The sequence below is a fragment of the Panicum virgatum genome, chromosome 9K, assembly GCF_016808335.1.
Source record: "Panicum virgatum strain AP13 chromosome 9K, P.virgatum_v5, whole genome shotgun sequence".
In the NCBI taxonomy this organism is placed as follows: Eukaryota; Viridiplantae; Streptophyta; class Magnoliopsida; order Poales; family Poaceae; genus Panicum; species Panicum virgatum.
The window spans coordinates 43,572,553-43,642,355 of record NC_053144.1 but is presented as its reverse complement, the minus strand read 5'-3'; the positions used below and the strand labels follow the sequence as shown (position 1 = coordinate 43,642,355).

The 69,803-nt window shown below is 47.5% G+C and overlaps 6 protein-coding genes across 6 annotated transcripts; 3 read left to right on the top strand and 3 right to left on the bottom strand.

Annotated features, from left to right (window-relative positions):
* Positions 1-29: 29 nt before the first annotated feature.
* On the bottom strand, positions 30-7,248 carry LOC120648022. The gene is made up of 5 exons (XM_039924805.1): positions 7,189-7,248; positions 3,757-4,018; positions 3,590-3,673; positions 1,357-1,428; positions 30-337 (listed from the first exon to the last, which is right to left on the bottom strand). The coding sequence occupies exons 1-5, from the start codon at positions 7,246-7,248 to the stop codon at positions 270-272; spliced, it is 546 nt and encodes a 181-aa protein (XP_039780739.1). The 3' UTR covers positions 30-269.
* A 2,692-nt stretch (positions 7,249-9,940) lies between these two features.
* On the top strand, positions 9,941-22,194 carry LOC120648021 (protein ALWAYS EARLY 2-like). The gene is made up of 16 exons (XM_039924804.1): positions 9,941-10,205; positions 10,811-10,942; positions 11,122-11,217; positions 11,333-11,395; positions 11,649-11,726; positions 12,301-12,475; positions 12,649-13,089; positions 13,851-13,934; positions 18,991-19,139; positions 19,480-19,725; positions 19,807-19,988; positions 20,089-20,371; positions 21,058-21,264; positions 21,434-21,610; positions 21,700-21,855; positions 21,982-22,194. Exons 2-16 carry the CDS (start codon positions 10,847-10,849, stop codon positions 22,150-22,152), a joined length of 2,604 nt encoding a protein of 867 aa, XP_039780738.1. The 5' UTR covers positions 9,941-10,205; positions 10,811-10,846; the 3' UTR covers positions 22,153-22,194.
* A 1,788-nt stretch (positions 22,195-23,982) lies between these two features.
* On the bottom strand, positions 23,983-33,615 carry LOC120651549. Its single transcript, XM_039929066.1, has 4 exons — positions 33,297-33,615; positions 33,072-33,216; positions 24,868-24,953; positions 23,983-24,514 (listed from the first exon to the last, which is right to left on the bottom strand). The coding sequence occupies exons 1-4, from the start codon at positions 33,606-33,608 to the stop codon at positions 24,392-24,394; spliced, it is 666 nt and encodes a 221-aa protein (XP_039785000.1). The 5' UTR covers positions 33,609-33,615; the 3' UTR covers positions 23,983-24,391.
* A 16,918-nt stretch (positions 33,616-50,533) lies between these two features.
* Positions 50,534-54,986, top strand: LOC120651547 (cinnamoyl-CoA reductase-like SNL6). Its single transcript, XM_039929063.1, has 4 exons — positions 50,534-51,471; positions 52,645-52,845; positions 53,776-54,110; positions 54,601-54,986. The coding sequence occupies exons 1-4, from the start codon at positions 51,133-51,135 to the stop codon at positions 54,695-54,697; spliced, it is 972 nt and encodes a 323-aa protein (XP_039784997.1). The 5' UTR covers positions 50,534-51,132; the 3' UTR covers positions 54,698-54,986.
* Positions 54,987-55,496: 510 nt separating this feature from the next.
* Positions 55,497-58,918, bottom strand: LOC120651546. Its single transcript, XM_039929062.1, has 7 exons — positions 58,630-58,918; positions 58,414-58,515; positions 57,493-57,607; positions 57,051-57,166; positions 56,739-56,927; positions 56,284-56,429; positions 55,497-55,869 (listed from the first exon to the last, which is right to left on the bottom strand). Exons 1-7 carry the CDS (start codon positions 58,764-58,766, stop codon positions 55,688-55,690), a joined length of 987 nt encoding a protein of 328 aa, XP_039784996.1. The 5' UTR covers positions 58,767-58,918; the 3' UTR covers positions 55,497-55,687.
* Positions 58,919-62,352: 3,434 nt separating this feature from the next.
* On the top strand, positions 62,353-63,117 carry LOC120651548. Its single transcript, XM_039929065.1, has 2 exons — positions 62,353-62,558; positions 62,638-63,117. Exons 1-2 carry the CDS (start codon positions 62,383-62,385, stop codon positions 62,765-62,767), a joined length of 306 nt encoding a protein of 101 aa, XP_039784999.1. The 5' UTR covers positions 62,353-62,382; the 3' UTR covers positions 62,768-63,117.
* The last annotated feature ends 6,686 nt before the right edge of the window (positions 63,118-69,803 follow it).

Sequence of the window (69,803 nt, the reverse complement as noted above, 5' to 3'; positions counted from 1 at the left end):
ATTAAAAAGTACTAACTCCGGTAGTCTTTGGAATGTGTCATGAGCACTACCCGGAATAAACACACTCCACTAGCACAACATATCGACATCATCACACAAGCACAACCGTACACCAAGTTTAGATTACATAAAAGAGGTTCAAGTACAAAAACATCAAGTTTTAGAGTTTTGCAGCGTAAAGTTCTACATCGCGCTCATTCCATACATAGTACTAAATAAGAAGGTTAACACTATATGCCGATAGTGCCCTTCCAATAGCCACCGGCCATCTACTCCTCACCCGCATCTCCGTCCGCGGGATAGAAGTACCCAAAGACGGCCTCCGACTGTGCCTCACCTGCAACAACTTTAACGATAGCACCATGAGTACAAAGAGTACTCGCAGGACTTATCCAATATGGGTATATACTAGCCCGACCTCAAGGAGAATGCATTTAGTTAGTAGCAAGAATAAGTCATGGTAATTAATTTAAATAAAAAGCTTCTACTTTGATCAAGTTATAATAAGCAAAAGACATAGCATCAATGATCTCTACAACATATATCAATAGAATTGTATAAGTAAAGTGATCATGAATCATAAACTCAATCTTCCATGAACTTCTTCACGAACTCTACATTGGAGTGAACCTCAAAGAGCGTGCTCATGACCGAGAGCGCGGCTATTACAATAGATTATTAACCCTGCAGGGGTGTACAACTTTTGCCACACAAGAATAAGACCAACGACCATACCCACGGCCAAGGGTAAGTGTTGATTCAGACCTCAACCTTTCACACAAACATAACCAACAATGAGCGAACGGTCAGTAAGGACAAGTGCACCGGATCCGCCGATCACACTCCATCACAACTCACACCGAATCCGATCAAGGCAAGGTGTGACTCATGCCAGTGGGCTTACCATCCCATTATGAAGCATGTGGTTTGTACGAAAAAATGCTCAAGAGACCGGCGACCAAAAAGACGATCCTTAACCAACTCAAGCAAGACTAACCATTTGAGCTCCATCTCAACATGGCCCTACCATACTTACCCAAGTCCGAATCATTCTTCATAGTTGCTCAACTTTTGTCCATTCTTGACTAATCATGTAAATTAATCAAACATCCTATAGCTCGCGAGTGGTGGTGACCTTGCCACCTCTCGCCTTGTACCGTAGCTAAGCATGACTAAGCATATAGTTCATAACACCTATTCAAGCATACTCATCTAAGATGATATGCTAATCAAGGTTGATAATGCATCAAATAGGTTCTAAACATTCAATGATATATATATAGTAACTCATGCACAAACAAGACATATATACTTCATTGATCCAAATTAGAGTGTAAGAAATGCTTAGGGGCCTGCCTTGATTCCCAACGGAAGTATCGTGTCCAACGATCTCCGGCTCAACCTCCTCTTGCTCCGGCGTCACGGTCTCTACACGAGTGCAATGATGCTTGATAAATAGATATGCCATGAATAATTGTAATGATATGCAAATGACATGACAAGGCATGCTTTAACATTGTAAAACCATGATAAAAGAGTCTAGACATATAGCACATATGTGTATTAGACTTAGGTAAGTGCAATGCAATTAAACAACTAAAAGTGGATGTATTCTGTGGGTGCCCGGATACTCTGGATATATGTCCGGATAGTCCGGACAGCTAAAACCCGGATACTCCGGGTATAAGCTCGGATACTCCAGGTATAGCCCCGGATACTCCAGGTTTTTCTGCGTTTCTTTGTGTAGAGGAGGAAAATGGCCATTACCGGTGATTCCGGCCACGGTTTGAGACAGGGTTTGTTCCTAGAGGTTCTTGGGAGTGTGGGGAGTCTATCTTGGTAATTAAAATGTGCATGCATTAGGATTTCAAAACTCTAGGTCATTAATGGTGAAAATGCTCTAGAGAGTTTCATGGCTTCCAAATGGCAATGGGAGTAGATCGGGGATGGGATAAGCTCACCGGCGATGAGTGGAACACCGACAAGGGCTTCAAGATGGTGTAGAGGGTTTGGTGAAGCTCGAGATCGTCCTTCTTGCTTGAAGCTTGACGAAGAGGAGGTGAAGCTTGGGGAAACTCCTAGCTCCAAGGAAGAAGATGAAGTCGAGGCGGTGCAGCTCGTCGGCATCGATCTCCGGCGTCCTCCGGCGATGCTCCGGCGAGGTGGAGGGGCTTCAATGGTGGTGGAGATGATGGAGCTCCTCCATGGCTTGAGTGAGAGAGAGAGTGTTGTGGAGTGAACGAGGAAGGAGAGAGAGAGCTGGGAGGGTGTTCTGGTAAGGAGAGCTGGGTTGACGCGTGGGCCCGAGTGAGGGCACGTGGCGCTAAGTTTCTGCGTGTTTGACACGCACCTGTCCTGTCAAACTCGGATACTCCGAGTATAAACCCGGAAACTCCGGATTTAACCGGATAACCCTTTCTTGGAATTATTGGATGATGCATATGATGTCATGATAAATCTATAATTATTCTAGGGATGTTACAAAAGATCCTCGATGTAATAATGCGAATATGTTTCCATCATCAAAGTGTAATAATGCAAATATGGGCGGAGGGGACGACGATGGACGGCCCCGAGCGCTCGCAATTGCGGCGCGTGCGGGTCCCACCCGGCGGGAATAATAATGGCTAGTGGATGCGCGCTGCAGCTCGTGTCCAAATCGACGGATGGGTCCAGCGAGTCGGCCGCATGGTGACGTCACGGACCCTTGTTCGCCGAACCTAGCCACCAGTCGTCAATCGATGGAGACGCGCGCCTGGTGGCTGATGCGTACTATATCAGTACAGTACGCGTGTACCTGCGCGGGCCCAACTTGCACATGTCGGGTAGGACTAGCAGCTTGGCTAGCAGATGGGTGTGCATCTCGTATCTATCTATCGATCCTGGCCACAAGCTGACAAAACACTTGTTCCTCTTCGTGCCCATTGGCCAGGACTAATGTACAGGATCGATCTTCCGGATCCGATCGTCCATGTTCATATGGCGGCACTTAGCTAATGATCGACAGACTGTTAACTAGTAAGTAAAGCAGTGCTCGGTTGAGAATAGAGAGGGCTAAATGATGATGGGCTGGCTATATACTGTACCTCGGACTTGACCATATCGGACAAACTAGGCAAGGACCAGCGCTCCAGCAGCAGCTAGTACAACGTCAGTCTGCCGCGCTCCATACCGGATGAAAACGGTCGGAAACATTGGCGAAAGACTCCATCAGAGGCGTCCCGACCAAAAATGGCCCAGTGCGAAATGCTAAGATGAAATCCTAATGGTTTTTATTTTAATGGTTTAGTAAAATCAAACAATAGTAATAAGTAACATATAAATAGAATATTTCAAAAATTATCGTAGCTATTTTTCACTTGAAGGACTTTATTCTTTGGTAATTCTTTGAAATAAAATCTTGCTCAAAAATCATATTTGTTTCTTTCTACGCTTTTGATAGCCAGAATCATATTTTCTATGTTGTTTTGCCGACGACATGATTTGCATTTGAAATGAAAAGAACAAAATTAATAGATATATTTTAATCATCAAGACATCAACATAATTAAACAAGGAAAGAAGAAAATAACACGGAATTAAATCTTACTCTTGGGCTGGCCTTCCGCCTTGGCGAGTGCCTCTGCAGGTGCAGCCAATTGCAAATGCAAGCAACGATCAAGATGGAACACACCTGCGATGGAATTGGATTTGAATGCAGATGGGCGTTGGGCGGTTTGGGTTCTGGACGAGACACGAGTCCTGCTCAGTACTCACCTGTCACCGACACCGCAGGCCGCGATGCTGCTTGCCTACTTGCTTTGGACGAGAGTAGAGACACGAGTCTGCGCCGGCCGCGATGCTGCTTGCTTTGGACGCATGGACGCACGCAGCGGCCAGGGGCGATGCCTGCCGCGACGGCGATGCTGATGCCCGATGGGCGAGGAAGCTGAAGCGTCAGGGTTTCGCGTCGTGTGTGCGTCGAGAGAATTGGAGTGATGCTGATCGGTTCAACTTCTATTAATTTGGGCCTCGTTTCCTATAGAATGGGCTGCAAACTCATGGAATTGAAGCCTTCTATACTACTATATACTAAGATGTACTTTATATTTTGGGGGCCCTTCAAATTTGGGGGCCCTGTGCGGTTGCACAGCCCGCACGGGCCCAAGGACGCCCCTAGACTCCATCACTTTCGCTTTCACATTTTTTCATCGGAAACAAAAACGGTACGGTATTTTCGAAAATGAAAACGACGCCGATATTCCGGTAATTTCGAAAACGAAAATATACGGTCGAGAACACATCGATAACGGTCGAAACCCATCAAAACGGTATTTAAAAAATGATAAACATATCAAACAATAGAACATAACATTAACTATATGACTTGACAAATCTCATATGCAAGTAGTGAAGATTCGATTAAGATATTAATCCAAATATCGAACCAATCCGTGATAACTGATACATAGTAGCATGCACGATAGTATGACACAAAGTTGCACACAACATACGTGACATAGTCATATATGATCATTAACCAAATTCAAATATAGACTTAAACATAGACTAGCATGCCATTAAAAATAGTGCTAGTTCAGGGCCGCAGGCTGCCTATGCCTACAGCTAAACCTCGGGTATGTGTTGGGCTGGGCTTCAAATACGGTAATACCGGCAGTAAATTACCGGATAAATACAATAATTTTCGAAAACGGTCGATAGAGGCTGAAATCATTTTCGCTTTTAGTTTTGGATAAAAATATCATTTTCGTTTCCGTATTTTCGGTAGTCGTTTTCATTTTCGTTTACACCAGAATCTCGGTAAAATCTCGAAAACTATTCCCGGTAATCGAAATTTTTTGTTTTCGTTTTGAACCCTACATACCCACCGTGTTCGGCTGTTCGGCTAGTGCTCCAGCCCTACAGTATTTTTTTCTCACATCATTCCAGCTCCAGCCAGGTAACAGTTTTTTTTTCTCACACCATTCCAGCTCCAGCCTCCAACTCCAGCCTGCCGAACACAGTGACCGTTGGTAGTGGCTACAGCTGGGCAAGCCCCTTTCTTTGGAGATGTTCATGCGGGACACGTACGTGCATGACGTGGTGGCATTTCTTCAATCTCTATGGGATCAGCCGATCAGATCAACCAGAGTCGCTAGCCCACTGGCCCCTCTCTCTCTCTCTTTTTAAAAGTCACACTGGCCTCTCTCCCTCTCTATGGGACCAACCAGACATTTTTATCTTATAAAAAAGACGTTTTCATATAGAATATATATAAGATTGTCTCCGACAAAGTTGACAGAATATCTAGCGCGCGCCAAAAAAAATCCATCGTCTATCTTCTCTTATCCTCTTCGTTTCTCTCTCTAAAAATAATAATCTTCTTATCCCTTCGTCAGAAGAGATGAGAATCTCCGTACGGTCATGATGTGCGCCGTGCGTACCTGCATCGGCCAGCGGTTGAGCGGTGGCAGAGAAGAAAGTGTGTGATGCAGTTTTTTACGGAGCTACTCCCTGCATCTAAAAAATAAATCACTCTAAAATTTAAAATTTGTCCAAAAAAAATAAATCATCCTATCTATTTAAAAAGTGCATGTGCATACAAAAATCAATTAGTACTGAATATGAATAATAAATAAGAGTAAATATGATTATTTTATCTTCTTATTAATTTGTCCTACAATTTTTTAGATGAATTATTTTTTTGAGACGGAGGAGTAGAGATAAACGAGGGGTGCGGCTCTCGTAGCAAACGGTATAATTTTTTTTCCATTGTGGTGTCTCAATGGCTTTGTTTGGTTAGCAATACTAGACCATTCTAGAAAAAGAATCTTGCATGCATGGACCATTAAATGAATTTTATTTGTAAAATCTCTTCAGAGATGGGTGCAACGTTTCGTGACGAATCTAATGATGATAATTAATTGATGATTAAGTACCGTGATGCTACAGTAACCATCTTCTAATCACGCGGTCAAAGATCTCATTAGATTTTTTAGGGTTCCTAGCACAGGGGTTCTGAAGTTAATTTTATAAACTGCCATTATTTAGTACCCCTAATTATTAGTCAAAGTAGTACAGTTCTAGCGTAGCACAAACCAAACAGAGCCGATATGTCTCATTGTTTGTCTCTTGCATTGTTGTGTCTTGATAACCATGCGAAGTTAACTAGCGATAATTAACTCAAGTTTAGTCAAGCGCTGACCTCTGCCCAAGTACACAGCCAAGATTAAATTAGCAATTCCTTTCGAAAAAGAAAAAAAGATTAAATTAGCAATTAAGCGTGCGTTGCATGGAAGTATGCAGCCGCCCCGGGCTGCCTTTTGTGTGTTCGCGTTGAAGGCGCGGGGCGCGGCAGCACGTGAACGAGATCCCGGCCGTCCAGCCGTACTCCGTAACCACAGCGCCGAAGCTACATGGACCCTCATCTCCGTACGGTAGGTATTATAACAGGCTGTAGGAAGACTAAATATTGAGATAGAGGAGAAAGAAAAGGAGAAAGAGAAGAGATGAGTTGTAAGGTTACAGTTAGCTTGAGCACAAGAATCAAGAGACATTGTGAAAAGGACATGGGAACTTTATATTAAAGATGAAGGACTAAACTACTATACTAGTTGGCTGAGAGGTAGACTGTAAAAATCTCTAATAATTGGCTGTATTATTAACCTCGCTCTAAGCCCTTCTCCGTCTTCCGAGGGAAGGTTGACCTGTGAAGCTGGACACGTACTGCTGCTCGACTTGTTTAAATACGCCTATATATATATACATCGATAGCATCGTATACTACTCCTACGTACTTAAGCCATCCAGAGTTGTTTTTTAAACTTACTTCTTTCATCTTAAATTAATAGTTATTTTAAATTTACTAGATGTGCATATTTTACTATACATCTAAATATAAACAGTTATTTTCTTCATAACTTCATTATAATACATTACAGTGTACAGTTCTTTTCTTCATAACTTCATTATAATACATTACAGTGTACAGACCGTTGATCTATATGGATGTACTTAGTTGGGTGGCTTAACTCCTAACCAGACTTATGTAATGCAACTTTTGCATGTTTGGTTGGATATGTTTCTGGCCGGGCTTAGCTAATGCAAAAGTGGGGAGATATCCGTGCTAAGTAAGCCAGGCTTGTTAATTGGCCAAGCGGCATGACGCAGTCACCTCTGTCCTTACTCCCAGACTCCCAGTCCGCATACTCCTGCCACGCCGGCACCGACGCCGCCGTAGCCGCGACTATTTGGGTACAGCGCCTCCATCCCTCCATGCCTCTAGCCTAGTGCTGTGCTCGCCATCGAGTGAAGTTGCCGCCTATGTTGTCCGCATACGCGGATACGGATACCGGTATGTGATACGGAGATACTCTGATACACCATTTTTCCATAAATAAGGATACGGGGATACGCTAATATATATAAAAAATAAAAAAATAAAAGTTTCAGGAACTGGAATATGATAAAATAGAAGTTCCAGGGACTATAATATGTCATAAACTCATATATTCATATGTTCTATAATTATTAGAAAAGATAAGAGGCAAAGGAAAAAGAACCAACCTTATCTTACATGTTCGTCTGTTTCACGAATGCGGTCATCTTCTTCCCAACCTCCGGCACTCTCTCTCTCTTTCTCTGTGTAGCGGCCAACTCCGGCGATCGCGGCTCCTCTCCCTCTCCGGAGGCCACGGTTCATCCTCTCCCTCTCTAGCGGCCGCGCGGGCCGTCCAGAGGCGCGCTCCGGCGGCCGTGGCGGCCCGCCAGCGGCGAGCTCCAGCAGCGCAGCACCACCTTAAATAGTACTTTAACAGATGTGCGGGCATCTGTCTGGACAGGCCGCGCAGCCGCTGGAGCAGTAGGAGGCACGGACGAGTGGGCGGGCGGAGGTGACGGCAAGAGAGCAACGAGCGATGGGAAAGGAGCAGGAGGAGGCACGGGCGGGTGGCCGGGCGGCGGTGACGGCAAAGGAGCGATGAGTAGCGGGGAAGGAGCAGGAGGAGGCGTGGGCGGGTGGCCGAGCGGCGGTGACGGCAAGGGAGCCGTGCGAGGCTGCTGCGGGCCTGCGGCTGCGCGAGTGGGGATGAGAGGGTGGCACAGCTTAACGGAGGACCTTTATACGAAGAGATTGAGTGGTGTTGTTAGAGTTTGAAGGTATCGGACAGGTATCCCACGAGTATCCGATTTATTTTTATTATTTCAAAATACCTAAATAGTCCGATATTTATGGGATACGTATCCGGGAGTATCCGTGGGTATGAGTATCCGATACTATATCCAATACCGAGTTTTGCGAAATATGCTCATATCATACGTTGCCGCTGCTGCGGTGCTGCCGCCCATGCCCGCACGACGGAGGCTCTGGCCGCGGATGGCATGCATGGAGCAGCCGCCCTGCTCCTCCGCCTCCAATCGACGAGGCATCGAGCGGGAGGATCGCTGGATTGAGAGAGGAACAACAACGAGGGATTGATGGAGAAGCTCAAGCTGATTGGATCGAAGGAAATTCAGAAGAGGGAGATAGTTGCTGCTGCAGCTGTTTGCTGCCGATTGGAGAGGCTGAGAGGGGAGCAAAAGGAAAGAGAGGAGCACAGATGGGATGCAGCACTAGGGGCTGCTCTGCTTGCTAGCTTGCTCGGTACGGAGAAAAGAGCAGAGGAGATGGTGCCATGGACTGCTTGCGTTGTACACGGAGGAGTCGACATAAATTCAGAGGTAAATTTGGGCCAGTGGTGCTCTAATTTTGGCCAAATTGAAGGAGCCAGACGGGGAGATTTACCGGGTTTTGATAGCAGCTGCTCCGTGGAGAAGAAGAATGAAATTAATGGTAAACTCACCATGTGCAAGAAGAGGTGCGCTCATACAATGCAAGTTACACAGCCAAACACAATTTTAGGATACCAGGATAAGCTTATACAACAACAAAACACAGCATTCTTATACTACTTAGCCAGGCTAAGTCTGGCCATGGCTTATTCTTAACCAGGCTAAGTCTTCTTCTGGCTCATTGCTTTCGTTTTTTTCGAATGTACACTATCGATTGTTTGCGCCCTTTCGCCTGTGCGTTTATTATCACACGTGCGACTAGAAGCCATACTATCGCATTTAAACGGTATTTTTCCAAAACATTTATATTTGTTCTAGAACAATTTCTATCTCTAGATATTTTTTAAAACATTTATATTTGAACATTTTATTTTGTTCTGGAACAATTTCTGTCATTCAAATATTTTTTTATAGAAAAGAGTATGTAGCCTAGTGGTTACAAGAGTCTCAGTAGCACATGAGGTCCTGAATTCGACTCTCCGTGCGAGCGAATTTTCTAGAATTTAACGACGTTTGTTCTTTCAGTGGTAGGCGATGTTCCCGTCGATAGCAGACCGCCTGTGGTGACTTAGTCAATCTCGAGGATTTGCCGGCTCAGTCTCTCGGAGGTGCTCATAGGGATAGGGTTACGTGAGTGTATTCATAGGGATGAGTGTGCGTGCGTGTTTGTGAACGTCTGCGTCTGTCGCTTGTCGCTGATCAATCGACATGGCAACGATAAATAGATGCAACCCTTTCGCCGGCGGACGAGGCTCCGCTGCAGTTGGCCACCGTGCAGTTGAGTCACTGCATGTGGGGCCTGCACGCGTGAGCCCCACGTGGCAGTGACCCAACTGCAGGGGAGGTAACTGCAGCGGATCCGGTTCCTTCGCCGGCCACACAGCCTACAGTGCCTGGCAACGGGAGCACGGCTGCAGTGGAGCCCAACACAAATTTGGCGAGCTCTTCGATATGGGCCATGAAGCCCAATCTACTTGTTCAGCCGAATACCTGGGCCTCGAAGCCCAACCTTTTTCCTTTTGGCCGCCGTGCTCCCTTTTTCTTTTTGGCTGCCCTTGCATGCCATATGGATTAATTATAATCTTATTATTTACCACAATTTTGTTTTGCCGCTGATCAATCGACAGCGGCCTCTCTCTATCTCCAAAAAACCCACACGCCTGCCTCCGGCACCGGCAGCAGCAATCCCTCGCTCCTGCCTCCTGCCACCCGCCGCCGAGCCCGGTCGATCAGCCGGTTCGCTCCCCAGAACAGTAGAACCCTCTTGCCTGCCCCGGTGGCGCCGCCGACTCCGCCGAGCATCGCAAGCCGCCGCGCCGCCGTGGCTTCTGGGAGAAAGCCGCCGCCGCCGCCGACTCGAATTCCAGTTCGACCCGCCGGCTCCGCTGACAGAGAAGGTAAAATCCCGGTTCCTGTTTCTCGTTTATTGTTAACATGGAGGTCGGCAGGTGGATAGCATTTGCTGTAGGATGTTGCTATTGTCTGTCCTCCTCCGAGAGAGAGATCGCTGTACTTATGTGGCGACGACGGGAGATGCAACTGAATAGCGTTATGCGCGGATTGATTCTCTGGGTAGGGGGAGGGGTTCGTTTCTTAGTTTAGCTTCTGGTTTTCCATTGCCATGGATGATCATGTATCATGGGTGTGCATCAGATCAGTCATATGGGCCATATTGATACTATACTACAGTGCTGTTGATCATTCTAACTATCGGTCATGAGTTGGAGACTCTGCATCTGTACCTAAACCAGAGCATCAGATAAGTATGATTATTGTATGGCTGCAGTCGGTACAAGATTCTGATCAATGTAACCAGTAAATAAATGGACTGCCAATCTTTTTTCTTCCTTAATTCGACCTTGACACAACGTCTTAACTAAGATTAAAGCAAGTATACGGAACTTCGAATTTTTGATGAAATTATGCTACTTGTAAGCGGCATTATTATGTATTCTCTGTTAACTTCTGCTTTGGATCCTGATCTTGCATTTGTCTATTGCAGCAGTACTTCTTGAGTCCACAGTCGAGGACAGTTTGGATGGATCCAGTGAAAGTTTGTCGAAAAATTAACAAGATCAGAATAAAAGGATATGAGGATCTACAGCAGCATAGGGATGTACCTAGTTCAGCCAAGGTATAAAATAAAAGCAAATATACATATATTTTTTTGGAAGTTCCATGAAGATTAACATTTGATAGGTTGTAGATGGTGGCCTGCAACTGTAGTACCATACGCTCTATAATGCTGTTTCACTCTGCGATAATGTGCCATTCAGCTGCTTTCTTCTTCAAAAAAATGTTTCCATTTTGTAGAAGAGGAAAATCTCAGATTTAGGTGCCACATGGACCAACGATGAGCTCATGTGCTTCTATAAAGCCTACCATCGACATGGAAAAGACTGGAAAAAGGTATGTGCTGTCCATTTCCCTTTGTTTTTCCTTATTTTTTAAGTATCTCTTGAGGCATAATTGTAAAGCTATTTGTTGACTGCGTACATGCTGTTTGGTGAATATGAATACACAGATCAGTGCAGCGGTTGGTCATAAATCACCAGACGTGGTAAAAGTTCTCTACGCTTTGCATCGGGTCAGTCTGTATTCTATCATTATTGTATCCATGTTCTTTTGCAAACTGTACCTTTTTCCTTTTTGCATGTACCACCATTTAATGGGTTCATCAAAACTAAAGACGATATTTTGATAATAGAAAGTAGATTATATCTGAACAGCTGTACGTATCTGGACTTGATGTTTTAATATGTGTTCATAATTTGTAGTTCAGCTTGGAGTCATGTTTGTAACCACAATTTATTGTACATTGACATATTTTATTTCGGCAGACTTTCTTATCTCTTCCAAAGCATCAAGCTACTTCCATGGGATTTATTGCATTAGTGGCTGGTCATCGCAATGTTTTGGTAAGCTCGAGTTAGGATTTACTTCTTGTAGACACTCGCATTACTCTTTACTTTTCTAGGTATGCTAAATTGTCTGCAATTTCCTCGTGTAAACATGCATACCATATGAAGTCACTGTGCAGAGTTTATTGTAATGAAGATGATCACTGTTGGAGTCCTGATTGTTCTGCTTCTTATGAGTCCAGTCATACTGCTGCGTATTAGTTTCACCACATTAAGTTAGCTTCATTAAATAAGTTAAGTATGCAATGATGAGCCTTTCCTAACTTTAAAAGTAACATTCATTCTGAAGTGGCTTGGGGTATTGCATCATAGTTTGTACTTCTTAGGCCTAGTGTAGTTATCCAAATGGAATACGAGGTTGCTTTTTGGTGACTGGAGGGACTAGTGATCTTGATGTGTACGCACGTAAAACTGGCTTCCTCTGAAGCCAACTTCCTTGACAGATCCATATTACACTATTTTGTTACTTTGGTTTAGATTTTTTTTGCTAATCTATTTACGCAAAATCTTAATGTATATAGATCACATTGACTCGAGAATTTTCATTTTCTTGTTATGCCTGAAATGGTAGGAATTACCCCCAAGTCATAGAGGAAATGGACAAACAATTAGAGCATCTGGGAAGGCAAAAAAACATGGAAAAGCTACTCAGCATAAAATACATGGAGTACCTCACCCTCATGACTCCTATGATGCATGGACAATTCCTGGATTTTCACCTTCCTTTAAGAAAAGATATTATGGAGGCAAGTATTTGTATGGAAAATTGTTCTTTTTTATATTTTCCTTACTGGTCTTTTAGGCTGTTTCTTGAGGGAAAATTGTCTAATAAGAAGGAAGACTTAGCTGAACAAAAAGTTGAGAAGCATTTTCATTGGAAAATTCTGTTGCCTAATTAGGTTTGAGTTTTTTTTTTCAGAACTGGCTAGGAACAGTCAAAGTCATTCTGTTGGGAATCGTACCCCTCGGATACCGGTTATAGTTCCTGCAGACAGGAATGCTAGTGATGACAGCACACCAGAACTTAAAAATGCAACCAGTTCAACAAAAACGAATAATGAGAAGATTGATAATGATAGCGCTAATTTTTCGATGAATGAATGCTCTCATGATGGAAGATCCGGAATCATGGAAGCAATCAAAGGTGTTGAATGCCAGTCTTTCTTGGAATCCAAAGGAACTGGAGGCACTGAGGCATGTCAGACTCCGCAACCTTTGAAAAAAAGAAGAATGAACAAAACTATGAACGGAGGCCGGACCAGTAAAGTTGGGCATGAAACCATGGTGGCGGTTAAAGAAGGGAATAAACCTATTGAATTACTCAAAGAACAGCATATGTTCAGTGAGTTTATTTCAGCAGGTAGTTTTCTGCAATGATCCTATTCCTTTCCACAATTATTGTTATAACAAATTTAAGTAATCCCTTACCTTACAGTTCCATTTTCTGTTTATGATACTTATATACTCTATTGTCATCATAGATAGTTCCATCAGAGTATAGTCTCTTTCCCTGATCAGACCATTTATCTGGGGCCTGAGCATTAAGGCAAAAAAAAATTAGTCTTATAGTTCATGCAAACAGTCCGAACGCCACTTTATGCTTATAGGTGCTTTTATCTAACAAGTATGCCCTTAGTATACCAATATTTCATTCAGGAATAGAACCATTGATGGACTTATGTGAGTACTAATAGCCTTTCTAATATGGACTTGTTGTTATGAAAAATGAACTGATTTATGTGACTACTTAATCCAAGATAAAGCAGAAAGTGTAATCCAGCCTACCATTGAATAAGAATGAAACTCGACCTCAAAAAAAGAAAAGGATGGAACTCTAGCACCAAGTCATTATAGAGCAATTAGGTAGTCAACAAAATACAACCTTAGAACACGTCCATTATGGAGACTTTATTCCTATATTAATCAGTTATTAAGTTCATTTCTTCTGCTACTTGATTGTTGTTCAGTGGATCTTCACCGTCATAGGACTCCTGCTCTATGAATCTATGATTGCTGAAAGGCTTTGATTACTTGTTTGTTTTACTTTTACCTGGTATTGGTACTGTTAAGATTGACAAGCAGTGTAAATATTTAACTACGGCTATTCTATTATGTTTGCAGATGATATGTTCATCTTAGACGTGCTCGAGAGTCTGGTGAATGCGCCTGATAAGATGTCAAAACTCAAGATCAATATTCCTTCAGGTTATCTTCCCTTGCAGCTCCTACTTCATTTTGTTTTTCACATTATATACTATCTCATTCATGTTACTCACTGCCTACGTAGGAGAGAATAATGAGATGTATTCCTCCAAACCCTAGGAGGGTGGGATATATAATTCCTATACATGGGCCTCTATACATGGTCTCACATATACACCAACACCCCCCGCAGTCTGAACTACCGGTGCAGCGGTGTTCAAGACTGGACAACAAGAAAGCCAACACCCCCCGCAGTCTGAACTACCGTCGCAGCGGTGTTCAAAACTGGACAAGAAGAAAGTACAAAGGGCAAATACCCCCCGCAGCCACAACTAGCCACCTGCTACGTTGAGGCTGGAGCGAAACTCCGAGAAGGTCGAGGAGGGTAGTCCCTTGGTGAAGATGTCGGCAAACTGGGAGGTGGTCGGGATATGGAGGAGTAACCGAACATCGTCGACGACGACCCTGTCGCGCACGAAGTGCAGATCGATCTCCACGTGCTTCGTCCGCTGATGCTGAACGGGGTTGGTGGAGAGGTACATGGCACCGACGTTGTCGCAGTAGACGAGCGTGCTCTTGGCGAGCGGGCTGTGGAGCTCCGCCAAGAGCCGTCGGAGCCAGGACGCCTCCGCCACGCCATTAGCGACAGCCCAGTACTCCGCCTCAGCACTGGAGCGGGAGACAACCGGCTGCCACTTGGACGACCAGGAGACAAGGTTGCCGCCCAGGAAGACGGCGTAGCCGGAAGTGGAGCGACGAGTGTCCGGGCAGCCAGCCCAGTCAGCGTCGGTGTAGACCACCAGCTCAAAGGTGGGAGAGCGGTGAAGAACCAAGCCGAATCCAACAGTGCCACGGAAGTAGCGGAGGAGACGCTTAAGTGCAGCAAGGTGGGACTCCCGGGAATCATGCATGTGAAGACAGACCTGCTGAATGGCATAGGTGAGATCTGGCCGGGTGAAGGTCAGGTACTGCAAGGCACCGGCAAGGCTCCGGTAGGCAGTAGGATCAGCCACGGGATCACCCAGATCAGCAGACAGTTTCGCCTGAGTATCGACAGGAGTGGAGCATGGCTTGCAATTAGTCATCCCAGCCCGCTCCAGAATGTCGAGTGCATACTGCCGCTGGTGAAGGAACAGGCCAGACGGTGTGAGTCTCAACAGTAACGCCCAAGAAGTGGTGGAGCTGACGAAGATCCTTCATAGCAAACTCTTGCTGCAGAGAGAAGATGACGTGCTCAAGCAACTGCTGACCCGAGGCGGTGAGCACAATATCATCCACATAGAGCAGCAGGTAGGCAGTCTCATTCTCTCGGCGGTAGATGAACAGAGAAGTGTCAGCATTGGCCTCGGTGAATCCCAAAGTCAGCAAGAAAATGGCGAACCGAGAGTACCAAGTCCGAGGAGCCTGCTTCAGACCATAGAGGGACTTGTTGAGCCGGCAGACCATATCCGGACGACTCGAGTCCACAAATCCCGCTGGCTGAGAGCAGTACACTGTCTCTGACAGAGTTCCGTGAAGAAAGGCATTCTTCACATCCAGCTGGTGCACAGGCTAGGAGAGAGAGTGCGAGCGAGAGGACCGTGCGAACAGTAGCAGGTTTCACCACTGGAGAGACCCGCGGCTCGCTCTCGATGGTGGAGTGAGTCGCGGCCTGAGACGCCATCCGCCGAGTCACCATGGGATGAATATGCCGAGGATCCCGATGGATGACTGGCGGGTAGTACACCGCCAGCTCGACTCGAGAGCGAGTCGGCGGAGGCGGTAGCTCCTGTCTAGGAGGCGGCAGCGAGGACTCCGGTGTAGGCGTCGCAGGAGCCTCCGGAGTCGTAGGCGGCACCGGTGTCGGCGCCGAACGACGCCGGTACACCTGCACCGGCTGAGCGTACCGCGGCGGCGCCGGTGTCGGCGCCGAACGACGCCAAACGACGCCGGTACACCTGCACCGGTTGAGCGTACCGCGCAGGTGCAGGGGAAGTCACCGGGGCCGCGCGTGGCGCAACAGGACACACCGGGTCCGCGCGTAGTGCAGCAAGAGACACCGGGGTCGCGCGTGGCGCGACCGCGGGCACCGGGGCCGCGCTTGGCGCAGCAGGGATCACCGGAAGTGGTGCCGGTGTGCTGGAAAACCTGCATGAAAAGGACAGATAGGTAACGGTGGCTGAACCACCGGGTCAGTCGGAAACAGGGACTCCAGCTCGGGGTCAGGAGAAGGTGTGGAGGTGGAGTAGGGAAAATCCGACTCGTTAAAGACGACGTGTCGGGAGATCAGGACGCGGCGAGAGGTGAGGTCAAAGCATCGGTACCCCTTGTGGTCAGGGGAGTAACCAAGAAACACACAACGAGTCGAGCGGGCCGCCAGCTTGTGAGGAGCAGTGGCGGAGGTGTTAGGGTAACACGCAATTCCGAAGACCCAAAGGTGGTCGTAGCGAGGAGAGGTACCGAAAAGAGCGTGGTGTGGAGTGGGAGCAGGAGAAGCAGTGGACGGAAGGCGGTTAAGCAAGTAGGTGGCGGTGTGGAGGCTCTCAGCCCAGAAGCGCGGGGGCAGAGAGGCCTGGATCAGAAGGGTGCGCACGACGTCGTTCGTCGTGCGAATCATCCGCTCAGCCTTGCCGTTCTGAGGAGAAGTATACGGACAAGACATACGCAGCTGAACACCCCGAGAGAGGAAGAAGGAACGGGAGGTGGAGTTATCGAACTCTCACCCGTTGTCACATTGGACGACCTTAATGGTGAGGCCGAACTGAGTGGACACCTAGGCAAAGAAGTGGAGGAGGGTGGGGAAGGTCTCAGACTTTGCGCGCAAAGGAAAAGTCCAAGAGTAATGTGAGAAATCATCGACCACGACCAGATAGTATCTATAGCCAGAAAGGCTAAGAACAGGAGAAGTCCACAGGTCACAGTGAACAAGATCAAAGGCATGTGTCGCATGCGAAGAAAAAGAAGAAAAAAAGGAGTCGAACATGACGACCAATCTGGCACGCATGGTAGAGGTGCTCAGTAGGAGCCCTAGTACCAGGAACATCGGTACTACGATTGAGCTGAGCCAGAACATCGCGGCCGGGGTGACCAAGACGGCGGTGCCAGGTGGTGAAAGAAGGCGTCGCGGCAATAGCGGCAGACGAAGAAGAAGGTGAAGGCGGAGCAGCGGAAGACGGGAGGCGAAGACTGTAAAGGGGCCCCGGGCTGTCACACCGGAGGAGCGGACGCCGGGAGGCCGAATCATTTACAGTGAGGCTAGAAGAGTCAAATTCGATGGAACAAAAATTGTCAGCTGTAAACTGATGAATAGAAAGAAGGTTATGAACCATCTAAGGAGCAACAAGGACATTGGGAAGACGAAAAGAATCAGGAGCAGAACCCACGGCGGTGACAGGAAGGCAAGACCCGTCACCAACCATGATGGAAGAAGGACAAGAGGGGTGTGGGGGTCGGACAGAAGAGAGGATACCGGCATCTGGGGTGATGTGGAAGGAGGCACCCGAGTCGGCGATCCACTCGGTGCTGACCGGCGGCGCCAGCCCCATGGCGCTGAAGGACTGCGCCAGTGCGGCCTGGTCCCACCCCCCAGGCCAGGTCAGCTGCTGGCCGGGCTGAGCGGGCGGGGTCCAGAACAGCGCGACCACGGGAGGCATACCGAACACAGGCCACGCGGGCGCGGGCGCGGGCACGCGCACGCGCGCCATGGCCAGCGCGGCCGTTGCGGGCGTAGGCAGGGGCGGCACAACAGAGGCAGCGGCCCGCGCGGGGTCCCTGGGTGCGACGGCCTGCGCGACGTGCGCGGCGGCGAGGGAGGCGGCGGCCCGCGCGCCCTGCGCGGCGGGCATGACGGCGGCCTGCGCGGCGTGCGCAGCAGGCGCGACGGCCTGTGCGGCGTGCCCGCGCGGCGTGCGCAGCGGGCGTGACGGCAGCCTGCGCGACGTGCGCTGCGGGCGCGGCGGCCTGCGCCCGCGCGGCCTGGACGAGCTTGGCCTTGAGGTGCGAGTTGGCGCCGCGCACCGCGGAGGCCGCGGCGTTGGGCGCCAGGGCCGGGGCCAGAGGAGGAAGGGCTGCGCCAGCCGCGTCCTCGTGGGCGGCAGCGGCAGTGGTTGCGCCGGCCGTGGCAGCAGCGAGGGGTGTCGGGCGCCAGGGCCGGGGACAGAGGAGGAAGGGCCGCGCCCGCGTGGGCAGCAGCGGGCCCGCGTGGGCAGCAGCGGCGCCTAGCAACGTGCGGGCACAGGGCACAGCAGCCGGCGGCGGAGCAGCAGGGCGCTGCGGCCAGGAGCCAGCAGGCCGTGGCCCAACTCCTGGCCTAGCAGGCCAATCGGAGGGGCAGAAGGAGCCAGCAGGCCGCGGCCCAGCTCCTGGTCAAGCAGGCCAATCGGAGGGGCAGAAGGAGCCAGCAGGCCGCGGCCCAGCTCCTGGCCTAGCAGGCCAATCGGAGGGGCAGGCGCGGCCCCAGCTCGCCCAAGGAGCGACTTCAGCAGTAGCGGCAAGGGCGGCCGCGGGATCCCAGGCGGCGGCGACGCGCGGGCCCTGCCATGCGCGCGGCGGCGGTGGCGGCACAACAGTAGCAGCGAGGGCGGATGCGGGATCCGCGCGGTGGCGCGTCCCAAGCCGCGGATCCGGCAGCGGCGCGACCCTGGCCGCGGGATCCCGCGGCGGCGCGTCCCAGGGAGCAGGCTGCGAGGTCCCGGGTGCCGCCACGCCGGCGGCCACGGCCCCCTGCTGCTCCAGGCGGCGGCAGCAGGAGCAGAGGAAGGGCCGGCGGCCCAGGCGGCGCGTGGAGCAGAGGAAGGGGCGGCGGCCCACGTGGCGCGCGGAGCTGAGGAATTGAGAGGAGGGAAGGGAGGAGGAGGCCACCGGTGGCGGCTGCTGGTGGCGGCAGGAGAGAGAGAGGAGAGAGGTGAGAGAGACCTAGGCTAATGATACCATGTAGGAGAGAATAATGAGATGTATTCCTCCAAACCCTAGAAGGGTGGGATATATAGTTCCTATACATGGACCTCTAGATGGACCTCTATACATGGGCTCACATATACACCAACACCTACACTTCTGTTTCTCTTTTGTACTGATCCAGGTGCACTTAGTGAAAGTGATTTTTTATTATCGGAGAGGAAAGATGAAGGACATTCTCCTTTTGATCTATCTAAACAAGGGAAGTCAGTTGACGAATGCAGTGCTTCCAAGACCAAGCAAAAGAAGCATACCGAGTTATTAAATGCAGTGGTAAAATTTTTGATACTGAGCTGTAAAATTTTTGCACTTCCACAATTCTTCTTCAATTAGATGTTATTTTGCATTTTTGATCTTTAGCTGTGTCTGTTGTGCTCTACTAAGTTCATAAAATCTTGAGTGATGTCCATTGGAAGTTTGGAACTGGGAAATCATTGCTTATTTATTACTGATCTGGCAATATATGCCTAGTGTCCGGTGCTTACATGCTTATCATTTGATTTAAAGCCATCTTAACTATTGGTTAATTTTGATGTGTTCTCCTTTGTTACAATGTTAATCTCTTTGGATATTGTTATGATAATTCTCATCTGCATTATCTTTCTTATGGCAGGTGCCTGCTGAAAAAATAAATGTTGTGCATGCTATTGATATCACTGAGGGTTCCTCAAATTCTGGCTCTGTAAGAGGAATAGGATATTTACCGGAATCAACTGCAAATATTTCCTGTGAAGTGTACCCCAATGTGCCAAGGGAAATAAACCCTGAAATAAGTATGTCAAGAAGAAGAAAAATGAAAAACACAATGCATAGCAAAAAAATGTATGTATCATGCAATGAAGGTTCAGATAATGTACAGGTACAGTGTATGCCATAATTCATCAATGTTGCAGATTGATATTTAGTCCTTGCATGGAGTTCTAAATCTGACTGTTTTCAGGCAAGAAAATTGCTGCATTGTTTGTCATCTAAATTGCTTCGCAGATGGTGTACATATGAGTGGTTCTACAGCGCAGTTGACTTTCCTTGGTTTATGGATAATGATTTTGCGAAGTACTTAAATCATCCATATTTGAGGCATATTTCAAGGTTGGCTAGATCTGAGTGGAGCATAGTACGAAGGTATTAGCTAGCTAACCTTGGAACAACATTTGTTCTTATATCCTCAGTTTTGTTATTTTTTATTGTTTGAGTCCTCCAGTGAAAGAACTTCCTCCTGCAGCTATCGTGGCAAGCCCCGGCGCTTTTCTGATAATTTTCTAGAGGTGGAAAGACAACAGCTTGAGGATTATCGCAATGCAGTTAGGGCATACTATGGTCAACTAAGTGGTGGTTCACTAGATTCTCTACCAGCAGACGTAGCTCAGCCATTTTCAATTGGCCAGGTGGTTATCGTCCGTCACCCATGTTCTAGGGAACTTTGTGATGGTAAAGTGATGGCGGTGGAACAGGATTGTTGCAAGGTCCAGTTTGATAACCCTGAACTTGGTGTTGATCTAGTAAAGGTACAATTCTGCTAGTTTCATTGTTTTCAGTAATCAACAATTTGCTTGTTACATTGTGCAAAAAAAAATGATAATTAATTATATTGTAAGCGCTCAATAATCAGTGTTCACAAGAGGCCATAATCACCTTTTTAATCCTTTATTAAACCGCACTTTTTTCTTTTTTTTTCCTTTTACTTTGTAAGCCCATTTCTGTAGAAATGCAGTGGCAAGCCTTTTGCCTTGTACATGCGCGGACCATGAGTGTCAGCTATTGTAGTTTTGTGTCCAGTTATGCTGTTGATAATGCGCAAGGATCCTGTTATTCCTTCCATCTAAGAAAACAGGACATATGTAGCAATACAAAGGAAAAACCAGATATTTGAAAGGAGTATATAGGGGATAGCACAATTATTTTGCTTTGGGAATGTGCCCAGTATTTAAGCCAGTTACAAAAATACACCATTTTATTTTTGAATGGAGTATATAACAATAGTTTGTATACAATTTGGTTTGTGATGATTTATCTACTTTTGGTCAGATGATTGACTCCATGGAAATGAAAATCATGACTTTGGATCATGTTTCTACTTTTGGCTTGCAAAACATACTTTAAATTTACAAATTTTTGCATCAATGTTGTTGAGAGTCTCAGTATGATGGTCTGATACATTAGGACGTGCATAACTGAATGCATTTATTTTCAGGACATTGATTGTATGCCTGCAAATTGGCTAGATAATCTTCCTGATAATGTCAGGAGCACATTGGATTCACATGATCTGCACAACATACTGGAGATGGAGCACGTTTCCGAGCTTACACCAAGTGGTAACAGAGATCATACCATTAATGAAGTTTCTATACCCGAATTGCCCATTACTCTGGACATTACATCAGATCAACAACTTGAGGTTCTATTCTGCCATACTTCATTTTCTTAGGTTAAAAGAAAACAGAGCTTGCGCAGGCTAAATTAACTTCGTATTTACATATAATACCGCTCCTTGTCTGTTCTGTAAAATGAATACACCTGATCTTGGCATCTCAGAGCCAAATCTTTACTGTTGTTTTTACTTGTAGGCTGAATACTCTGTAGATAGTGAAAGGACACAAAAAGAAAGTACTTCTGATGGGGTTGTACAATCTATAGATTTCCTAAACCATGATGATCATTATGATCAACTAGAGTCGTACTGTTCTGCATTCGTACAAAGCTTGCAATCACAAGCCAGGGAGATGGTAGACGAAGTCATGCAGGTTGGTCAATGACTTCCCTGAAATTACTGAATTCTGTATAATTAAATTTCTTGTAGTCTCACTCAACAATTGGTCATCATGTCGAACAGGCAACATCCGGAGGTAACGATTCTCAAGATGAAGAGGCAGGCAGAGGGAATCAAGCAACTACTTGTATAAGCCCAGATTTTGGGTCTGCTACTCGTGATGCCCAGCTTCCATCAAAACTGATTACGAACTGCACTGCCACTGTTCTTGCAGTCAAGGTAAAAATTTAAGAATCCCCACCCCCCAAGCATTTACACATTCATTGTCATTTGTCGACGAGAACCTAAACGTTACTATTATTTCCATCTGACTTAAATTCCTCGTGCAAATTCCGTTCCTTGCAGTGCCTTGCCGACTCGCGGCATCCACCTGCAAACATAGCAGGCATCCTGGAGCGTTTGTTGGCGATGCTACGCCCTAGTTGTTCAGAGAACCTCACGATTTACAGAGACATAGAGAAACATATCTCGCTCATAACGAGCCAGACAATTGCACTTGTACCCAGAACATTGTAACAGCGGCACTGCAACAGCCTGACTACCCTGCCTACGATGACCATTTGGGCCCACCAGTCAGAGGGCTACTTGCTCTGTCAGTTGAAAACCAAACAGGTATTGGCGTATTGCTGCTCACCGGTGGTGGTGGGGCTAGGTGTGCTCTAGTGCCCCCATGAATGAAGGAGGAAGAAAAAGAGAGAGAGAAGAGGAACAGTAAAGAGGAAGAAGAGGAGAAATGATGAGGTGCATGAACAGATTTTAGTTTCTCATATTCGTGGGGGATAGTTCATAGTTGACATCCATACTGAATTATATATGGTGTAAATGAAAATGAAAATGAAAATGCGGTACCCGGACAAGAAATGGAGCAGCAGTACTACACTCACTAGCGGAAGGGCTTCTGTGGTAAAGTCCATAGTTTTGATCATCAGCTCCAATAACATTTAGTTTGGGTACCCCCAATTTTCAGTTCCATCTAGTTTAGCCCCGGAGCCTGATCAAAGTGGATATCGTGGCTGGATTTTAATTTAACTAAGGAAAAAACATTAAATAAATAAGAGGGGAGATAATAACAAGCAGCTTCCAAAATTCAGAAAAAAAACATAAAGAGATATTAATCCCACAGAAATAACTAGAGCTCATGAAACAAGTTCTACAAGCTTCAAACAAAATCTACATGAAACAAGTGCTCCACTTTCTGTATAGCTACTCCGATTATTGTGGTTTCTAACCATGTAATGCAAATGGATGGAGGTAGAGTCGGCACAGCAGTCCAAGCTTCATACATCTTCATTGTCGAGTTTGGGTCCTGGGGAGGCTGTTCACTTCACCCTCGTCTTGAAGCTTTTTGTTTGTGGTGCGGTGTATGCTTGTCATGGCTCTCTACTAATGAGGTGAAGCCTGTGCTTCGCTTGTCTATACAGCTCTCCCTCACTTGATAATCTTCTAGGCCGTAGCTTCAGTTTGTTGGATGGAAGGGCTCCCTTGCATCTTATTAGCACGTCGTTGTACGTGTTTAAAACTTATGTCGGCATCATGCGGGTGGCCTTCTAATCCTCCATTACCTTCATTTCACAATGTTTCTATAGGATGCTAAGCTATGTAAATTTTGATGAAACAGGATAGTTGTTGGCCTCGTCGGATAGATATACTATTGATCTATCCAACGAGTACAAATTTGTCAATTCTATTCAATATTATTCAAACACCATGCTGCCTAGATATGCAGATCGGACAAACATTATGAAACGGAGGGTTAGTGTGTTAGATCATCTGTGTTTGTGACACTCTAATTCCCTTTTAGTGAAGTACGTGCACGGTCATGGAAAAGAAACACTTCAACTACGTTTACCAACAGATTTGCCGGCCTTCCTCCTAAGCATGGGCGACTCAATCTGGGAAGGTCTCCCAGCCTGATAGGTTTGCCGCTTGCCCCTGCTGTGTCTCAGATGACACCCCACATAACTATCTTTTGCAGCTACCCTTCAAACTGGTTGCAAACTCCTTCGGATACCGCCTCGTCTTCATCAAATACTCTTCTATTCTTCGTTCCTGGCAGTTTCATCCACAGCAGCAACCTCTCCACTGCTCTATCTCCTGAACCAGCAAATCAGACAGACAGACACCATGCATGGATAGAGAATTGCATATAGCAATCTCCAGTCTTTCAGTGTCGGTATGATTTTCTTCCACGCCGTCTCCATAACTATGACCAGGTTACTGTACTGCCAAACCATAAAAACCCACGGAGACGACCACTGCTGTGGCCAGGAATAGGGCCAGGCCGGTTTACTCAAATTAGGACGAAAAATAGAAAACTGATAAAAGTCTTAGGAGTTGGTAATATGATGAAGATCCATAATACCAAATGTAATACCCAAAAATAATTTCTTGTATATGTAACTGAAAAATATCTACCTAATATACTCAATAGTGACATGTAACTCAAACATATCAGCCTCTTGCATGTAGTTTTTACATTTACATATATGCAGACGCAGCATGGGAGCATGCTCTTAAATGATCAGCAAGCCAGTCACTGGGCGAGGTACAAACTCCTGGACAACTAAAAACAACGAAATCATATCCCCCTGTCATATTCCTTCCTGATACAAACTCAAACTGGATGTCAACTGCACGTATTCCATGAATTGCATCTTTTGAACTCAAACAAATGATCCACGAGCTTCAAAAGGTAAGGCCTATCATCACCCCCCCCCCCCCCCACCCCCCCAACTGATGAGGGCACTTCAAGTGCCTACTGAACTTTCTTTGATGTTGGAACAGAAGACGCCAACTCTTTACTTGATGATCTGATGATGAAAAGGATGGTCTCCACCAGCATTCCACCAACTGATCCCAAGATACCTCCAGCAGCATTCTGAAAAAAACACCATAAGGTTCACTGCATGAGGTATGATCTTAGCAGGATAAGACAGACACGTTTACAGCTACAGAGGAAAACAAAGTTGTTTGGCCTATTCAGCCCAATGTATACAAGAAACTACATTGCTATATCTACAAGGTAACCTCCCCCCAATCAATGAGTTGTGACAAGTAAGAACTACAAATCTTTCAGCCGAATAAGAGAATGAGGAATAAAAATCCATAACGCATATAACACAGGCCATACAGTCTACATTATATAGCATCTGTGTCCAAAAAACAATAGGCAAGCTGCAGGATTACATGCCTTAGTAGTTAGTACCAGATGCAGTGTTCTAATGGACTTACAAATACAGGGCTATTGTTGAACAGAGCTCTGAACATGGCAAATCCGACCAAATAACCTGTAAACATTATAACAACGACATGCAGACCTGAAAAAAAGAGATGTTCAGACAATGAAACCATACAAGAAATTCCTAGCCGGAGCTCAAAATAGACTGATACGGCATACTACAAGGACAAATGCACTGATTTATTTTTAATAAAAATGATGATGACTTTGCACACAGAAACAATAGGTTTGGCTCAATTTTAGGAAATATGAATTTATCATTCGTTACTACAGACAAAAGAAAAGGAAATATCATGGTGCTTCAAAAGATTGCAGAGAAGTAGAACAAAATTTTTCCTGTTCCTTTTAGTGAAACATGGCTGATGCCTATGGCACTATCAAGAGTAATTCTAGAAATGCAAAGCAAGTTCTAATTCTTTAGGTGAAATGACTAATTTGAAGTGGCCAACTACATCCATCAGTTGGTCGTGCACTGTTGGTTTGCGTAGTAGACTAGTAGTACATTTTAGTCAAGAATACATTTGTGCGATTTCACTACAATTGGCATGCATAATTGTTCAAGTGAAGTAGGCTTTTGTTTATCACTAGTTTATTAATTTTCCTGAAAACTTGATTCTAAGTTTCACCTGCACTTGTTTAAATTTTAAAGGTCCTTCTTTTCCATAAGAGTAAAATGCACTGTGGGTACATGAACTTGTAGTGCTGTGTCAAATAGGTCCATAAACTTAGAAACCGGATATCTAGCCCCTCGAACTTGCGAACCCGTTCACCCCAAGTCCAGTCCGGTTTTGCATGGCACTGTGCGTCTGCGGTTTGCTACAGTAAACCCGGATTTGCTACAGTTACCGCGGTTTTGTTTTTCCTTTTCTAATTTATTTTGGCTGAATCTTTGAAAAATTATAACTCTTCGATACAACATCGGATGAAGATGATTTTTATATGAAAATTGTAGCCCTCGACGAGATCTACAACTTTATAGTTTTGAGTTTTTTCATTTGATGAAGTTAAGTTGCCCAAAAAAATTATACAAAAGTACAGCACTATAATAATCACGTACTTCTGCTTGTCGCAATAGAAAATTAATATATTTTTCTGTTTGTTGTCAAATGAAGACACTTGTATACTAAAATTTTAGTACTCTAAAAGATCTAGATTCTTAGAGTTTTAAGTTTTTATATTTGAAGTTGTTAAAATGTCGATAATACAGTATAAAGCAGCATATTAAGTACGCAAAAGACGTTGAGGCTTTATACTATTTTATCAACATCTTAACAACTTTAAATGTAAAAACTCAAAACTACAAGAATCTAGATCGTTAAAAGTTTTAAAATTTTGGTATACAAAGTGTCTTCATTTGACAACAAATAAAAAATATATTAATTTTCTAATGCGACAAGCAAAAGTACGCGATTATTATAGTGTTGTACTTTTGTATAATTTTTTTGGGCAACTTAACTTCATCAAATGAAAAAACTCAAAACTATAAAGTTGTAGATCTCGTCGAGGGCTACAATTTTCATATAAAAATCATCTTCATCCGATGTTGTATCGAAGAGTTATGATTTTTCAAAGATTCAGCCGAAATAAATTAGAAAAGAAAAAACAAAACCGCGGTAACTGTAGCAAATCCGGGTCTACTGTAGCAAACCGCGGACGCACAGTGCCATGCAAGCCATGCAAAACCGGACTGGACCTGGGGTGAACGGGTTCGCAAGTTCGAGGGTGTTAGCGTGATGTATGGGCTCTTGGGCCCGGAGGGTCGGCTGTTGCCTATCTCCCTGGTTTTGGTTAGTTGGTTCTGTTTGGCAAGGATCTCCTAGATTAGCTCCTTTCTATTCTTAGGGTTATCCTTGCCTATATGTACTTGAGCCTTGGCTCCTTCATAATCAATCGATTAATCCTCCCAGCCATACTCTGTTTCATGGTATCACGAGACCGGGACTCTTCCCTCTCGCCCTTCCGCTGCCACTGCGCGCCCCTGCGCTAGCAGTATGGTCGGGACTCCTCCCGCCTCCATCGTCGACCCCGCCGAGCAGGCACGCTGCGACGCCGACGCCGAGCAGAAGCGCCTCGCGGACTCCCGCGCCGCTGCTCGCGAGGCTGCCCTCGCCGAGGCTCAGGCCGCCGAGGAGGAGGCCGCTGCTGCCTCCAACGACCGCGACGCCGCCGCCGAGCGCGTCCGTGCTGCTCTAGCACGGGCGGCCAAAGCCCAGGCCGATGCCGCCGCCGCGGTAGATCCCATCGACCCAACCGCCGCCGCCGCGGATCCCATCGACCCGGCTCCTGGGGTCGGCCTGGACGTTTCTCACGCCATGGCCCTCCACGAGGCAGCCGCCATCCTCAATCTTCACGCCCAGGCTGTCTCCGTCCAGAACGCCCGCAGTCTGGTGCAGGTCACCCTCGACACCTCCTCCGGCAATTACTCGCGGTGGCGCGAGCAGTTCCTCCTCGCCGTCACGAAGTACTCGCTGCAAGATCACATCTACAGCGACCACGCCACCTCGGCCCTTCCTGACTGGACTCGGATGAACGCAGTCGTCAAATCATGGCTCTACAGCACGATCTCCTCTGACCTCGCTGAGGCCGTGATTGAACACCGCGCCACCGCCCGTGAAGCCTGGCTCGCCATCGAGGGTCACTTCATCGGCAACTAGGAGACCCGCGCCCTCCACCTCGACGCCAAGTTTCGCGCTTTTGCACAGGGTGATCTCTCCATCACCGATTACTGCAAGCGCTTCAAGAAGATGGCCGACGACCTCGCTGACCTCGGCGAACACGTGACTGACCGCACACTGGTCCTCAACGTGATTCGCGGGCTCAACGAGCGCTACAGGGACATCGGCGTTCATCTCCGGCGCGGGCGCCCCTTCCCCTCCTTCGCCGCCGTCCGCAATGAGCTTCTCCTCGAGGAGATCAACATGGTGCAGCACCCTGTTGCCCCCTCCACCGCCCTCGTCGCCACGGGCTCCTCTGCACCTCGCCAGCCCGCGCCGACCGATGGCAGCGCTCCTCGGACCGGCGCCCCCAAGCAGAACAAGAAGAAGCAGAAGGACCGCAGCACCCCTTCAGGCGGCACCTCTGCCCCTGGCGGCGGCGGTTCCTCTGGCGGCCCCTCCTCCACGCCCGGGGCGTCCGCTGGGTCCGGCGCGACCGGGCCTTCTTTCTACAATCCGTGGACCGGGTCCATCCAGATGTGGCCCGGCCCACGAACGCCTCCCCTGGCCCAGCTTCCGCAGGGACGCACCGGCCCACAACAGCAGCAGGCGCTGCTGGCTCTTCAAGGGGCCCAACAGCTTCCCCAGGCGGCCCAGCAGCTCCCCCACCAGCAGGCCTTTCTGCCGGCCTACGGAGCTCCTGTCCAGCCCATGTTCCAGCCGCAGCAGCCGGCGCCGTCGGCCTGGCCCTCCCAGGCGCCGTACCAGCCCATGGTGGGATCTCCGGCTTGGGACCAGAGCTCCCTCGCCTCTACTTTCAGCACCATGACGCTCACTCCGCCGGTGAACAACGACTGGTACTTTGATACAGGTGCCTCTTCCCACATGACCTCTCATGACGGTTCTCTCTCTCACTCCTCGACCCCACGGTATCCCTCTCCCACCTCTATCGTTGTCGGTAATGGTTCGCTCTTGCCGGTCACCGCGACCGGCACGGCACACCTTGGCTCTCTTGCATTAAATAATGTTCTTGTGTCACCTCAGCTCATCAAGAACCTTATCTCTGTTCGCCAATTTACTATCGATAACAACTGTTCTGTGGAGTTTGACCCATATGGTTGCTCTGTGAAGGATCTTCTCACGCGGACCGTGACCATCAGGTGCAATAGCTCCGGCCCGCTCTACCCTCTGCAGCTTCCCGTGGCACACTCCCTTGTCGCGAGCTCTACGCCGGCTTCGCTGTGGCACCGTCGCCTTGGTCATCCTGGTCGCGAGGCCCTCTCCAAACTCGCTTCGGCTATTCCTGCTTGTAATAAAAGTTTGGATTCTCTATGTCATGCGTGTCAATTAGGACGACATGTTCGTCTCCCTTTCGGTACTTCAGCTTCTCGGGCGTCGAACAACTTTGCTCTTATTCATTGTGACTTATGGACATCTCCTGTTGTCAGTGTCTCTGGTTACAAATACTACTTGGTTGTTCTCGACGATTGCTCACATTACTTGTGGACGTTCCCTTTACGGCTGAAATCTGACACCTTCACGACATTATCTAACTTTTTTGCCTATGTCTCTACCCAGTTCGGCGCCCGCGTCCAGGCCGTCCAAACCGACAACGGCCGGGAGTTTGACAACTCCAGCGCGCGCACCTTCTTCCCGACACATGGCGTCCTCTTTCGCATGTCGTGTCCCTACACGTCTCCGCAGAACGGTAAAGCCGAACGGATCATTCGTACCACTAACGATGTCATCCGCTCCCTTCTGTTTCAGGCGAGCATGCCTCCTTCGTATTGGGCCGAGGCGTTGCACACTGCAACTCTTCTCCTCAACATCTTGCCCACCAAGACCCTTGGTTTCTCGACACCGCATTTTGCCCTCCTTGGCAGTGCGCCGTCCTACGATCATCTTCGGGTCTTCGGTTGTAAGTGTTACCCCAATCTTTCGGCCACTGCTCCCCATAAACTTGCACCCCGTTCTGCTCTCTGCATCTTCCTTGGCTATTCTGCTCATCATAAGGGATACCGCTGTCTTGATCCTATCACCAATAGAATCATCATCTCTCGTCATGTTATCTTTGACGAAACCAATTTCCCCTTTGCCGAGCAAACTTCACCTCCCACGGCTGCGGATTTCACCTTTTTAGATGAACTCCCTAACCCGGCGCCTGTTCCCATAGGGCTGCCGACATTGTCTTCTGTAGGACCTCCAGGTACTCCTGCTGCCGCCGGTCGCCCTCCTGCGGACGTGCCGCCGCTTCCTGCGCCACGGGTTCCACCGGGGTTTCATGCCCTCCCTCGTGCGGGTGCTGTGCCACGCGCGGCCACGGCTCCCTCCTCGACGCCCACTGCGCCATCGCCCGCGCCACGCGCGGCCGCGCCTTCGCCATCGACGGCCGTCCCCGCACCTGCCTCTCCTGCACTCCCATGTGCGGGATCCACGCCACGCGCGGCGCCTGCTCTGCGCGTCTACTCCAGGCGTCCCCGGCCCGTCGAGCCGCCTCCAGCAGCATCCGCTGCTCCCGCAGCACCTGTGCCTCTTCCTCGTGGTGCTGTTGCTGTTGCCCCAACGGTGAATCAGCATCACATGACGACTCGGGCCAAGGATGGTTTTCGCGTACCATCCCTGTTCCACGCCGCACCACTGTCTCCAGTCCCGAAGACCTTCCGCGGTGCCCTTGCCGATCCCAATTGGCGGGCCGCCATGGAAGAAGAACATGCTGCTCTCCTTCAGAACCAGACTTGGGATCTGGTTCCTCGCCCCCGACATGCCAACATTGTCACCGGCAAGTGGATTTTCAAGCACAAGTTCCTCGCCGACGGTTCTCTGGAGCGTTACAAGGCACGTTGGGTTCTTCGTGGCTTCACTCAGCGCCCGGGTGTTGACTTTGCCGAGACATTCAGCCCAGTCGTTAAACCTGCCACAGTTCGCACGGTTCTCTCTTTGGCTCTCTCCCGCAAGTGGCCTGTTCACCAGCTCGATGTCAAGAATGCTTTCCTCCATGGTACTCTGACGGAGACAGTGTTTGCTGCTCAGCCTTCCGGATTCGAGGACCCTGCTCACCCAGACTTTGTTTGCCGCCTCAACAAGTCTCTCTACGGGCTGAAACAGGCCCCTCGTGCTTGGTACAGTCGTTTTGCCACGCACCTGGTCTCTCTAGGCTTCGTGGAAGCCAAGTCGGATACTTCGCTGTTCATCTACCGTCGTGGCACTGATATGGCATACCTGCTCCTCTACGTTGATGACATCGTACTCACCGCCTCCTCAGCACAGCTCCTGCGGCAAGTTATCTCGGCTCTTCAGCAGGAATTTGCCATGAAGGATTTGGGCGAGCTCCATCATTTCTTGGGGATGCAGGTCCAGCGCAACGCTGATGGTATGGTTCTCTCTCAGCGGCAGTACATGCTCGACATCCTGGACCGGGCAGGCATGGCGGAGTGCAAGCCTTGCACAACGCCAGTGGATACCAACCCCAAGGTCTCTGCCGACTCTGGGGCTCCAGTCGCCGATCCGTCAGATTACCGCAGTCTTGCAGGTGCTCTGCAGTATCTGACCTTCACACGACCTGACATTGCCTATGCCGTGCAGCAGGTCTGTCTCTACATGCATGATCCTCGAGAGCCTCACCTTGCTGCTCTCAAGCGCATTCTTCGGTACATTCGGGGTACCCTGCACCTGGGTCTTCACCTTCGGCCATCGACCCTGGATGATTTGGTGGTCTACTCTGATGCTGACTGGGCTGGTTGTCCTGATACTCGCAAGTCCACCTCGGGCTATGCTGTGTTCCTTGGTGATAACTTGGTCTCTTGGTCGTCCAAGCGTCAGAACACCGTCTCCCGTTCCAGTGCTGAAGCTGAGTATCGCGCCGTGGCCAATGGTGTTGCTGAGGCTTCCTGGCTCCGTCAGCTTCTTCACGAGCTTCACACTCCGCTTCGCCGCGCCATACTTGTCTACTGTGATAACATCAATGCGGTCTACATGTCCTCCAACCCAGTTCAGCATCAACGAACGAAGCATATCGAGATCGATCTTCACTTCGTTCGTGAGAAGGTAGCTATGGGTGCCGTACGGGTTCTCCATGTTCCCACGACATCTCAATTCGCCGACGTCTTCACCAAGGGGCTGCCTTCTTCGGTGTTCTCTGAGTTTCGGTCCAGTCTGAATGTCCGTGGCTGAGCACCGACGTTCAGACTGCGGGGGCGTGTTAGCGTGATGTATGGGCTCTTGGGCCCGGAGGGTCGGCTGTTGCCTATCTCCCTGGTTTTGGTTAGTTGGTTATGTTTGGCAAGGATCTCCTAGATTAGCTCCTTTCTATTCTTAGGGTTATCCTTGCCTATATGTACTTGAGCCTTGGCTCCTTCATAATCAATCGATTAATCCTCCCAGCCATACTCTGTTTCAGAGGGGCTAGATATCCGGTTTCTAAGTTTATGGACCTATTTGACACAGCACTACAAGTTCATGTACCCACAGTGCATTTTACTCTTTCCATAATGGCCATAGTGAGATACCATTAGTGAGAAAAAGGAATCACATTTCCCACAACCACCAACGACAAACAGAAAATAAAAGAAGAAAGTAAAGTAGGTCCAACAAACTGCAGCAGTTCAGCCTTAGCTAATTGCATTATAGATAATGAAAATGATCAGATAGTTGCACCAAAAACAAGTTCAAATCAAATCCTGCATATGTACCTTTATATGTTCTTTGTTAATTCTCTGAAAACCCATAAGCCCCCATTTTCACATATTTACAACAACTTAATCCATTTTCACTACTTCCTCCAATCACAAGTATAGGTCCATCTAGTTTGTTTTCAGTCAGACTGATTTAACTTTGACTATCATATACATTATTTATTCACTTAATCAAAATAATTTCACAGTTTGTAACTCTTTTGTTAGGATAATATATTTTTAGGCACATTGTTAGTGAAAGTTACGAAAGTGTTGGCTATGTTTACAAATAATTAGCTATCCGAAAAGAGGCATTTATTGCAGAACACTGACATGAAAACCCATTACTCCACTGAACCTGGACTCTGAAGTCCAAATTTGAAAATGTATTGCACTATCACAATCATGCTTGATTGTGCGTCGCGGGTTTGTTTAGCAGTGCATTCTACTAGTGAAGAATGGATTTAAATTATTTCACTACTATTGCATTCAGGAAAAGAGACAATGTGGAAATTAAAGTGGCGGACTAGCCCCATGAAACTTCTGCCTCTAGTCACAGATAACCAAAATGATTTTGCGTCAAAGCTACCATGCAGTTTCTAATTTGGAAAACAACAGTTCGTGCATTGCGATCATGCTTTACAGATTAGCGCTACAGGTATTTTTTCAGACCCACAGACTCAGACCAATAAAGCTCATATTCTGGTGAACAAAACAAAGGGAGGTCGTCATCCTATTCCTTCTATTGAATAACTGTACTCGGTTGAACAAGCAATCCTAAGGTTGCAGCTCTGCAAAGAGGAGTTTGGCTAGAAAAAAAAAACAGAATAATTCAGCAAAGAAAAATGTGAAAATAGGACAGTTGGTAGGTACCGAATCCGATCTGATCCTTGTAGGATGAGAAGGGCTCAGGGCTGTCCTCCCTGCTGGGAGGCGCAACGTCCCTGACTAGCTCGGCGTACTCCTTTCTCTCCTGCATCTCCCGGAGCTTCTCCAGCCTCGCCTTGAGCTCATCGCTCTGCAACCCAACCGCGCGGCAAACCCAGGCGAATCAGAACAAAGCCAGCATCACGAAGGACCAAGAGAACGAAAGGGAACCTTCTCGCGAGGCTTGGGGCTGGGAAGCACGAAGTCAGCGCCGCGGAGGAGGCTGCGGAGGGGCGGGCGGGCGTCTGGCGAGGCGGCGCACCAGATGGCGCGGAGGGAGCGGTAGGGGACGTCAGACTCCGACGAGAGCGCGGACGCGAGCTCCCGGAGGTCGGCGTCGAGGTCGCCCGAGGCGGCGGCGGAGGAGAGGAAGAAGCGGATGGGATCGGTCGCGGCGACGGCGAGGCCCGGCGCGGCGGTGGTCGTCGCCATGGCTGCAGCAGGGATGTAAAAGTATCGGACGGAGGATATTACTCCTGTCATATTTGTTATGCTGTTTGTCCTCCAATACACAGTAGGATATGGATAGTATTAATTTTTACCAAATAAAATTCTAATAAATATTAATATCATAAAATATAATTTATAAATATTTGAATACAAATCGATTATGAATATTAGATTTAAACGGATAAAATTTTTCCAGACCAGATTGACTTCGAATACGATTACCATCTACATTCTAGCCGTAGCTGAGAGCTGCTTCGCTTGTTGGTCTGGACTTCCGTGGACTCGCAAGCTAGTGGGTGGCATGAGGAGAGATGCGGTGGCCCATGAAGAAGAATATATTAGAGAATCAGTACTTGGGCCTGGGCCGGACAGAGTTTAAGAGCCGTCAAATTTATATATCTTTCGATAGATTTTTTCTTATCCAAATTCTACTGTTTGAGATTCATGCGAACAACTCAAACTCCTGAATCCACTCCAAACCCTACCTCTCTCTCACCTTCTCTCTTCCTGTGCACCGCCGCAGGCCACCTGCGCGCCCACCCGTGCTGCTGCTGCACGTGCTCCCGCCGCCGGCGGGCGCCTGCTACTGCCCGCCCACCCGCCTGCTGCTGCTCCCCGCGTGCCGCTGCGCGCCTGCCTGCTCCGCCGCGGCCACATTCTCCGCGCGCCGCCACGCGCCTGCCTGCTCTGTCGCGGCTGCATGCTTCGCACGCCGCCGCCTGCGTGCTTGCCTGCGACGCCGCTGCCGCTTGCTCCACCGCTGCCGCCCTCCCCGCCGCTTGCTCCGCGCGCCGCCCGTGCCCCACGCCGCTGCCGGCCACCGGCACCGGAGAAGAAGCCAAGAAAAATATTGAGATTCAACATTTGCAAACTATTGATTCAACATTTTAAAAATACTTGTTCAACATTTTCAAAATATTGTTTCAACATTTTATCTGTAAAATGTTGAATGGGCTATAAGTTGGATTTTGGTGGGCTTTATAGATGAGTTGTTTAACTATCTTTCACAAGATGAATAGGAGCACCCTTTTAAGAGCTCGTGCGTAAAATTTGAGTACTAGACTTTAGTATCTATCAGCACTTTATACTCCTACTAAAAATTTTAAATTTTGACTGAAGTTTATCATACCGTATTATCATTACATTTGGATTAGCTAGTATTAATTTTAACACTTTTAAGTATTAGCACTTGGATCCAAATATCATCTAAGTCTCTTGTCGGCTTGTAATGCAAAGCAGGCTGGCTGGCTTCGTGGCATCTAGAAGTATACATAGCAGAATTTTTTTTTGAAAGCACCCAGAAACACTAGGGAGTCAGGCTCTCCGCAGCGGTGTCTGTAAACGGCTCTGTAAAGAACATCCAGAGCCGGTTTACAGAGAAAACTCCCGCAGCGGGGTACGCCAAGCTGCTCTGTATCGTTGCGGACAGCTTCCCGCACTGGATATCTAGCGCGCGTACGACCGAGATGCAAAACTGCTGTGCGCGGGCCCCATTGTCCTTCCCGCGGCCGTCCCCAACTGGCAACTGCCGCAGCTCCGCGCCTCCGGCCAGCCGCAACCTCGTTGGGGAACGACGTCGGAGGAGGGCCACGGTAGCAGAGGTCAAGCTCGCCCATGGCGTCGAGCTCGAGGGTGCAGGGAGGCGGGCCAAGAAGGGGGGAAGGAGGGCGCTCGGGTGGAGGCGCCGCCGAATCCCCAGCCCCGCCGCGGCCATGGACTGAGAGGAGGAGGCCGCCGCCGGGGACGGGGCCACGCCACGCGCTCGCCGTCGTGCCGCTGTCCCGAGATCGAGGGAGGCGCCATGGCGTGCCCCTGCCCGCCGCCTCCGCCGGTATGCGCCGTGGCCGGAGGAGGGCCACCAAGCAGGGAGGCCCAGAGCTGCGCCTCCGAGATCCAGAGGAGGCCCTGCCGCCGGATCTTGGGGAGGGAGGAGGGGCCGCCGGGAGTCCGCGCCGCCACGGCCGCCGTGCCGCGGCACGCCCCGCTCGCCGTCGGCGGGAGAGACCAAGAGAGAGAAGAGAGAGGAGAGAATGGGAGGGAGTGGTGTCTGCGTGGGGTCGAATAAAAAATCTGACAAGTGGGCCTTGCTACTGGTAGTTGGTATAGATAGTGATATAGAGAGTGGATGGGTGCGGAGAAATTGAATATAGAGAACAGAATATTGATGATTAAGACAGAATATTCTTTTTAGAGAGTGAATTTGAAGAGTGACGAGTGCAAAGAGCCTCATGTAAAATTTTAGACGCCCACGCTGACCGGATTTAACACAGACGAGGTTGCTTGAGTAGTCTCGAAACACATCATACTGAGACACACGCACACCTTCACACACACGCACGCACACCCACACATATAGGCCTCAGCACCCGTTGCGACACCAGCGTTGCCATCACAGGGTATCGAACGCTGGCGGGCAGCCTCGCTGCCGCGAGCGCTACACTGAGCCACTGGCTCGTTCGCTGCATAGCAGAAGTGAGGATGCAGTTGGAGAAGCCGAGAGAGAAAAGGAGAGCAAGGAAAGCATGGGCCGCTAGCTCTTGCAACCAACTAGTAGTGAATGGTGATGGGGTAGAGTAGGCAGGAAGCTGGGAGAAATGGAGGATGTCAGTTTGACGGTTGCTATCCTCCATTTATGGGCTGATGAGCTAGCAGGCAGCTTGGCAACGGACAGCAGTACAGGAAGTGAGGAGGAGCCTCTCGATCGATCATCTCACTATCCGCTGTCATCTCTTGCATATTCTCAGGAGTTGTTTGGTTCTAAAGGCAAAGCTTAGTCCATGTCACACCAAACAGAATCTTTATATTTAGAAATGTTAAATAAAGATTAATTATAAAACTAACTGCAGAATCTTGAGCTAAACTGTGAGACGAATCTAATGAAGTATATTAATCAATGATTAGCATTAGCGGATGGATACTGTAGCATTAATGTAGCAAATTATAGATTAATTAGACTCATTAAATTCATCTCACAAATTAGCACTCAGCTGTAAAAAAAATTATAAACAAATTTTATTCGTTACTTCAAAATAGCAAGATTTTTTTAATGTGACGGAACTATAAAAAAAATCTTTGAAACTAAACAAGGTCTCAATCACCGGTCAGTAGAGAACCAACAAGTCGGCGCACAGTGCGTTCGTTGTAATAAACACACAGGTGATGGGGATGAGAAGGTAGGTGAGACAGAGAGAGAGCGCGCGGCCGACGCAAGGTCAAAGTCATGTAAAGTACAGTTGAGCTGAGCCCACTGCTAAGGCGTTCGCGAAAGTTGGTGAAAAGTCACCGTTTCGTTGTTATTTGATAAATAATATCTAATTATGAATTAATTAGACTTAAAAAATTTATTTCGTGCTAATTAATTAGACTGTATAATTAGTTATTTTTTTCAACTACATTTAATGCTTCGTACATGTCGAAAAATTCGATACGACGGATACTGAAAAATTTTGGGAATTAAACGGGTCTAGATTCAGCCGGCAGCCGGTTGAGAGAGCGCCACTTCACGGTGCGGTGGTGGCGGACCCCGCAAAAATTAATGCGCAGCAGTGAGTGTAGGGCCATGTTTGCATAAAACCATCAAAACTTTTGCACAAAAAGACGAATGCATGCATGAAGTACTAAACGAAGTTTATTTGCAAAACCCTTTTAGGAATGGGTGTAATTTTTCGAGACGAATCTAATAAGCCAAGTTTCATCATTATTGGCTACAGTGATGCTACAGTAACCGCGCTCAATCATCCTCTAATCATGCGGTCAAAGACCTCATTAGCTAGAACAACTGCTACAGTACCACAGTTGTGGAGGTAATTTTATAATTAGACTTTATTTAATACCACTAATTAGTAGTCAAAACATCGTTTCTCTTTCATCAAAACTTTTCCACCCTTCATCCAAACACGGCCTAGCAGCGTTTTCGCTAGCTACGAGCGAGCGTCTCGCGATGCGCCTGCTACGCTCTCTCTCCTCCTTTCTCTCTCCCTCACGTCACGTAGGACGTCGCCCGCTCTTCGCCTCTTTATAATACTTGCTGTGAGCCCCCGCAATCAAGAGTATCGAGACTCGAGAGGGGCGGCCAACACAGTGACCTACACCCAACTGCTGAGAAGAACATTTTTTAGAAAAAGAAAAGTTGGTTAGGCATAAGCGACAGTGGTCTTCGCTACTACGAGATTTATTTTTGTTGATTGGCTATGAAAATGACACCAGGATCGATGGTGGAGCGATAACTTCTCTCCCACGACCACGATAAGGAGCGATAAGGAGTAGTAACGGATCATAATTCTAGTATTTTTTTTACAATCTGACTTGATTCCTACTAGGGTTTTTTTCCCAACCGGACACCCCAAACCGGAGCACTCCGGTTCCGGTTTACCGGACCGGTTTGACCGGTTACCGGTAGAAACCGGTCAAATTCAAATTTGAATTCAAAAAACTTAGTTCAACCGGTTCGTACCGGTATACCGACCGGTTAGATCGGTTTACCGGTCGGTTTGACCGGTTTGAATTCAAATTCAAATTTAAAATCGCATGTGTAACAGGTTAGGACTGGTATACCGGCCGGTTTGATCGGTTTACCAAGTGGGCCTTAATGAGCCGTCTCATTTTTTCTTTTTTTTTTAACTTTAAATGCCCTAAAAGTATGTTAAACGAACGAATTTTTGAGAAAATTTGACACCATTAGATTCGTCGCACCTTGAAGTATTTTTATGATTTTTTTTTGGAAATTTTTCATTTTTTCGAATTCAAATTTAAATTTTGAATTTGGGCCAGTTTGGTACCGGCCCAAACCGGAACCGGACTGGACCGGTTTGACCGGTTGAACCCTGATTCCTACTCCCTCTGTTCTCGAATGTAAGTCATTCTAGAATTTTTAAGATGGATTATGATTGTGTAGAAAAGACTTTTCTACCTCTAATTATTTAGTATTGGGAATGTGCTAATTAAACTAGAATGTCTTTTTCCATACACCTCCTCCATATGTATCTCCCCTTACATAGTTGCATGCACATATTTTTATTGGGAAAGACCCGAAAATAATGCACAATTAAGATGGTTGGATTCACTCTCAACCTAGAATGACTTACATTTGAGGACAAACTTTGAATTTTAAAATGACTTATATTTGAGGACGGAGGTAGTATTTAGTTTACATAAGTTAGGTCACTTATTAAATCAGGAGACTAAAAATTAGTGACTTATAAGTCATGAATGTTTAATTATAAGTGACTTATAAGTTCATTAGAGCAAATATTATAGTAAACTAGATGCTGGCTAAATCCTATATGGAGAAAAGAGAAAGAAGGAGAGAGAAGAAAGTGGGTGTTTTCCAAACCACCGGCTCACGCGGGCGCATGCGCCTCTGCTGGTGGCCCTGCGCGACCTTGCCGCCCACTCCCAGCCCGCAGCAGGCGCGCTAGCGGGCGAGTGGCCATGCACAGTGCCGATAGGGCCGGCTGGGTTACTGCTCTTGCTCTTACCGTGTGTTTGATTGTGGGACTAGAAGGATGGGTTGGTTCCATCCCTCATTTTGGGGATGGAGCCGACCCATTTCTTGTTTGGTTTCATCTCTAGTTTTGAGTATAGAACCAATCCATTTCTTGTTTGGTTGAAGGAACAAAAAGCGGGGATGGATGCCATTTTTAACCCCGTTAGCACAGTAATCTTGGGTCCCACATGTCATCCTCATGGACTCCTTCCTCTTCCCACAGATACAGAAGCAGGGGCGCTTCTCCTCCATGGCCTCCCACGGCGGAGATGGCCGTGGCCGGGACGAACGGGAGCACGTTGGCGGCGAGCCACCGCGACGCCGCGGCCGGGTCCGCGGCCAGCGAGGGGATGTCGCCGTTGGCCACGCCGACGACGACGGAGATGTTTGAGCCGGCCAGCGCGCGGATGAGCCCCGCGTCGACGCCGTAGAGCCGGACCTTGGAGATGGCCGTGGACTTGAGCAGCACGCGCGCGAATGGCGCAAGGAAATCCGGCGGGGCCGTCGTCAATCGCCCACCGAACAAAAGCATCCGACAAAAAGATCCAATCCAGAAACTGAGAAAAGGCATAAAAATTCATCTGAAGATCTTTCCGGCTCGGTAAGCCTGGGATTTCCCCATCCCCCGCCGGCCAACTTTCCGTGCACCCGTCGGGGCTCGCGATCGAGATCGCTATTGCCAAAAAGAGAGACTGCCGCCGCCGCCGATGGCCTCCTCACCTCGGCGCTCGGAACGGGGAGAGAGGCCCCTGCTCGCCCCGCGACAGGGTGGTGCGGATCTGCGGCACCGGGGACGGCGCGGAGCTGGGGACAGCAGGGTCATGGAGATGGGGGGCGCCCGGGACGGCGTGGAGCAGCGCTACGGTGGACGACGGCCGGGGACGACGCGGAGCGGTGGTGGCGGCGCCGGGCGGCGTCGGCCCTCGCGACGGGGAGGCGGCGGCGGCGGCTGGCGTGCGTCCTTGACCATGAGGGAGAGGGGGAGGAGAGCACAAGCACAGCGGCGGTGGCGTCGGGGGTCGCGTGGAGGCGGAGGCGGGCGGACGGACGGAGACTTCACGGGAAGTGCGCTCAGCGACAGAGGAAATCGGGGTTGGCTCCGTCCGCCAGATTTCAACGGACGGAGACGACCCGCATATAGCCCGAATATTCCCATTTGAGTCCGCTCCAACCCCTGCTCCTCGTCATCCAAACATCCTAAAAATGGGTTCGACCCGTCCGGGTTGGATTTCTTCCACCAACCAAACACACGGTTAAAGATCCAGTTTTACCCTACCTCCTCTTCTTTCGTTATGACTTTAAGTGTGGGTCCCACACGATAAAGGGGGAAGAGAGTGACTTGTATCAACTTATTGCTTATAAGTCCATGACATGATAAGCTAGTGTTGTTGGGCAAAATAAATTATTTTTTGCACTTTTCAACTTATAAAGAAGTAACTTATTTACCAAACAGAATCTTGATTCTTATATATTTTTAATTTAAATTGAATAAGAGCTCTAAATTTATATAAGAGTTTAATTTTTTTAGAACCCGATTCTTAAATTACTATCCCTATGCCACGACAAGCACATTGATGGCCATAGAGAGAAGCCCAGCGCAGTATATCCACCTTGATCCAACACCTCGAGCCATTGCCTCAAAAAAAAGAAAAAACACCTCGAGCCATTGGGTGAAAGGCAAATATAGTAGGTGATAAAATGGAAATATCACTGCCTACTGCTGGATCTAAATCTGGGAACAAGCAGTAAGGTGGTGTTTAGTTGGGGAGCTGATTGAGACAGAGCTGTTACGTCCTTCGTTTGGTTCGTGAACATGGGATCAGAGCCGTCCAACGAGCAAATATTTATTGTGTTCAGCTGGCTAGTGCTGGTGGCTGGTACTGAATTTTTATGAGAGAAGTACTGCTAGCTAGCTGGTGCTGGTGGCTAGTGCTGATTTTATATGAAAGTGAAACACTGTTGGCTGAATGCAACGAAGATGTAGCGAACAGAGTCATTATTTCCAATTTCCCACAACATCCGGGACAGACTCGTTCGGCCAAAAAGAGTGGACGGGTTCATCAATCCAATGTTTTCTCTTCTCGTGTCGTCCTCCCTCCGGAGCCACTTTTTTCTCCCCACAATCCTCTGCTCCCGTGACCTCTACCTACTTGAAGAGGGACACCGAGGGCTAGGCAGTGACGAGCCCAAGCAATGGCGGCTTCGATTTGGCGCCTGCCTCGGATTTTTTTGGCAGCGGGTGAAGCTGGCTCCGATTTGGCCGACAGTGCAGTGAATCGTACGACGCCGGCTTTGAATCGAGCGGCAGCGCATGAATCGGACGGTGATGAACCTCCTGCTTGTCTCATTGTTGCTGCTCAGAGACCAGCCCCTATTGCAGTGCTTTGAATCGGTCGACAACCGGTGCCGGGCAGCAGGATACGATGCCGAGCATGCGGCAGCGGTGGCAGGCAGCTATGCTCTGGAAGGGAAGAGGAAGGAGGGAGAAGGGTAGTGCATGAAGGTGGGGCTCACAAAACAGAGGTTAACGGAACAAGAGCCGGGCGATCCTCGTCCCTCCAACCAAATAAGGAATAGAGCCATTATATTCCTTCTACCAAGTAAAAAAGATGTTGGAGTCATTCCATTCCTCCAACCAAGTCTCTCTCGCTCTCCAACCAAATGTCATACTTTGTCAGACTCTTGCACTGCCATCATGGCAGTGGCGGCGCTCGTCCTTCAAATGCTGGAGACCAACTGTTGGGTGCTAAGCAGAACGAATTGGGCTTTGTCTGATTTCCCTAGAATTCTAGAAAACACTTTGATTGTTAATTAAAAATATTAAATAAAGACAGTTTACAGAACAAATTACATGACCCCTGCGCTAGGACTTCCGACGAATCTAATGAGATCTTTGACCGCATGATTAGAGAATTTGATTAATTACTATCATTAGATTAGATTAGTAGCGAAAAGTTACACCCATCAATAAAAGAGATTCGTAAATAGATTTTATTTAGTACTTTATGCATGCAAGATTCTCTTTTAGAATCGGGTATTTCTAGAATGAAACCAAACGGACCCAACATGTAGAAAGTTTGTAGGTAGCTGACGTGGACGTGCCACGTACCCTAACGCTCGTCGGTATGCCGTTGAATGCACTCAAGTGCATGGCTGGGGTTGTACTATAGCATCATCAAATTAAATGGCAGGACCGCAGATCCTAGCTGTGCCGTGAGCACACACGATTTGACTTGGTGGCGTGCGACTCTACGTGCTCGCGTGCTACTGTACGCTATCACGATCGTGTTGTTGGGCAGCGGCCGCCCCGGCCAGCGAAGTGGGCATTTATTGGACGGCGGCGACACGCCTCGCCCCTGCTTGCTCAGCTACTGGCAAAGCTACAGCTATCTGGAGGCTGGTCCAGCTCGGGCGGACGGTGGGCCTGCGGCCTGCCCGCCCAGCGGGCCTGGCCGTGCATAAAGCCCCCGCCCGAATTTACTCCAGCTACGCCTAGAATGTGCACGTCCTCTCGAATACGTATATTTAGAAAAACGCCATCTGTTATTGTTTTTGCCTTGCCCCCACACCCACAGTGTCCGTCCCCGTCGATGTAGAGTGTAGTGCTTGCTATAGCTTTGTGTCCAACTCAAAAAAAAAAAAATTTCCCTCACTGTAAATCTAGACCGCTAATTTCTAAAGCACAGTTCAACAGCATGCAAATGCACTCAACAGTTCAATAATAGAGTTATTAAGCTGTTGGTTAAATTAATAGATAATTAATCTATTAATAGAATAATGGTTTGGTTAATAGATAATCAAAATAAGATACCGGTGTTTTTGCTCACGCAGACCTTGGAATTTTGATGATATGCATTACTACCCCCATGCAACTTTAGATCTTTGTACAAGTAGGGACGCAACACAAGCACGTTAGCTTTTCTGTTGCTCCTCCTCTCCTCTGCGTACATGTATAAGTGTGAATGCGAACAATTTTACTTGCGCTGAACAAAGCATTCTCCTTCATGGTACGGTATCATTCTAACTGCGATGAGCAAGTTTGAGTTGGAGTTTAATTTTAAATCTCGCTCGTAGTTTCCGGTCTCGAGTTGAAAGTTCTGTTTGGAATTGAAAAATCAGATTCTGAGTTGCAACCTGAACTCATTGAGTAAAACCTTGAATTATTTTACTTGAAAGTTGAAATAAAGGGGAAAGGCAGAAGAGTGTTATTATAGGGTTATTATCCCCCATGCATATATATTATCTCCTCAATATAATTGGCTAGTCGGCTGTCTAACAATACATATATACAATCATATCGGATGTGGGACGACTAAATTCGGCTTGTCATGTTCCATTTCCTTTTCGCATTTGATTACTACCTTTTTGTCTCATCTGAAGCACCACCTCCCATAAGATCACTACTTCCAGGTGGATATTAATTAGTATCTAAGATGATCCATGAGCTGAGGTCATGGACAAAAGCATCATCATTGTAGCAGTACCGTCCAAATTAAACCGGCTTAAATGCACTAACCATCATCTTAATACTTAATCAAGTTACTGCGCACTTAAAACGGTGTAACCTGATAGGCTGTCGGGTAAAATCCCGATTAAACTACTGTACTCCAGGATCACAATTGCACTTAGACCCGTACGAAGACGAGCACAGGTGTTACCAGCATACAGAAATCTTCAAATTAATTTACAACACATGTTTTACATAAAAGCCTTAATACAAGCGACAGAGTTTAAAACACAGCGGAAGTTTAAAATTGAGTTCGAAATACAATACGATAACTACGACGACGATAAAAGGTGAGCTCCACATCCTGCCCACCGATGTGACGCCAACCTGCCCAACCTTCACGGGAAAGACGGGGCCCACTCGACGGTCCAACCCGGAGGAAGCGGCTGTCCAATCCAGGACGCACAGACCTCCTCGAAGTCAGCGGGGACACAACCTGCTAAAAAGGGTACAACAACAACCCTGAGTATACTAATACTCAGCAAGGCTTACCCGACTTTGGGTATACTTAGCCCATTACCTAGACATGCAAAGCTTTTTGGCTCTGGAGGTCTTTTGCTGAAAGGCTGCTAGAAGTGAATCCTTACTTTCAATATTTTAGCTCCATTTAGTATACCAAGTATTAACTAAATTCGCCTAAACATCTAGAGCACACATGGTGTAACAGATTATCTTTCAGCAACTACCAAACCAGCCTTTTTCATTCCGTTTTCATTCCACTTTCTTACTACGATGTGACAAAGTGACCAAGGTTCTCTTAACCGAGAGAGACGGCGAATCGATCCGATTTAACCTTGCAAGGTGGACCTAACTCACACGACACGCGTAAACCCCGTCGGGCCACACACGTCAACTGTTCCCATCATCACCCCGACGTCTGAATCACGCCTGCCAAAACCCGGGTGAAGAGTCCCTCACGGTGAACTCCATGAGAACCCGGAGGCGACATACTATCCAACACCCGCCATCATTCCACTCCCAGAGTAGCAGGTCGCGATTCAAAGTATCGTTGCAATTCAGGTAATTAGCTTACCGGTTTCGACTACCTCCTACTTTCGGCATGTGGTTAGTACTGTTCAAACTCAGTCAACACTGCCAACAACGGAACGGTCCTCAATCGACACAGGCGGAGATTTCTTTTCATCCATTCCATACCATTAATCCAATTCATTTCCGCACGGTCTCCATTTCTCTTTACTCAACAAATCATTTCAAAGCCAAAGCTAAGGGATCAAGATCCTAAACTCGCGAGTGACAGTAATCACTCGACTTCTACCGAAATCCTATTTAGCAAAGCATTTCTATCGACACCTGCATACTAGTATAGGCCCACAGTACCTAGGGAAAACATGCATACTATGGTTCCATTCAACTCCTAGAACATAAATGCACAATACTTAAATAAACATTGAATAATTTAAATTATGGTTATGCTCCGGGGCTTGCCTTGCAGGTCAGCGGGGTTAACGAAAACCTCTGGAGTGGGCTCAACGGCGTCCTTCTGCGACTCTTCTGCTCGTGGCTCCTGGACCGGCTCAGCAACTAGCTCGTGGACAGCTTCGTTCGCGGCGTCTACACGAATAAAAATATGCCATGCACAATTAGTACACAATGCAATGCATGAGTGCTTCTGATGCAATGCCAATTTCAAAACATTTTAGCCTGAAGTGTTTCCTTCCAAAAACAACTACTAAATTAGCTTAAAGCATCATGGATTAAAACCGATACTTGCTTTGCTAAGGTTACACATGCATGAAACAATAACTAACAACATTTAAAAAAGGAAAAGAGCATGGCTAGGGGCAAACTATAAGCAAAACCCTAACTTGCAAACATGACCCAGCAACAAAAATTAACCAGCTCAATGTGAAAGTAGTAAAGCATGCCTCAGAATTTTTCCAACATAACTTGCTGCTAACAAAGCATTTAAATAACCCTAGCAATGTAAAAGGAACATAAATAGATCTACCCAAAAGTACACAGCAACAGGTCATGAAACTTTTACAGTGGACTACACATGAAATGAGTAAGCCACTGCGAATTTTTCATAATTTTTAGAGCCACAGAAAAAGTGGTTATAATTAAACTATCGCTAACACAAACTGAATTTTCAGCTCAGCAACAGTGACAAAAAGCATGCTTAAGTATTTTTTCTCTGAAGATCATGATTTTAGAAACCTAACAAAATTTGTTTGGCATTTTTCGCATTTTTCTGTGATTTTCTACGCAATTATGAACTTTCAGCCGAAAATAAAGAAATAAAGCTTAAAAACATAAAAGGAAAAAGGGGGGCTGACAGCCGGGCCCCACTTGGCAGTGGGCGCCGGCCCAGCTGTTCCCCCTCCCGCTCCCCTGCTTCGCCCGCACGGGCGGCGAGCAGCCCAGGCGGCCTGCGGCGGCGCGGCTCCGGCCCCCGCCGGGGGCGGCCGGCCGGCGACGCGGCTGGCCGAGCTGCGGCCGGGGTGTGGGGCGAGCGGCGGCCGTGTGGGGCGTGCGCGGCGCGGCGCAGGGGCGCGCGCGCCAGGGGGTCCACGGCGGCACCGGGGCAAGGGCGGCGGCGCGCGGCGTCCTCCACCGGTGGGGCGGAATCGGCGGCGCGGCGCTGCGGGTGAGGACCAGTGGCCCCAGGCGACCCTAGGGCTCGCGGCGGCGCGGGCGGGCACACGCAGGAGCAGCCCCGCGGCGTGCGCCAGCGGCGGCGCGCGGCGGCTATGGCGGCGCAGCGGCGTTCCGACGCCAGAGACCGCGGAACCAAGGGGAAAATAGGCCGGGCAGTAGAAGGGGGTTACGGGGGAGCTCACCACGAACCGATTTGAGGCGGAGGATGGTCGGAGGAGCGGCTCGACGTAGAGGGGCGGAGCTCGTCGGAGGTCGGCAATGGCAGCCGCGGTCTGGAGCTCGGTGCTAGGCCGATTCGGCCGGGAAACAACTCAAACGGGCTCGGGGAGGGGCGAAGTGGTTGCGAGGTGAGGTCGCGCGGCTCCAGGCACGACGAATCGAGGCGGGGTGGCGAGCTTTGGCCGGTGCGACGAACGACGACGGCTCGAGCTCGTCTCTGCGCTACGCGTGAGCTCGAGGAAGGAGAAGACGATGGAAGGGGAAAACGGAGACGGCACCGCGACCGGATAAGGACGCGCAGCGCGGCGTGCGAGGATCGTCGACGGCCGACGCGTGGAGGCGGCGCCGACGAGCACAGTCGCCGGTATGGCCGGCAAGCGTCACAGTGCCGAGCAGTAGTTCCTCTGTTCACTCGTTTAAATGATTTTAGCCCGAGTTTGACCAGAAGAAACTCCAAATTTCATATGGGAACATGAAATTTGGCCAAAACAAAAGTTATAGAGGAATGAAAGATCTACAACTTTCGTTTTGGGCGAAAATTGATTTGAGGCTCGGATCAAGGACAAAAACAAGATCGAACACAGCTAATTAGATGTTTAACGCGCGGACTCGGTTAACGCTAATGACGCGCTTAAGCCAGGATTAGCGATTAAACACGTGGTTAACGAGCACGATTAACACAGGGGTGTTACAATCATCATCATGGTCGTCGTCAATCCCCGGACATATCTTATCACATCATGCAAATAAGGTCCTGTTTAGTTCTCAAAAAATTTCATACAGTACCCGTCACATCGAATGTTGACACATGCATGGAGCATTAAATATAGTTAAAAAAACTAATTACACAGTCTATCTGTTTCATACGAGATGAATCTTTTAAGCTTAATTAGTACATGATTGGACATTAATTGTCAAATAACAACGAAATGTGCAACACTACCAAAATTCAAAGTTTTTTGTGAACTAAACAAGGCCTAAAGAATATATGCATTGCTAGAATAGTAGCCAGGCAGACATGAAGCACACACGTGGCCCACCACAAGCACACACTCCTGGTGGATTGCGAAGTATCTAGGGACTTGGGTGTATTTTTCTTCTTTCTTAGGGTCCTTCGCGTAGTTTGGTTGGCACAGCTGCCTCTGTATCCTTTGTGTATGTGTCTGTATTCGTACGTCATCATGTACGTTACCCTTAACTAGAAATACAGATACGTACTTTCAAAAAAAAAGTGGTAGGAGTACTAGGAAACGACGACGAGCACTAATTCAAGTAAAATATATGGACGGTTCTCAAACTTGTTCTCAAGATGTCATCTTTGATTTTGAAACATAGATCTCTAAACTTGTTCGGAGGTATCATTCGGATCTTTAAACTCTCAAGATGCATCTTCAGATCCAAAACTTGTCTCAATATGTCATTCTGGTCTATAAACTCTGAAGGTGAATTTTCATATCTTTAAAAGTTGTAATTAATTAATTGTATTTAAAATGGACTGTTTATTAATTAATTTTTTTAGCCAATTCATTTCGAAATCTTACCTCTAGTATCATTTGAATTATAAATTAATTAGCTGTTTATTAATCATACATCATGGGTTAATCTAGATCATTTGATATCAACGATGGATATTATAGTTTTCTTATTTAACATGGAGATATCAATGCTAATCATAAATAATTTCTACTTACTATTTATATTTTTCATGCGCTTTTCATAAATTTATTAAGATAATTTGTTCGCATTCTTAATAAAAATCAAAATAGCAATTTTATTAAATGTAAAGTAGCAAAAGGATTTTTAATTAATTTAAAGTAACAAAATAACATTTATGTTAAATTAAAAATAGCATCTTCAAAGTTTAGGGGCCTAACTGCGGGACAAGTTTATGAACCTAAAAGTGTAGTTTATGAATCTAAAAGTGCATTTTGAGAGATTAGGGACCAATGCGACACCTTGAAACAAGTTTAGAGATATGAAAAATGCATTTTAAGAGTTCAGGGATCTAGATGAAACACTAACCAGTTTAGGAACCTAGCGTACTTTACTCTTCACTGTCTGAAAGTCCATGGCTCACTTTACTTAATTAGCCAAAACCCTACCAAGCCAAGTCAGTAAATGTGCAAGGACTTGGGATGGTTAAAGTAAGTAAAGTAAAACGAGACGCCAAGTCACGTGTTGTCGTGCTCAGCTGGTGGGTAGTTTATCCTAGGACGTGTGTGACTGGGTGGCCAATGAGGTAGCAGCGGAACTGGAACGACGATGACGAGGCAACGGGATTAGCAAGTACTACTCCCTCTGTCCTCAAATATCATTTTAGAATTTTTTTTCAACAGATTGTGAAGATGGAGAAAAAACCATCCTATTTCTAACTAAATATGTGTCAATTAAAATAACATGCTCTTTTCCATGCACGTCTCTCACATGCACCTCCCCTCCATGACTGCATGCGTACCTTTTTATCAGAAAAGATTCGAAAACAATGCACAATTAAGATGGTTTGATTTATTTTTAATTTTTTTATATTTGAATATAAAATTTGAACTATAGAATGCACTGTATTTTCAGGATGGAGGAAATACACGTCACATCAAGAGACGTGCGTACGTCTCGTCCCCGATGAGACAGGAAAATGGAGTGGAGTAGCGGACGAAGCACGCACACGCAGCTGGCCTGGCCGGAATTGTCTTTTGCAAGCTCGATCATACAGATGGTGAGATGGACACGGTCAGGATAATCCCAATCAATTTTACTTTAAAAAAAAGCCAGCTCTTCGCAAAAAAAAAAAGAGCTGAAGCGTGGATCAGGAGAGGGGAGACGCTTTGGTGCTTGGGCACAGATATGATGGGAGCTTGGACCTTGTTGCAGCCGGTTTCTTTGGCCTAGATGAGCTGGGGGAAGAAAATAAGGGTTGTTCCGATCCGTCCCCCATTGATTAAAGGGAGGTTTTTATGAGCGACGACAGAGAGACACAGCAGAGAAAGCGAGCAGTGCATGCGGTACTTGGTTCGGTCGGACCTTAACAATAATATAATGTGCATGCACCTTGGATTTGATTTGATTTTCTAAAAGCGAAGCGCTAGCTTGCGAACTGGAAGAAACTGAATCCACTTGTTAGACTCGGCAGCGTGCGAGTTATGAGAAGAACATGTGCGCTGCTTTGTGGTACTTGGTTTCTAGAAGGATGCTGGGTTGGGGACACCGGCTCTGAATATCCATCCCCTTCGTTCGTTCAGTTCCCTTGGGCTACTGTCCGAGACTTCCACTGTCCTTGGTTCGTTCAGTTCCCTTGGGCTTGGGCTACTGTCTGAGACTCTCACTGTGAAAGCTTGCACATAGACATAGGCTGGATGGCACGCGTGCCGGCCGTCTGCGTCCTGTATTGTGAACTGCGTGCTGTTTTTCTTTTTCTTTTAAAAAAGAAAGGTCATGTTTAGTTTTTTTTTAAAAAATTACAGTACTTATAACATCGAATCTTCGGACATATGCATGGAGCATTAAATGTAGTTAAAAAAATAACTCATTACACAGTTTAGCTGTAAATGACGTGACAAATCTTTTAAATCTAATTAGTCTATAATTAAACATTAATTATTAAAAAACAACAAAAGTGCTACGGTATCAAAATTCAAAAAATTTTACGAACAAAACAAAGCCAAAGAAAAAAAAGAGAGAGAGAAGGACTGGAGCGAAGAAGCAGATATGTGGTGTTGATCCGTGCGAGCGAGGAGGCTGGATGATTTTTTTTATCCCTCTTGTTTTTTGGCAAGTGATGGAGGACGTGTCTGGAATCGGTTGGTCGCTGAGGCTCCGCGTCCGCGGAGGCAGGTGCAGCCGGTGGCCAACGCCCGCGCAGGCAGCGCTCGTTCCGCCTGGCTAGCCTAGTATTTTCCCACCCAACCCAAACTCCATCATCCATCCATCCATCCGCTCCCATTGATTCAGGCTGGGTTTGTGGTCGCGATTGACCCCCTCTCTCCCCGCCCGTCCGTTTGGCTTAGGTAGTTGGCTGCTCGCCTGCCTCTAATGCAGGCAGCTTCTAGAGCAGAGAGGCTCCCCTCCCCGGCAGCTGCAGGTCCGGAACGTTGGGTGCTCGCCGCCGCTCTTCCCGCCTCTAGCTCTTTACTCTTTCCTTGTTTTATTCACGTGGAAGATCTTGCACGCACGCGTGCGCGCTCGTGGTGAGTTGCGGCAGGGCGCTGACCACCGGAAGCCAAGGGGAAGAGGAGCCACATGCGCCAGCTACCAGCTACCCACTGGGTATGGTGGTGGTGGTATCCATGCGCTGCCATCCCGCCCGCGCGCGCACCGCCGCTGGCTGCGCGTCCGCCTCCTCCCCAACCGCCCAAGTAAACACCACACCCCGCCGCCCCAATCCGTATCGTATCCCACCACCACCTGTACTCGTGCTCGTGTAGCAGCAGCCGGGGCAGGGCGGCGCAACAGAAAACCAGACGCCACGCCACGCCCTTTGAATGCCTGCCCTGCCCCTGCCCTCTGACCCGGCTCGGACTCCGTCTCCGCCTCGCCCCTGTCCTCCTGTGCCGGCCCGGCAACGGGCCCGTCACTTTTATATACTCCCCGCCTCACCTTCCCCTCTTGGCAGCAGCCGGCGGATCATCATTTTGGCCCCGTGAATCCACCCCCCCCCCCATCACCGCCTCACCGGCCGCGGCCTAGTCCACTCCACCACTCCCTCCTCCTCCGGGCGTCGGAAGCAGGCGACCATGTGCCCGGGGTCGGTGGACGCGGCGCCGGCGGCGGGGAAGAGCGTGTGCGTCATGGACGCCGCGGGGCCGCTGGGCCACGCACTCGTCGACCGCCTCCTCCGCCGGGGCTACACCGTCCACGCCGCCACGTACGGCCTCGGGGGGGACGACGGCGGCGCGGAGGCGGCCGCCCTGCGCAAGCAGTACCTGCCGCGCGGCGCCGGCGACGCGTACGGGCACCGCCTCAAGGTGTTCCGGGCCGATCCCTTCGACTACCACGCCATCGCCGACGCCGTCCGCGGGTGCGCCGGCGTCTTCTGCATGTTCAACACGCCCGACGACCAGGCGCAGTGCGATGTGAGTAGCAAAACGAACCGCACAAGTCTCCCTCTCTCTGTCCCTGTGTTTTCTTTCTTTTCTATTTCTTTTCCAATAATATCAATACAACATTCGCATCATAGAATTGGATTTTGATTATAATTACACACACAGACCGCCTGTACTGTAGCCTGTAACTGCTCAGCTGTGCTGCCTGCAAGTGGTGGTGTGAACGCATGATACACCGAACAGCGCAGAGACGATTCGTTTCGAGCCTTCCCTTTCCCTTTTCCTTTCCCCTCCCAAAGAATTGTAGTACTCGCCATGGAAAGCCTATCTAGGGTGTTCGTTCCTTCAATTCGCTGCAGAGGTGAGCTGGGCCCCCCTTCATCAATGGCACAGCTCATGTGTGGCTGTGAGAGTGAGCGAGCCTGCCCTTCTTCCTCCTCCTCCCCTCCCGTCGTCGTCCAGGCGCGACGAGGTCCTGCTGCTCCTGCCCTACCGGAGCACAGTACAGCTGCGTACCCCTAGCGCATTAATACCACTCCTTCCCCCACCACCATGCTGCCCAAAGCTGGAGTGCTACCTAGCTAAGCAGCCCTTAAATTCCCGCGTGCATTAAACCCCCTACATGGCCGCAGCCGCCCCCAGTCTTGGCCTTGTTTGGTTGGTGCTAGATTTCTAGCACCAATAAATAGTAAAAATTTTTGACCGCAAATTACGGTGTCAAACAATGTCAGTTTACAAAACCAACTTCAGAACCTTGCGCTAGTGACTATAAAGAATCGAACGAGGTCTTTGACCGCGCGATTAGAGGATGATTACTGTAGCATCACTGTAGCAATCATCGATTAATTACCGTCATTAGATTCGTCGCGAAAAGTTACACCCATCTCTAAAAAAGTTTTGCAAATAGATTTTATTTAGTGCTTCATACATGCGAGATTCTTTTTTCGAAAATTATGCGTGCTAGAATTCTAGCACACCCAAACAGGGATTCCTGCTCCTGCTCCCTCCCTCTCTGGTCTCGTCAGCAACTCGAGCAGTACCACCAGCTAGCACGCACCAGTTTAGTTTTCTGAACAATTTTGATTGCATGCTGTGATCGGCTAGTTTTCTGAACAATGAATTTTGATTGCATGAATGGCCGCTGCACTATCTGCTGTGATCGGCGGACTGAATATGAGTGGTTGTTTTGACATGGTTGTGCAGGAGTTGACGGTGGAGGAGGAGGAGGTTCGCGCGGCGCACAACGTGCTGGAGGCGTGCGCGCAGACGGACGCCATGGAGCGCGTCGTCTTCACGTCCTCCGTCACCGCCGTCGTCTGGACCGGCGACGCCGACAAGGAGGACGGGCACCTCGCCGTCGACGAGAGGTGCTGGAGCGACCTCGCCTTCTGCAGGAAATTCAAGGTACGTGCGTCCGTGCGTGTCAATCACTAGTCAATACTGCCCGTAGCGCGCAGTCGCCATTGTAAAATTCAACCGGATGATTTCTGGTTGCTGACGGCGGAAAGTTACTAAAAAGATGATCAGATCAAATAAATTAAGCCTACGTGTGTAGTATTCAGTTTCAAGTTGGGTCAGCGGCATGGCCACTTGGCCATGTCCTGCAGTCTTGGGTCCCGGGGGATGTTGGGGATTAGGGATCGGACATCATCCTGAGCCATTGGCCTTAATCCTTTGGCTGAAGCTAGCTTCACCCCGCAGCTCAGCCGTCGTCGCAGCAACGCCGCCGGTGCTCTTTACCAAATCGAATCCGACATGGAAAGAAACCCTTCGCATGGCGAGGTCTGGTCGCCCTCCGTGGACGTGCCGTCCCGTCCCGCGCCGCGCCACGCCATGGAGGGTTGCCGTTGCCGTCCAATCCTGCCGGCATCCTTCTTCTTCGTCCGTTGCTGTGGACGGGGTGTGCTTCAGAATCCGGGTTCTTGGTCACCAACTTCTGTTCAGCGACCTTCGCTCCCCTTGGGCGCGACACAAGGGCCCCAATTCATTCAGGAGTAAAAGTCAGGATGTGCGTACCCAAGGAGTAACTGGAGCGATCTAGACGGCTGCTGAATTTTCCAAAACAAAGGATCAGGTCGAGACTTCTAGCTGAAGCTGACTCCTCAACTGTCTGTAGCTCGGGGATTAGGACACGCAGAAAGGGAGCTGAGTGCTTAAAACAAACGTACACATCCTATCAGACGCACGGAGAGCGTCGTGTAATTCTGGTCAAGTGCTGATCCGGATTATCATAACCTTCCATGATTGGCTCACCATGATTGGTTGGGCAAATGGATCCATGATTGCCAAACAGACTGACGACACCTGACCTGAACTGTCTCTCCTGCACTGCAGCTGTGGCACGCCCTGGCCAAGACGCTCTCGGAGAAGACGGCGTGGGCGCTGGCCATGGACCGGGGCGTCGACATGGTGGCCATCAACGCCGGCCTGCTCACGGCGCCGGGGCTCACCGCCGCGCACCCCTACCTCAAGGGCGCCCCCGACATGTACGCCGCCGGCGTCCTCACCACCGTCGACGTCGACTTCCTCGCCGACGCGCATGTCGCCGCCTACGAGTGCCCCACCGCCTACGGCAGGTACCTCTGCTTCAACAACGCCGTGTGCCGGCCCGAGGATGCCGTCAAGCTCGCGCAGATGCTCTCGCCGGCCGCGCCACGCTCGCCACCAAGGTACCCACCCACCTTGGCCCCGTTCGGATGAGAGGAAAAGCGCTGGCTGGGCTATGAATCGCTGGGCTGGGCAGCCAGCCGTTCGGCAGACCAGGTGGAGCTGAATGGCTGGGGAACAAGTAGGGGTGGTAATGGGCCATGGCCCTAGTGGTCTCTTCACAGCCCAACAAAGTTCTTAAAATTATTTAGTTCAAAATTGTATAAGATTAGAGCCCGACCCTTTTAGAGTCCGGTCTTTAGATTTTCTAGTTCAAAATTTTGGACCTTTTACCACCCCTAGGAATAAGACACTCGTCTTCAGCCTTCCTTCCTCACCAGCACAAACAGTGAATACCAGCTGGTACTATTTATAGCAGCCACCAGCCTAGCGATTCCCAGCGAGCTTTTCAGCTCATCTGAACAGGGCGCTTCTCATCTCATCTGGATGCTTTGCATTGACACTTTGACAGGGAACGCTTTGTTTTTATGCTGACATGACTTTTTTTTCCAGTGACGAGCTGAAGGTGATCCCACAGAGGATCCAGAACAAGAAGCTCAACAAGCTGATGCTGGAGTTCGCCAGCGGGGTATACGGGAAGCTGGACTAGGGATTCCCTGTACTTATTCAGTTGATTAATTATATTTATATCCCACAGATGCAACTAGGGTTGTATTCTTTTGTATCTACTAGTAGTGGTTGTATTCTTTTGTTTCCCCTCAGAAAGGGGAAATTTGTTTGGTTGGCCAGATGCACACGCTGTGTGCCCTTACAAGGGTATTTGAGTGATCCATTGCCAAGAAAAGTATCTAGATTGAATAAAGGGGCAAATAAAATTGCAGTACTGTTACTGCCTGTGTACAGCTAATATGATGGAGAAATGCTCAACCTTTATTCTAGTAGTATCTACTACAAGGCATTACATTTCACGAGTCACATGACACTGAAACTTTGGCAGACTTGGACAGTAGAATCACATGAGCAGTTGGTTTGACAAATGAGCTTAATAAAAGATTAAAAGCAATCAGTAAACTCCTATAAGATGTCTTTTTCCCCAACTAAAACCATCCATGGCTTGCACATGACAACGGAGCTGTGTACTGGAAACAGGAGTTTCAGAGTATGAATCAAGCCTATCACAAACATTCGCGCTCGTGCAAACATCAGCGATTGCGTGTTCCTTTCATGACGCAACAAACATGAGTCAAGAAGAATCGTTTCAGATCAATTTTGCACATCGATGACGTGGTCCATAGAAAACGACCATTCAAATCCTACCCCAAAAGGATAAGGCAACTAACTACTACAAAGGCAACTGGGCCTGGGCTGACAACCTCCCCACCAGGCACCAGCAACCAACCTGCTCATTCATGGATTCATCAATAAGGTCCCCCATAACACCAGATGACTAGAATAAATAGAACAGAATTAGGCAAAAATGCGAAACTTATTCAGTGAGGCGTCGCTCCAAGTCACAATACTCCACATTATCACACATAATTACAGGTGTAAAAAAGAGAAGCATAATTTCAGCGAGTTACACTGAAAAGGAACTAGTATAAAGTATACCAGAAAAGCGGAAGTTTAAGATTTCTGCTTGCTAGGCACTCAGTGTAACAGAAACAACACGTGACAGCTTGAATTTCCGAACTTTTTTGGAGTGCAAGGGCTGGAAAACAATCTCTGTGTATTGCTTCACAGATATCTCTTTCCATTCTGAAGATGAAGCCCCCTCAGCTTGATAATCGCGAGGAGAATACAATATTTGAACCCGTGACCTACCTGCATAGCAAACCAAATAAACGAAACTCGTCAACGCCGTTACAGTATTTAGGTACAGATCCCTCAAAATAGCAAGAAACTACCAAAGCATTTTCGTCTAGTACCCAACTGTCCATCACTGAACATTATAAATTTTCTTCAGTTTTATCAAGATGACCGTGCACACATGCGACATGACCCCTTTTCTAATTTCTAAGCATTTTCTTTTTAAAAAAAACAAATTGTATGCAGTATTGCATCTACCCCCTCCCCCCCCCCCCCCCCCCCTCCCCAAATCCAATCCTCCCTAGTCCCTTGCACAACTAAGGTACTAAAACTCCATGCCCAAATGATTGCTGTAGCAGCCTATTTTAATAGCGACTCATAAGCTCTTGCCTGAACAATGAATCTAATTACAAGGCTCATGGAACTTACCAAAACCACCGAAAAGAGTTGACTTCTGGATGATGAATCGACTGACTTTTGACCTCTTAAGATTTTTGAGAAGTTGAATGTCCTCATGCCTCCCTTTGAACTCGATGAACTCACCAAGAACATTTTTGTCTCCTTTGAGTTCCAACCTACAAATGGAATGTAAAAGAGTAACTATATATATCAACAGTTCAACTTGAACCTCTACATTTTTGCATTGAACTTCAACATATCAATAACTATTATCAGCTATATAAAGTGCCTTAATTTAAAATAGAAAAAAATTGAGACACAAAATTAGAAAATGGACAATGCAATTTCTCCAACCAAATAGAATGGGTATGTACATTCTGGTTGTTCTTTTCCCTTCCCATAGAAACACTGCCAAAATACACCAAAAGAAAACGAAAGAGAGGAATGGAAATTTTAAAAGGACAACAAGAAATGGTGTATGTTACCTGTCCCACATAGGTGATGTGCTAAGAATAAAATGTAGGTTCTGGAGTACTGAATCTTGCATGTCACTTTTGCTTCCAGTAAATGCACCTTTAAACCACGTTGAGAGTCCACTCTTTGAGTCTGCCTTAAGATCTTTCCATTGATCATACAACATAACCTCTGGTTGAATAGTTATATTATATGAAGGCCTGATGCAGAACAACTTAAACAGTTAAATCTACAGAATACAAAGAGACTGACAAGAACAGTGAGAAAATCAAAGAAGCATCCAGCAGAAGCAATCACAACATAATCTCGTAAAGAGAACTAACCTGCAGTTGGGATTTGGCAGAACAACTCTTCCAATTATATGCCCATCGGGTAGCTTTGCTCCCCTTTGCTCCAAGTATGATTGAAGATTAGCAGCTAGTCTGTTGACTTCTAGTACCTAAAGAAAAAAAAGCAGAAAATCAATACACAGGAATAAACTGAGACCCTTTGATTATCAAAAATGTTTGCAACAAGAGTTTCCTTTTGTAACAGTAGAAATACACAATTAGAGCACTTCATAACTCGTTCTGCTCTATAAACACTTAAACAGCACATATCATTGTGACAGCATATCTATTTCTTACAGCATCACGCAATTATGTCCGCATGGTACCTCCGCCACAATTAGTTCAGCAGTAACAACTCATGAATGGCTCATTAATATTCTGTAATGCCTCGAGGTTGTGAAGAATATGCAGAAAAAGTAGTTCACAAGTCACATACCGGGTTGGGAATTATCTCTTGCTTACGCTTCTTGTCAGTTGGACAAGAGCAATTTCCATCCTTGTCAGCCTCAACGAAGCCAGAGAAATTCTTAATTGCCACCACCATCACCTCACTGTTTATTGTAGGAGATCAAAACCTTATTTTTCCCACTTTGGACAAAATGATAGTGCAAACTGCAAAGTCATAATTTATCCACAGGATAGATTGTGCAAGGGGGTTGAATACGTACTAATGATGATATACAAGCAAGGCAAGAAAAACTGGGCAAAGTTCAGAAGCAACTTAGATCAGAAACCGCTGTAACAGTGCTGATGAAGTATCACACGTGGCGTGGTAAAAAGGCTGTTTCTCCACAAGCACACGGAGACATGCTACCAGTGATACATCAGGTCTGCCTGTTTACCTATCTAGTTGTGCTAGGCACCAGCGAACTGACATATCCAGATCCCAGACATTGTTCTAGAAGATCTCGCAAGAGGCAAGACCTTCAAGACCTTCAAGGCTTAAACTAGGGGTGACCCTGTGCACCTCCAACCCTTTTTAGTTCAAAATTTTGTACTACTTCTCCAAAATGGAAACTCATTTTGAAGAATTAGCATAAATATTTGAACTAAAGAGGGTTGGAGGTGCACCTAAAGGTCACCAATTTAAACCCCTAACTTAAACAGTGAGATATTGCACTAGAGGAAGATATGCGGGACTGCAGGATACATTATCTATGTAATCTGAAGAGTGAAGGCATTGTTTTCAACCGCTTGCTCTACACATATTTTCTATACGTGCTACCTTATTACCTTGCTAACCTCTAATAAGTTTTTTTTTTGTCGGACACATAGGAGACAAGACAGTCAGAAGACGAGATACTGCATGGATGTCAAAAACAACTAGTACTAGATTACTAGTAGCAGGCAGGCTGACCTCTTGGTGACGAGGACGACATCGATGTGCTGGCGCTCGCCGGCGTCGGGATCGGGGATGCGGAGGCCGACGAAGCATCGGCCGGCGTAGAGCTTCTCGAGCCTGGAACGGGATTGGAACCGACGAGGGCGTCAGTAGGGTTTCTCTTCTCTTAATTTGGTTATCAAGGTGGGGAATAGACGAGAAAAATGGATAGAAATGGGGGGAGGAACCCACCTGGCAGCGACGGCGAAGCAGAGGTCGGAGTGGGAGGAGTCGAGGTCAGCGAGGTAGGAAGCGTCGTCGCCGTCGTCGAAGAAGAAGTGGCGGATGACCTTGTAGGCCACCAGGCCGCACAGGATCTCCACCCACATCGCCGCCGCCCTTTGCCCCCCGCTCCGGAGGCGAAGAAGCGGGTGGCGCTTTCGATCTCGATCCCGCCGGGGCTCCTCCTCCCCCCCTTGGAGATGTTTCAGGGCAGTTTGCGGCAGCAGAGAGAAGAGGGGGAATGGACTGAAGCGAACGACTCGGTCTGCTCGCCCGATCAAATGAGCGTGGGGGGTTTTTACATTTTTACCATTATAACAAATTGCACTCATCAAATTATCACTATTACGATGTCACCTACATCTATACTATAAGAGAGAAGTTTAACTTACAAATTTACCACATTTGAGGATGTGACATCCACGAGGCCGGTCCACACTGGCGCTGAGTCAGCAGGCACCGACGCCGTTCGGCCCCCGTTACTGGGCGCTGGGCCCGGTTGACGCCGCCGCCGCTAACCCTATCCGGCCGAATCGATCCCCCCTCTCCTCCCACTTCCTTCCACCGCAGTCTTCTTCTTCCTCCTCTTGCCGCGCTGCTCCTTCTTCGCTGCTCGCCCCGCCGCCGCCTCCAGCTCCCCTCCCCCCGTCCCTGCGCCAAGGTGGCCATGTCCCCTGGCCTTCCGTGACAGATTAAAGGTATGTACCCTTAACTCGGCCACGCGGTGCGCCATGATCCAGTTTGCATTGGACTTAGGGTTAGATATCATGGACGCCGAGTTTGTGTTGGGCCTTTGCATTCCTGGGATGATCGTTTTCCATTGTTTCTTTGGCTTCTGATGTAGTGGGAGAGGTGGTTGTGTCGCAATGGGTAGCAGTGAATGCCCTCCTTGGTAAGTTCGTACTGAACAGAACTGTCTAGGATGAATTTAGGAGTTGGTCGCGTCTAATTCCTTATTTCTTTTTGATTGTTTACCCTGATGCCAGGATCGATCCTGGCAATGCGTTTAGACTAGTGGTTAAGGTTGCTAAGTTTGTGGCTGATGGCGAGTACGGCCTAGTTGATATGGCTGAGCAGCAATATGACCTATGGCTGGATAGAAACTGCAAGTATTCGTTGGCCCAATTCCACGATGAGTTAGCAACAAAAATAATCTGGGGGCCATCTCAAACACTTATTGTGGGTTCTTGACCAAGATACTGGGTCTGAGTGGAAGATTAGGAGGGATGAGCACTTTAACCAGATGATTCGGGACAGATGGAATGAGAGGTTGGCTGTGATTGCAGTAGATGTTGTGACGAAGGATGGCTACACTGAAAATGCCAGCTCAGGTGCTTCAAAAGGTAGATGTGTCTCTGGTGTCACTAGTGAGCGTAATGGAGGACAAAGTGCTGATGATGCTGAAGGTTATGGTGATACCTACAGTTCCCCAGAACAAGCACCTACTGATTTGCCTATAGCAGTTGACTGGACTACTCTAACAGTAATAGGGCAGGCTGATTATGATGGTCTTGCACAAGCCGTTGCTGATGAGGACAAGGTTTATGAGGCAATGGGATTTGAAGATGTAGAGCCAACACCAGAAGAAGGTACAGAAGAGGTGCCCATCCTAGGCATGTCAGCAGAGATGCATGCTGATATGGAGGAAGCCGCTGTTAATGTTGATGACACAGTCCATGAAGAACCAATGCATGAATGGGATAGGGATAATCCAGAAATGAGTGTTGGCACATTGTATCCCAGCATGAAGGAGTTCAGGCTAGCTGTTAGGCAGCATGCAATAGTTCATGAGTTTGAGTATGATACTGAGCATTCAGACAAAGACAGATTCAGGGCTAAATGTTCTGCTGTTGGCTGCCCATGGATTATTAGGTCTAGAACCCAACATGATGGCAGTGTCAGGGTATAATTTTTTTTATGTAAATAAACTGTTTTTTTGAGATCATCTCTGACATTTTGTTTTTCAATATGCAGATTCAAATTAATCAAGGGGACCATAATTGTGCATCTACCCAAAGGGTTGTAAGCAAGATGGCCAATATAGGTTGGGTGGCAGAGAGAGCAATCCCACTTCTCAAGAGGGACCCACAGATGGGGGCAAAAGAACTCCAAGAAGAGCTTAATTACAAGTACCAGATTGAGATACCATATCAGACAGTGTACAATGGTAGGCAGAGGGCAGCTGATAAGCTTTTTGGTAAGTGGGATGATTCATTTGATTGGTTGTATAGGTTTAAGGCTGAGATAGAGTTGAGATCACCTGGGAGTGTTATAGAGATAGCTACTATCACTGACCCCAATGATGGAAAGATTAGGTTTAGCAGATTTTTCTGTGCATTCAAAGCAAGTATAGATGGCTTTCTGAATGGTTGCAGGCCTTACCTTAGTATAGATTCCACTGCACTCAATGGGATGTGGAATGGTCACATGCTAGCAGCCTTAGGTTTAGATGGCCACAATTGGATGTTTCCTGTGGCATTTGGATTGTTTGATTCAGAGGACAAGGAAAATTGGATTTGGTTTATGGAACAACTTAGAAAGGCTATTGGTCCCATGGATAAGCTAGCCATCTGCACTGATGCATGTAAAGGGTTGGAATCATCTGTGAAGGCAGTGTTTCCACATGCAGAGATGAGAGAACGCTTCAGGCACTTGATGGATAACATGAAAAAATACTACACTGGTGATGTGTATGATAACATGTGGCCTGCAGCTAGAGCCTATTCAGCTCACAAATTCAAGTACTTCTTTGATAAAGTCTTGGAAGCTAGTCCAGATGTGCAGAAATGGCTGATACTGCACCATCCATTTCTTTGGGCTAGAAGTAAATTCTCAGATGACATCAAGTGTGACTATATCAACAACAATTTAGCAGAAGCATGGAATTCTTGGATTAAAGAGCACAAAGATCTTCCTGTGCATTGCATGGCAGATGCAATAAGAGAGAAGATAATGATCTTGTTTGCCAAAAGAAGGAAGATTTCTAGAGCTTTGCCACCTGGTATACTACCTGGGATTATCCATCAACTAAATGCAGCATCTAGAGGATTAGGTCACCTAAAGATTTCCAAGGGCCACCCAGACCAGGCTGAGGTTACAGAAGTCTACAAGGAATGAAGAAGTTAGAAGGCATGTGGTGTACCTATCTCAAAAAATATGCACATGTAGGCAGTGGCAGATAACTGGACAACCATGTCCACATGCCTTGGCTGTGATCACTAGCACTAGGCAACCAAACATGGGGAAGTTTGTTGACCACTACTACTCAGTGTAAAAGTTTCAAGCAGCATATGATGGCATAATTCCAAACATCACAGACAGGAACCAGTGGCCTGAGGTGGAGAAAGGGTTCAAACTGTACCCTCCATGCCAGAAGAAGAGAACATGTGGAAGACTGAGAAAAAATAGAATCAAGTCGGCTAGGGAGACAAGTGGTAAGGCAACTAGGCAAGTGAGGTGTCCTAACTACACAGAGCTTGGTCATAGGGCTGGCAGCTGGAGATGTCCACTGACTGGCACCAAGAAAAGGTTCTTTCTAATCTTTTTTTTTTGGTGTTTCACCTTACCATATCATACTAAGCTGATGCTATCACTAATGCAGAAAGAGAACAAAAAAAGACCAAAGCCAAGGCTGGGAGGAAAAAAAGCAAGAAAGATACTGCTACTGAAAAACCAACAACAACTGTTGCAAGAGAAGCAGCAGAAAAGGCAAGGAAAGAAGCAATGGAAGCTGAGCTCAAGGCTGCATCAGCAAGGGAAGCAGCAGAAGCAGCAGCAAGGCAAGAAAGAGAAGCTGCAAGACTTGCAGCTTCAACATCACAAGGTGCTGAGGAGGAACATGTGATGGCCTTAGAAGTTGTACTCCCAGAAGCCACTAATCAGACAACAACAACTAGGAGGTACTTTTTGTTCTGAAATGCAACAACACTTTTGCAACACATGAACCATTAGCATAACCATTACCATAACTTTGCACAGGTCCCTATTTCCTGGAGATGCTCTGGAGGTTGAAGTGCAAGCACCTAGGAAGATGACTCCAAAGAAGAAAAAGTTGGCAACTAAGGTGAAGAAGACACCTGAGAAGAAAGGAGCCACAAAGAAGAAATGACCAGCCTCACTCTTCTTCTTTTGCCAAAACAATCTTTTGAACGGCCAAAACTGTCTCTTGCATGGCCTTATTATTATGTAATGTTAGGCACAAACCCACTTTGTTGGAGATGCTAGATGATGGTCTGTAATGCCACAAAACAATATGTATGCCAACAATTGCTATCTAATGTTAGGGATGTTATGGACTCAAGTTGCCAGAATATGTTTCATTGCAAATGGTTCATACATCAGGTTCATTGCAAGAGATTCATACATCTGGTGCATTGCAAAAGATTCATACATCAGATAATGGTTCATACATCAGGCTCCAACAAACACAATGCTCAACTCAAGCCATTACAACTGATCTCACAACCATTGCTAACACAACAATGCCAAAAACAACAAACACACAATTCATTTTCCATGTCAGATTCTCTAACTTCTCTAGCCTACTGCGGTTCTCTTCCTCATCGTTCATGCTGCCGTGCGATCCTTCTTCCACTTCTTCGATCTGCTCACACTTGATAATGACAATCTTCTTGAGAATCAGCTCATCCAAGTAATCCTTCTGAAATCGGTAGAAGTCACAATACTTCGGATTCTGCAAACACCACCAAATCGAAACTGTGATGCTCCAAATCAAATCACCAAACAAACTAACATAGAGGGATGGAGAAACTGACCCCATTCCTCGGACACTTGAAGAAGGTTCGCCCGTTGTTGACTGTATCTTTCTTCGCGCGAAGCTCGATCACACGGGCTAGGCCGTAGTCGGGGCATTCAATCAAAGGAAGTCCAGATTCTTTGCCGGTTGGATACGCCACAGCATGCACGCGTGTTGAGCTACAGCCGCGTTTCTGCCTCCTCCCTGACCTACTAGCGCTCGAAGACTCTGCCCTGTCGGACATGGCCACCTTGGCGCAGGGACGGGAGGAGGGGAGCTGGAGGCGGCGGCGGGGCGAGCAGCGAAGAAGGAGCAGCGCGACAAGAGGAGGAAGAAGAAGACTGCGGCGGAAGGAAGTGGGAGGAGAGGGGGGGATCGATTCGGCCGGATAGGGTTAGCGGCGGCGGCGTCAACCGGGCCCAGCGCCCAGTAACGGGGGCCGAACGGCATCGGTGCCTGCTGACTCAGCGCCAGCGTGGACCGGCCTCGTGGCTGCCACATCCTCAAATGTGGTAAATTTGTAAGTCAAACTTCTCTCTTATGGTATAGATGTAGGTGGCATCGTAATAGTGATAATCTGATGAGTGCAATTCGTTATAATGGTAAAAATGTAAAAACCCCAATGAACGTTGTGTCTCTAGCTCCTCCAGAAATTTCTGCCTTGTTTCGCCTTCCCCTCCGCTAGATTCGACAGGCGTGTTCTGAATCGGAATTTCGATGGAGTGTCCGGCCGCGTCGGAATCTTAAGCGCTAAGGTTTTCTCCAACCATTCCCTCCATCCAACTCCCCCAAACGTACTATTTACTATATTTTACTACCTTCCTCCAAAAGATTCCTCCCCCTATAACTCATTCTCTCCAACCATTCCCCCATATCTATTCCCTATATATACTATCACTCATTAACTAACTATTTATTTATCGTTTTTGAATTAAAAAAATCATACAATATTTGTACTGTCATAATACACATTATCATCATATTACGGGGCTCAAACGAGATTAATGTCATGAAGAAATGATGTGATTAGAGTATAGGGGGAGATGTGATCTCTCTCCATACATGGGGGGAGATTCATCTCTCCTCTTACGTAGGGGGAGCTGTGGGGAGAGCTGTTGGAGCGCTCGCTCCCCCCCAGCCCCCCTACGTAGGGTGGGGGGCGCTTTACGGTGCGCCGTTGGAGCTCGCCTAAGCAAGAATTTCAGTCACCGTGTCAGTGCTTTCTTCAGGGCAGCGTGTCTGCTTTTTTTTCCTTCTCGGTTTTCTTTGGGAACAGTTTCCTTTAGAAAGAAGAAAAGAAATTCCCCTTGAATGGAAGGGGAAGCTTGGCCGTGTTTGGATGATATCGTAATTTTTTTTTCGCAAATGCATGTACTAAATGAATTTTATTTGTGAATTTTTTCACAGATGGGTGTAATTTTTCGAGACGAATCTAATGAGTCAAGTTCCATCATGATTGACTACAGTGATGCTGCAGTAATAAGTACAGTACTATAGTTGTGGATGTGGTTTCGTAATTAGACTTTATTTAATGGCAATATATGCTATGCAAATCATCTTCGTATACAAAATTATGGAAACTCCAATCTGAACCACCGGATCAAGATCTAAGGGGCATAAGGAGGGAGATAATTTTACAATTAACCGCCCGCCTTTGGATTAGGTAATTACACTTTTGAAAATCTCCTCCCACTCTTCCTGCGCCTCCCTTGGATCTTGATCCGATGATCCAGATTGGAGTTTCCATAATTTGCATATGAAAGTGATTTGCATAACATACGTTGCCTTATTTAATACCTCTAATTAGTGGTAGAAGCATCGAAAAGTTTTCATAAATTTTTTTCCAGGAGTCATCCAAACACGGTCCTTCTCTCTGGTCCCGAAGATCACTGGAGTATCATCAACAGATTACACATCTTTTATACTTTACTAATGGAGATGGACGTATGGCACATGTTTGAAAAAGAATATTTCAAAATAATTTGATTACATCAACAAGAAAATAACTTTAAAAATATCTCCTTGCTATCACGATGCTATGCTAGGATATTCTCTATACCATTTTTCACTGAAATGACAGGAATGTGTTGGACACCCTCCTTCGAGAAAACCTCCCGCACTTGTAATCGACCCCATCTCAATAATAGATTAAAAACAAATCTCAGAAACATGTTTCATCGTGTATGTACGCATCGATTTTCTTTTCAACTCCTCTGTGATGCATCGGCTCGTGAGCTAAATTGTGACGGAACCGCCAAATTAAATCTCTAATTAAGCGTAATGGCCGTCATTTGAATACATCGGGCGCATTAGCTTAACGGCTTAATTTGGCGATCCTTTCTCAACCCACGGCCCGATCGAAACAACACCGGTAGTCCCACGCGAAGGCAGGCGCAGATGGTACAAGCACGACTCATTACTTGAAAATACAAGAGTGATTACGACACAAAACATTTAGTTTTACAAATCGAGTTCAAATACATAAAAAATTTACAAGATTAACACTTACATAGACATGACTGAAGTCGAATACAAAGATCCTACAACTACTCTAGTTTACATCAGTTCTGATCCACCCCGATCGGTCGGACCGGTTCACCCAACCGGTCGAACCGATCGGCACCACGCTGCCAACTCCACCGGTCAGACCGGTCCCACGGACCGGTCAGACCGGTCTACTCAAAACAGGAAGGCTGCACACTCAGCCCACAAGTGTACAACTCGGCAGCGCCCTAACTTAAGGGTCCCGCTCCTCGACCTGCCACCCCTCTGCATCCCGGCAGATGAACTTGACACAACAGGGGCAGAAGTCGTCGTCCGGGTGTTCTGTAATAATAAATGTGGCAACAAACCCTGAGTATTCTAATACTCAGTAAGGCTTACCCGACCAGTGGGTATAACTTAGCCCACATAACTAGACATACAAGACTTTTGGCTGGTGGTTATTTTGCAGAAACTGCGGCTAAAGTAAGTCCTTACTTTCATGATTTTAGCCTAGATTGTATATATAATCTAACCATGATCTATCATTAGCATAAGCTAACTATAGCAAATATGGTGGAGCAACAGGTATAAAGTCAATATAGAGAAACCTTATATTAATTACTTATCATCCCTACTTGCACTACGCTGCGACTCGGTGATCAAGGTGCTCATATCCGAGAGCGACTGACGGCGAATCGATCCGATTTAACCTTGCAAGGTGGACCTAACCAACACGGTACGTATTTGCCCTGTCGGACTATACATGCCAACCATTCCCCTCACCGCCTCGAACTACAGGAACCAGCCCAACGACATATGGTCAGCCGAGCTCAACGTGAGACTACCAAAAGTAAACATATGCATCCCAATTCTCCGCGACTACTCGACTCGCCCCAGGAGTTGGGTGCGGGTTCCTATACTTTCGAAGCAAGGCTACTCGGCTTACCGGTTTCGACTACCTCCTACTCCCGGTATGCGGTTAGTACAGTTCAAACATGATCAGCAGGGCCAACAACGGCTCGGTCCTTAACCGACACAGACGAGACTAAGACATCCAGGAACCATGTCCTGCTGTCATACCTATACATCATCATTCCCCGTCCGGTCTCAATTTTCCATTCATTGTGTATCAATTTCACAACTCATGTACTGGAATATGACTATACCCTGTATCTTGCGAGTAACCGAAAATTACTCGACTTCTAAATATCCTATATCTCGCGAGTGGTAAGAGGTCACTCGTCTTCTACCGGGAACTAATCAGCATAGCACTTCTATCGTCCTATACATACTAGTATAAACTTGAAGAAACCCAGGGATCATGCAGCTAGGGTTCCAAGAAATTCCTAAACCTAATGCACAAGTAGTAGAGACATATATATGTGTTATAATTTGAAATAATAGGAGTTGCACCGGGGCTTGCCTTGCGTCTGCTGCTCAACGCTAGGATGAGTTGGGCCTTGGGCCGACTCCCCGCGAACATCCTCCTGCGGGGCTGGCCCCTGCGGCTCCTGTGGCTCCGCAACCACCTCGTACACGACCTCCTCCGCCGCGGCTGCTACACGTGTGCATATGCATATGATATGAGAATGCATGCATGAGTTATAAAAATTATAAGTAACTAATAGCCAAAATAATTTCTAACCAATTGTGCCAACTACCCCGACTTTCACCTTCTCAGCCAACACCCCACCGGTCAGACCGGTCCAACAGACCGGTCAGACCGGTCCTACTGAACCTACCGTGACACCGGTCAGACCAGTCCCTCCGACCGGTCAGACCGGTCCTACCCAGTGAAAACCTAGGATTCCTTGGCGCGGCGAAAATCGCCCACCCACTCCAAATACCTTCTAGGATCTAGTTCAAGGGTTCATGGGGACGCTTTTTACCAGAGAACACCACCTAAAACCTTCTAGAACAAGAGATCGATCCAAACTTCTAATTTACCTTGAATGACTCCTTCCTTACGAAGAACTTGCAATCCCGCATCACCCCATGGAGGAGAACGTGGAGGAGATGATCCTTGACTCCGATTTGAAGCTCCCCTAGCCTTGGAATGGATTTGGGGTGAGGGATTTAGGAGGGAGGGTTTGGGGAGGAGGGAGCTCGGGAGGAAGAGAGCTGGGCGCTGAGGACATGGGTTCTGGTGTGGGAGTGAGAGAGAGATTTAAATGCTGTGGGTCCCAACCCGACCAACTCGGGCTAGACCGGTCAGACCGGTCGCCCATACCGGTCAGACCGGTCCGGGCTGAACTGGCCCAGGGCTGACAGAAACAAGTTTGGTGCTTCGTCGCGTGGTTTGAAACTAATGTCTGGAGATTAATTTAACTAACTAGTGGATTAACACCTGAGTGTTACATAAATGAGCTGATTTGAGCTTTTTAATGGGCCGAGTTGAAGTTTTAGCCCGGTTGGTAACGAGCCAAGCCGATATGGCTCCTTATAATAATTAATAACGAAATGTGTTGGACATCCTTCTGCTAAAAAAATCTCGTGCGCCAGTGTTGGCGCTTATTTGGAGCCAACACATAAACTCGTACGATCGCGCAGTGAGCAGCGACGCACCTTGCAGCGCCGCGACACCAATCGGTCAGACCGGTATGGTGGTCCGGTCAGACCGGTTTCGTCGGGCTGGATCTAACAAACGCCCACCTGAAAGGGACTCCATTGGGGCAGGCGCACTTAGGGTTGTCCTAGACTCGGCAGGCCATCTAAGGCGTCTTCAAATACCATAGAGACGAAGGAAGAACATCATGTTGAGGTTGGAAAAGCTAGGATAAAGAGAAAAGATAAAGACGATAAAAAATAGATGTATCTGATAAGTTCGATTGGTTTGCATTCCTCAATCAGCCGTGACCCTTTATATTTATAGGGTGGAGAGGTCTATACCCATAGGAGGTCAAAAATATATTAAAAACCGACCTATAATCAACTTACAACTCTAATTCGGACTAAACTGCTAAAAACCGGTCAGACCGGTCACCAAATCCGGTCAGACCGGACTTACTACGGTGCATAACAGCCAAAACCGGTCACATCGGTTACCAAATCCGATCAGACCGGATTTACCCGGACAGGAAAACTTGCAGGTGCTATATCTCCTATGTCCGAACTCCAAATTGGGCGATTTATATATCCGTTTCGATCGTCTCAACGAGGGCTTCATCTTGGTTCACTCAAACTCATGATTTGACTTCATCTTAATGCTGTTTTGAATATGTCTTTGTCTTATTGATGAAATCATGTCCAAAATATCACAAAATGATATTCATGCTCTGTACAATAGTTATACATGCCAAGTTTGTAAAATAATAGAAGTTAATATTGAATTGGTTATTTTAGCCTTTATCCTGTTTGCTTTAAATGATGCCAATTTTGAGTGTCAACAGCTAGCAATCGATCAGTTCGGACATCTTTGTTAGAACGGTCCACCCTCTTGTAGCAACTTGTTTTCTGGACACATCGAATAGAATCCATGGACCCATCCATATACATTGATATGTATGAGTGGCATCACCCCATTCTCCAAGATCTTTTGTTTAGTACTTGCAAACCTCGTATTATACCGCGCCACGAATAAGAGATATATACGGCTTCTCTGCAGTCTTCATTATCACCACGGGGTAACATTTGGTCCGAAGAATCTATGCACAAAAGGGCTCCGGATTTTTTAATTGATGCCATCCTTGTCCCGCTAACATCCTAGGATTGGACAAATGCAAAGTTGTATGCCCAAACTATCAGAATTTCCGTTTTAGGTAATGGAAATGGGCTTTTTGCCTCTTGTGAAAAGAAAGAAAAAGGACTGTGACCCTAGTTTTATTCCAGTCCAGTTACAGACCATTTGTGCATTGACGAACAAATGTTGGATGGGGTCGAGATTGGACAAGGTGGGTTGTTCGGT

Bases quoted from the DNA above. Each gene is read 5' to 3' on its own strand.
- LOC120651548 (XM_039929065.1), top strand. From the start codon at position 62,383: ATGGAAGCTGAGCTCAAGGCTGCATCAGCAAGGGAAGCAGCAGAAGCA. The intron at 62,559-62,637 runs GTACTTTTTGTT...AACTTTGCACAG, and splicing joins CAGACAACAACAACTAGGAG to GTCCCTATTTCCTGGAGATG.
- LOC120648022 (XM_039924805.1), bottom strand. From the start codon at position 7,248: ATGGAGGCGCTGTACCCAAATAGTCGCGGCTACGGCGGCGTCGGTGCC. The intron at 4,019-7,188 runs GTATGCGGACTG...CCCATTCTATAG, and splicing joins TCGGTGCCGGCGTGGCAGGA to GAAACGAGGCCCAAATTAAT. The intron at 1,429-3,589 runs GTAAGATTTAAT...GCACTCGTGTAG, and splicing joins GGCGGAAGGCCAGCCCAAGA to AGACCGTGACGCCGGAGCAA.
- LOC120651549 (XM_039929066.1), bottom strand. From the start codon at position 33,608: ATGACAGGAGTAATATCCTCCGTCCGATACTTTTACATCCCTGCTGCA. The intron at 33,217-33,296 runs GTTCCCTTTCGT...GTTGGGTTGCAG, and splicing joins GCCCCAAGCCTCGCGAGAAG to AGCGATGAGCTCAAGGCGAG. The intron at 24,515-24,867 runs GTAAGTCCATTA...TGTTTTTTTCAG, and splicing joins TCAACAATAGCCCTGTATTT to AATGCTGCTGGAGGTATCTT.
- LOC120651547 (XM_039929063.1), top strand. From the start codon at position 51,133: ATGTGCCCGGGGTCGGTGGACGCGGCGCCGGCGGCGGGGAAGAGCGTG. The intron at 51,472-52,644 runs GTGAGTAGCAAA...ATGGTTGTGCAG, and splicing joins ACGACCAGGCGCAGTGCGAT to GAGTTGACGGTGGAGGAGGA. The intron at 54,111-54,600 runs GTACCCACCCAC...TTTTTTTTCCAG, and splicing joins GCGCCACGCTCGCCACCAAG to TGACGAGCTGAAGGTGATCC.
- LOC120651546 (XM_039929062.1), bottom strand. From the start codon at position 58,766: ATGTGGGTGGAGATCCTGTGCGGCCTGGTGGCCTACAAGGTCATCCGC. The intron at 57,608-58,413 runs GTCAGCCTGCCT...TACAATAAACAG, and splicing joins GTCGTCCTCGTCACCAAGAG to TGAGGTGATGGTGGTGGCAA. The intron at 57,167-57,492 runs GTATGTGACTTG...TTTTTTCTTTAG, and splicing joins AAGAGATAATTCCCAACCCG to GTACTAGAAGTCAACAGACT.
- LOC120648021 (XM_039924804.1), top strand. From the start codon at position 10,847: ATGGATCCAGTGAAAGTTTGTCGAAAAATTAACAAGATCAGAATAAAA. The intron at 11,396-11,648 runs GTCAGTCTGTAT...TTATTTCGGCAG, and splicing joins TTCTCTACGCTTTGCATCGG to ACTTTCTTATCTCTTCCAAA. The intron at 11,727-12,300 runs GTAAGCTCGAGT...CTGAAATGGTAG, and splicing joins CTGGTCATCGCAATGTTTTG to GAATTACCCCCAAGTCATAG.